At 42.0% G+C, this 71,851-nt stretch overlaps 3 protein-coding genes across 3 annotated transcripts; 1 reads left to right on the top strand and 2 right to left on the bottom strand.

Moving 5' to 3' along the window:
- Window positions 1-18,353: 18,353 nt before the first annotated feature.
- Window positions 18,354-26,602, bottom strand: LOC103698000 (putative E3 ubiquitin-protein ligase UBR7). The gene is made up of 5 exons (XM_039117513.1): window positions 26,231-26,602; window positions 25,935-26,093; window positions 20,507-20,767; window positions 19,465-20,031; window positions 18,354-18,784 (listed from the first exon to the last, which is right to left on the bottom strand). Exons 1-5 carry the CDS (start codon window positions 26,309-26,311, stop codon window positions 18,692-18,694), a joined length of 1,161 nt encoding a protein of 386 aa, XP_038973441.1. The 5' UTR covers window positions 26,312-26,602; the 3' UTR covers window positions 18,354-18,691.
- A 1,407-nt stretch (window positions 26,603-28,009) lies between these two features.
- LOC103696901 (replication stress response regulator SDE2) lies at window positions 28,010-33,219 on the bottom strand. Its single transcript, XM_008778623.3, has 3 exons — window positions 32,456-33,219; window positions 31,823-32,363; window positions 28,010-28,503 (listed from the first exon to the last, which is right to left on the bottom strand). The coding sequence occupies exons 1-3, from the start codon at window positions 33,076-33,078 to the stop codon at window positions 28,342-28,344; spliced, it is 1,326 nt and encodes a 441-aa protein (XP_008776845.1). The 5' UTR covers window positions 33,079-33,219; the 3' UTR covers window positions 28,010-28,341.
- A 1,367-nt stretch (window positions 33,220-34,586) lies between these two features.
- Window positions 34,587-67,343, top strand: LOC103696900 (long chain acyl-CoA synthetase 4-like). Its single transcript, XM_039117478.1, has 20 exons — window positions 34,587-34,809; window positions 38,526-38,808; window positions 39,336-39,399; window positions 39,484-39,573; window positions 40,460-40,516; window positions 40,790-40,838; window positions 41,124-41,200; window positions 42,100-42,139; window positions 42,227-42,321; window positions 43,852-44,019; window positions 44,229-44,339; window positions 44,409-44,496; window positions 45,525-45,591; window positions 45,922-45,997; window positions 46,093-46,210; window positions 62,564-62,809; window positions 63,162-63,301; window positions 65,969-66,151; window positions 66,288-66,407; window positions 67,010-67,343. Exons 1-20 carry the CDS (start codon window positions 34,587-34,589, stop codon window positions 67,043-67,045), a joined length of 2,331 nt encoding a protein of 776 aa, XP_038973406.1. The 3' UTR covers window positions 67,046-67,343.
- Window positions 67,344-71,851: the final 4,508 nt, after the last annotated feature.

The raw sequence follows: 71,851 nt of genomic DNA, 5'->3' as shown, positions 1-71,851 counted from the left end.
AACCAGCAGGCCTGTAAAGCAGAAGAAAAGGGGCTCCGCCCCGGAACGGCAACGTGCTGCGGCCGAGGAGGTGGACAAACTCCTCGGAGCCGGCTTCATCCGGGAGGTCTCCTACCCGGACTGGCTCACCAACGTAGTCCTCGTAAAGAAGGCCAACGGAAAATGGCGTATGTGCGTGGACTACACCGACCTGAACAAGGCCTGCCCGAAAGACAGCTTTTCCCTTCCAAGCATCGACCAGCTCGTCGACTCTACTTCAGGGCACCAACTACTAACTTTTATGGACGCCTTTTCAGGGTACAATCAAATCCGAATGGCGCCAGAAGAGGAGGAGAAGACGGCCTTCATCACCGATAAGGGCACCTACTGCTACAAGGTGATGCCCTTTGGCCTGAAAAACGCTGGGGCCACCTATCAGAGACTGGTCAGCCAAATTTTCAAAGACCAGATCGGCCGAAATATGGAAGTCTACGTGGACGACATACTGGTGAAAAGCCGAGCGGCGGGACACCACATAGCCGATCTCGACGAGACATTCGCCAAGCTCAGAAGATATAAAATGAAGCTCAACCCGGCGAAATGTGCGTTCGGGGTCACCTCGGGCAAGTTCCTGGGTTTCATAGTGACCCAGCGCGGAATTGAAGCCAACCCGAAGAAAATCCGGGCACTGCAAGAGATGTCGCCTCCGAAGACAGTTAAGGAGGTGCAGCGGCTCGCAGGACGAGTTGCCGCCTTGGGAAGGTTCGTCTCTCGATCAGCCGAGCGCTGCCTTCCTTTCTTCAAGAGCCTCAAACGGCCGAAAGACTTCCGGTGGTCAGAAGAATGCCAGCGAGCCTTTGAAGAGCTCCGGAGCCTTCTGGCCTCTCCTCCGCTGCTCACCAAGCCCCAGAAGGGCGAGGTCCTTTATTTATACTTGTCCGTCTCCCCAACTGCAGTGAGCTCAGTCCTCGTCCGGGAAGAGGACAAGCTCCAAAAGCCGGTCTATTACACCAGCCGGGTTCTCAGGGATGCTGAGACCCGATATTCTAAACTTGAGAAGACTATCTTCGCTCTCATCATCTCGGCTCGGAGACTCAGCCTTACTTCCAAGCCCACACAATAGCTATATTGACCGACCAGCCTATGAAGCAAATATTGCAAAGATCGGATCGTGCGGGGAGGATCGCCAAATGGGCGGTTGAGCTCGGAGAATTTGACCTCGAGTATCGGCCCAGGCCGGCTATCAAGGCCCAAATACTCGCCGACTTCATCGTGGAGTGTACTCTGCCGGACGACCCCGAGATGCCACCCGTATCCGCGGAGGAAGCCCCGAGGCAGCCATGGGTCCTGCACTCGGACGGGTCTTCAACCTCGGGGAGTAGCGGAGCCGGACTCATCCTCACCAGTCCAGACGGAGTAGTGGCCGAGCAAGCCTTGCGCCTCGAATTCCCGGCCTCGAACAATGAGGCCGAGTATGAGGATCTCATCGCCGGGCTCAAGCTGGCGAAAGAACTGAAAGTGGAAGACCTTACGGCCTTTAGCGACTCTCAGCTGGTAGTGAACCAGATCCAAGGAGACTTTGAAGCTAAAGAGCCATCCATGCAAAAGTATCTCCAAAAGGTGCGGGAACTTACGTCTGCCCTGAATTCTTTCAATATTCAGTACATTCCCAGGGCGGAAAACTTCAGGGCAGACCAGCTGTCCAAATTGGCAACCTCCCGCATGAGCGAGCTTCCCAAGGGAACAACGCTCGAATATTTTCAGATCCCCAGCACGGAGGAACCCGAGCCCACCATGTGCATCGACTCCGAGCCAAGCTGGATCGATGGGCTCGTTTGCTACCTCCAAGACGGGACCCTACCTCATGACGAGACGGAGGCTCGCCGAATCAAGCGCCAAGCCCCCCGGTATGTCCTGTACGAGAATAGACTTTATCGTCGATCATTCACTTCTCCCCTTCTCAGATGCCTCCGCCCCTCCGAGGCGGACTATGCCCTCCGAGAGGTCCATGAAGGGATCTGCGGAAATCACATGGGGAGTCGGGCACTGGCCCACAAGATCCTGCGGCAAGGATATTACTGGCCCACACTCCAGAAGGATGCGACGGATTTCGTCCGAAAATGCGATCGGTGCCAGCGAAACGCCAATATCCAGCGCCGACCTTCGGCCCTGCTGACTTCTATCATCGCCCCCTGGCCATTTGCCCAATGGGGGATCGACATCCTGGGGCCCTTTCCCCAAGCCTCCGGACAAAGAAAGTTTCTGGTCGTCTCCATCGACTACTTCACCAAATGGGTCGAGGCCGAACCCGTCGCCCGGATCACCGAGCAAAAGATGCGGGACTTCGTGTGGAAGTCCATAATCTGCATATTCGGACTACCCCGTATCCTTATATCCGACAATGGTCGACAATTTGACAATGTTCATTTCAGAAAATTTTGCTCCGAGCTCGGCATTGATCACCGCTTCACCTCGGTTGCTCACCCCCAGACAAACGGAGAAATTGAGGTAACTAACCGCACTATTTTGCAGGGACTCAAGGCTAGGCTTGATCGGTCCAAAGGACAGTAGGTCGAGGACTTGTACAATGTCCTTTGGGCGTACCGGACCACGTTCCGACTGCCCACGGGAGAGACCCCCTTCAACCTAGCATACGGCACTGAGGCCGTCATCCTGTTGGAGATCGGCCTGCCTTCTCCAAGAGTGGAGCATTATGACCCCGACACCAATTCCTCCCAGCTCAGGAGCAACTTGGACCTCGTCGAAGAGACACGAGAGGTCGCTCGGGTCCGCATGGCAAGATACCAACAGCGAACGGCCCAATACTACAACTCCAGAGTCAAGCCCAAGCTCTTCAAAGTAGGGGACCTCGTCCTCAGGAGAGCCGAGGCTTCTCAACCGACCGAGCAAGGAAAGCTCGCCCCGAATTGGAAAGGGCCGTATAGAATCGCCCGGGTACAACGACCAGGGGCGTACAAATTGAAGTCCCTGGAGGGGACTCTGATCCCGCGAAGCTGAAACTCCGAGAATCTACGAATGTACCACCAATGAAATCCCTAGGGGTTCAAGACAATTAGGACAATGGATTCAGCTTCCTTTTTGCAAATAATTCTCTCATTTTGATGACTGTAATTCTCTTCTAATGTTGGGTCGTCTGTGATCCTCAGATTCCCCGGCCAAAATTGGGATGCCCCGAGGCTCGACCGTAGAGTCCCAAACTCCCTCGACCTCGAGAAGTATCGCAGGACGACGAAACGTCGACCGGTGCAAGATTCCCTCGACTAAGGTCGGGATGCCCCGAGGGTCGACCGTAAAGTCCCAAACTCCCTCGACCTCGGGACGAAGCCGTGAGGGGTGGAAAGGGTGGTTCCACCCGGGGCGCCACAAAGTGGACCCCCGGGAGCGGTCGACGATCCCCGATCCCCTGACAAACGATTCCTCGACTAAGGTCGGGATGCCCCGAGTGTCGACCGTAGAGAACCAGACTCCCTCGACCTCGGGAAGCGTCGCAGGTTGGTAGAGCGTGCCCAGACCCACCGACCTGACGAACGATCCCTCGACTAAGGTCGGGATGCCCCGAGGGTCGACCGTAGAGTCTCAAACTCCCTCGATCTCGGGACGAAGCCGTAAGGGGTGGAAAGGGTGGTTCCACCCGGGGCGCCACAAAGTGGACCCCCGGGAGCGGTCGACGATCCCCGATCCCCTGACAAACGATTCTTCGACTAAGGTCGGGATGCCCCGAGTGTCGACCGTAGAGAACCAGACTCCCTCGACCTCGGAAAGCGTCGCAGGTCGGTAGAGCGTGCCCAGACCCACCGACCTGACGAACGATCCCTCGACTAAGGTCGGGATGCCCCGAGGGTCGACCGCTGAGTTCCAAACTCCCTCGACCTCGGGATGAAGCCGTAAGGGGTGGAAAGGGTGGTTCCACCCGGGGCGCCACAAAGTGGACCCCCGGGAGCGGTCGACGATCCCCGATCCCCTGACAAACGATTCCTCGACTAAGGTCGGGATGCCCCGAGTGTCGACCGTAGAGAACCAGACTCCCTCGACCTCGGGAAGCGTCGCAGGTCGGTAGAGCGTGCCCAGACCCACCGACCTGACGAACGATCCCTCGACTAAGGTCGGGATGCCCCGAGGGTTGACCGCTGAGTTCCAAACTCCATCGACCTCGGGACGAAGCCGTGAGGGGTGGAAAGGGTGGTTCCACCCGGGGCGCCACAAAGTGGACCCCCGGGAGCGGTCGACGATCCCCGATCCCCGAAGCGGACAATACTTTCTGGAGCAGAGCTCTGCCATTGAACTAGCGCGCACCCTACTTCGGTAGAGCGCTCACAGGCCCGCCGACCTGACACAAGACTCCTCGACTAAGGTTGGGGCGCCCCGGGGTCCGACCAGAGGATCTCAAGCTCCCTCGACCTCGAAAAGAACTGTAGATCAATAAAGCCTCCCCAGATCCTCTCAACTTCGGTGGGTGTCGTCGGGTCCGTGAGAAGCCCGAGCCCCCTTACAAGTCAAAAATGACTCCGGAGGACGACGAGGAAGGGAAGCAACCTACTCCGCCATGTGAAACACAACTCCGAGAATGCAAGAGGTACATCTAACTCGATGCCCTCCTTGTCAAATTTTATCTACATACCGCTAATCATCTAACGTTGGAGTCCTATCTCGCCCCAAAGTCGGGCTACTCCAATGGGTCGGCTTAAGACCGATCTCCTAACTACATTATGCATGCTCCGTTCGACAAGTCTCCACTCGTCAAGTCTCAACTTGAACAAAGTCTTCGTAAGTTAGGGCCCAACTCGGCCCCCATACATAGACTCCGATGTCTAGCTGAGAAAGCGGTCCCGGCCGCGAGTGCACCAGCCGAACACAGATACTAAGGCGATCTTCAGAGATTCCAGCCTTACTCACTGAAATCTCGGCAGAGTCTGAGAACAATAACTATGAAAACCTTCGGCGATAATTCGACTATTAGCTCGCGCTCCCTACAAAGGACCCGGAAGTCAAGTTCGGAAACCCGACTAGACTCCCCCGAATAGCGGCACGAACAGACCTAGCCCGGTCCTACTCGAAGGGCTAAGGCCCGACCTCAATGCCTTGGGATTTCCCTAAAGGCCGAACGTGACGACTTTCGCGATTCTAAGATCCGAGTTATAGGACTTAGGAAAATTTTCTGGAAACCTAAGCTCGGAGCTCCCTTTGCTCGGAACGACTAATATCCGAGAAGGCTAAGATATAACTCAGGAAAAGGGCAACTTCGTTGAGTAGCCCGAGAACTAAAATACAGAGTTAGAGGTCGTCGAGGCGGTTAGCTAAAACTCTAGCCTCATTCACGACAAGAAAGGGAAAGACGAGCACAAAATGACAAAAGTATTTTTCATTGACAAAGGGCCGGAAGGCCAATTACAAAATTGGAGGTCGGCCATTCAAGAGCCGACCTCGGATACAATGAAAAAGAAAAAATACGCCAAGCCTTAAGCGGCGGCAGCAACATCCGGAGGGTCGTCTGGCACTGTGATGACCTCGGGATCTTCAGCCGGCACAGGCTCGGGGTCGGGGGCAGGGGCCTCAGGTGCCGCCTCCAGGACGCCGTCCGTCTCGGCCGCCGGTGCCGCCTCCGGGACGCCGTCCGCCTCGGCCCCCCTCGTCGAAGGCTCGGCGGGGTCTTGTTCGTACAATCCCCCCTCGGATGTCAAAATGGCAGGAATGTCTTCCGTGTCGGACCCGTAGCCCAGGTTCATCTTCGGACGGATAGTCGAAAAGTCGTACTGGGGGCAGTACCGGATTACCTACAGCCGGAAGTTCTCGAAACCCCGGAGAAACCCGTCGACCGTCTCCTCCTCTAACATGTCGCGGAACTCCTGCGACCCCTTGAAGAGCTCCACGGCATGATCAGCTCGCTCGAGTGCCCTCCTCTCTCGGGCCTCGAGCTGCTCGATTCGGAGGCGGGAAACCCCGTCCTCATACTTGAGGCCCGCAACCTCGGATTGGACCTCCCCCAAGCGCGCCTCCGAGGCGCGCAAGGCCGACCTGGTTAAGGCATGAGCAGCCTTCTCCTCCTTGAGCCCCTCCGCCATAGCGAGGCGCTCGGCCTCGGTGGCCGCCCTCCGAGCCTCGGCCTCGGCCAACGCCGCCTCCAGCTCGGCGATCCTTTTCTTAGCCGGCTCCAATTGCCGGCTGACCCGCCGGGTCTCTTTCTGACATCCCCGGGCGATGAACACCAGGGAATCGAGCTCGTGAATATGCTGTAAAGAAAGAAACAAAATGATCGTGAGTTAAAAACATCTGGACTCGCTAATAACTTTAAGGAAATCAAGAAAAGGACTTACCCGGGCAGTGTTGCAGTAGGCACTGTCAACAATGTCCTCCAACGGAATGTTCCGGAACTCGGCCCGGTCCGCCGGAAGCATCGCACGCCGAAACACGACGCGTGCGACCTCAGCATCATGAATAGCCGAACTCCCCACAGGGATAGGGGAGTCCGGCTCATCCGACTCCTCTTCAAAGTACCTTGAGGAGCTCGGCGCGTCCGGCCTCGGGACCCTGGGGCCGCTTGCCTCAGGGCCCCTGGTCGGCTCGGGCCCCGGGCGCTGTGAGGAACCCGAAGCCGGGCCCTCCCGCTGGGAAACGGGGGCAGGGCAAGGAGGGGCCGACGGGCCCGCGTCGTCGACGACCCGCGCCCGCCTCGGGTCGGCTGAGGAGGCCCCCGCCTCGGGGCCGCTCGTCTCGGCCGACGTAGAAGCGCCGGCCAACCTCGCCTTCTTCCGAGGCTAGGGCATAGCACCCCCGGCCTCGGCCTCCCGCCTCCTCAGGCGGGAAAAAAGCGACGTGTTGCTGGTCGGCATATGGGAAATATCTGAAATCAAAAATATCATCAAGTGTTAGACCATTAGCAGTAAATACAAAGGACAAGAAAAAAAAAAGTAATGTAACTACCCTTACCCTCGGGGCGCGCCGAGCTCAGACCCACGCTCGCCAGGGCGTCCTCCCGTAGGAGCTCGGTCAGGTCGTAGCCCTTCCCGAGGGCTCGGAGAGAATCCAGGGTCCTCTGCTCCCTCCCCGAGGGCTTGGAGAGCTTGTTGAGGGCCTTCAACCGAGGGTGTCCCCACCTCGGATTAAACCCCCACGACGCCTCAGACGCCAGAAAGAAAAATTTCCCCTTCCACTCGTGTATAGAGGAAGGGGCCCCGCGGAAGAGCGACATACCGCCTCGGAAGGCAAAGTATAGCCACTCCGCATCCGCCGGGTTCTTCTTCAACAGAAAACACCGGCGGAAAATACTCACTGAAATCGGGACCCCATGCCCAAGGCACAGAGACAGAAACCCGATGATGGTTCTCCACGAGTTCGGAGCGAGCTGTGCTGGGACAAGTTGGTACTCGACCAGCAAGTCGTTCACAAACCTGTGGACAGGGAACCGCAGGCCGGCCCAGTGGGTCTCGCGGTGAATCGCGATCCGACCTGGGGGCGGCCGCGTCACCCTGTCTTCTGGCCCCGCAGTTTCGAGACGAAACCCGGGCTGGAAGAAAAATCGGGAGCGGATTAACTCCAACTCCTCCCCTGATAGGCTGGACCCTACCTCCTCCGGACCAAGACCCATTTTACAGGAGCGAAGTAAAATCGAAAGCAGAGAATGAAAACTGGGGAAGGAAAAGGAAGGGGAACCCTAGCAGTTGCAGGGTAGGAACCTACTAGACATCGCCGGAAATCGCTCCGGGCACCGACGGCGAGGTTCGGTTGAGGAAGGAAGCGAGGGAGAAAGACAACAAAAATAAGAAGCAGCCAAGTAAAACCCTTAGGGCAAACTCGAGGGGTTTATATAGACCCCCTCGGCGGTCCAGATCGGCAGGGTCGGTTTCCATCCTCCGATCGGATTGCGCCACGTGTTGACCTCGGAGACCGAGGCACCGTATTCACTCCGGATCAATAAATCGGGTACGAAATCGAAGCCCTGTCCCATCGGATCTCGGGGCCTCATTATGGGTCCGCAGAATCGAATCGCCTTGAAGAACGAACGGACGGCACCTCCGCTCCCCTCATTTAATAAGGCCCTGGGGCACGTGGAGCGCCGACGTAGCCTTCACCTCGCCAGATCCATGATCCAGTAATACGAGATCGAAAGCGTCCGATCCTAGGTCATGCCGCGTGTCCGTTTTGAACCCCGTAACGGCACGCTCATTGATGAGCGGGGAATTCCGATTACGGGATCGAGGCGTCGCCTCGTTGAGCCCGAGGACCCTCATCATGGGTCCGCCGCACGAAGCAGTCTTGGCGATCCAAGAGACGCCACCCCCGTTACATCCGCTCCGAGAAACGTAAGGATACGGGCTCCACCATAAGTTTGTTGAATAAAGCAACTTCGAAAAGCCCAAGGGCGCGGGTCTCGCCATAAACACTCCGAGAAACACGAGGGCACGGACGAGATTCGCCCCCTAACTCTAATGACAGACTTTACTTTCCACGTCCGAGCCCGCAAGCCGCTCGAACTCGGAAGTCGGGGGGTAGTGTTGGGGGAATAAGATTTTTCTCCAAGTAACACGAATGCCTCCAAGAAGCCGCACAATCGCCGACCCTGAACAGCCGAAGTCGGCGTCCGACCTCGGAATGCCCGACCTCAAGACATCCGACCTAGGAAAATCTTGATGCTCAAGGTCTACCCTTGTCAGCCACCTACTACGGCCGTACTCCTCCGAGGTCCAACTGAGGACCATACCCTGCCACTGCTTCAGCATTTATTGCGCATGGCCGCTATAACCCTCCGGTTCACTCTACAATTAATGTGGATCTCCGGCTTACTCCACCATTAATGCGGATCTCCGGCTTACTCCACAATTAATGCGCATGGCTCCTGACATCTACGGATCCTCGGCTCTCCACGGCAAGTTAGCCCAGCAGAGTCTAGTCAACCGTGATAAGTCCCCGATCTCGGCCATACCTCCGACACCGATGCAATAATTCGCCTGGCAGCGCCCCAATTCAGGTCGTACGACGACCTCACCGCCGACATTGATGTAATAATTCGCCTGACCGTGCGCCGACCTGGACAACATGCCAAGCCGTACTACGGCCTCGCCCCGTTACATCACAGGTACACCGACCCCCGCCTATAAAAGGGAACCTTGGCTTCTCAGGCGGGGGGAAAAAAATTACACGCTCTACAAACACTTTATCTCCTCTTCAACACTATTTGCCCCCTCCCTGACTTGAGCGTCGGAGGGCCGGCGCCGGAAGACCCGGCCACCGGCTTGTTTGCAGGCACACCAAACGGAGGACGCCGCTCCCCGACGGATCGCCGCCTCGCCGTGAGGACCCCCAGCTCCCTCTCTCCGGCCACCCCAAGCGGAGGATGCCGCCCGCCGACTGGTCGCCGCCCCGCCGTGGTGACCCGCTGCTCCCTCTCACTCGACCGAAGATTGCCCCCGGGTCCAATTTCCAGCAACAGAAGCATATATTAGTTTTAGTTAAGGGGGTTCCAGAGAATCATCCGAACATTCTGAGATACGGTTGTCAAATGGGGGAAGAGGAACGAGAGGCGTCCCTAAGCTTTCCGGCTCACTAGTAGGTGACGAGGGGATTTCAAAAAAAGGGGTAATTGCATCTGCCGATGCATTCGTTCGGATACATTATTCCTTCTTCACCTTTTCCACCCACCCTTACTAAAAAAGCGAATTTGCCTCTTAAAAGTAATGAATTGAGCGGCAGCGAGGAGGTCCGGTTCCATAGTGATTTCGTCTGCTTTTGGAAGCAAGCGCTACCTGGGGACAAAGAAAGTGACTTCGGAGTTTTTCATTCTCAGAACCTCCTTCGAATTACAGAACGTCGAGGGGGTCTCACAGGCATCTCTCTTCGAGCGGCAGTGCAAGCTCGGCTGGTGTTAGCGCTGGCAGAAGGTCCTGGATTAGTTTGTACTGGTGTAAGTCTCTGAGTAGTGACTTGTCCCCCTTGATGTTGTGGCATTGGATTAGTATAGATCCCCATTTTATACGCTTCAGTGACATTGGCGGCTTTCAGGTATGCCTTAACTTCGTTCCAATTGATACGATTTTAATCATTCATGTCATAGATGACATCACGCAAAGTATGACACTCTTCGATGGTATGGCCCGCGTATCGGTGAAATGGACAGAATTGTCGAATAGTCGAGAAATTGTCGAATAGTCGAGAGGAAATAAGTCTGGCCAGGGGAGTGGTTTATCTCTGGGCAGAGAAATGGCTTTCCAGGCCAGAAGGATGGAAAATAGGGTAGGGGTAATGGCGGGTAGTGAGCTCTATTGGGTCCCCAGGAGCACCTTGTTGCTGCTGAGGATCATAATTGGCCGGAGGCGCAGCGTTGTTATAAGCGGGTCTGGGCGGAGCTTGCGCTGGGTTTTGCGGTTGCGATTGGGTAAGAGGGTTTTGAGTGGGTTGGGGGACGGCCCCGGCCCCCTGGATGGCTTGCTGATTCCGGGTGCTCTGTTGTCTCTGTGCATTCTGCTGTGCTTGAACCGCATTAATTTGATCCGGAGTGATGGTAACCTCTTGAGTGTATGGTTGCCGGATGACTTGTAAGGAGCCAGTGAGGCAGCAGCATGTGTTATATTGTAAGAATTTATGCCAGAGCAAGCTTAAATGAATCGGGGACTTTGTAAGATACGTTGATAGCATGGTCGAGCTTTAATGGAACTTGGCCAGGCTGCAGCCAAGAGGATTTTAGAAGTCTACAACTGCGTTTTTAACACCAGGAGTCTTCAAGATGTGTCCAAGGTTCATTGGAAAGCATGTATTTTGTTGTTTGTCTAGTTAACTCCTATCCAAACACTCAGGTTTATTTTATGATGCGCTACACCTTGAAGGATCAAATTTTGTTCACCCCAGAAAAAAAAAAAGGGGCAAATTTCAGAAAAAAAAATCCATGCAATATAGATTTCTTATAGGGAGGAAATTTCAATTTTGGGTGTATCCCTATCAAGTGTTCCATGCGAACTTATGTGGAGATTATTAACCCATGGCACTAAGTATACTAGATGTGCTGATGTGCAGATTATGTTGTTAAGGGACATTAGCAAGATGTTTTTCCTTTTACAGAGAGAGTAATATGGTTTTAATTTTTTTCAGAACTACTACAGGCGAAGCAACCTTGGAACTCAGGTCATTGCTAATTATACCACCAACACCAGGTGACTTTGACAAGGTCTTGATTCAATGACTTTAATGTTGAATGTAGGAACGAGCTAAAATTTATGCACCACACTGACACGAAAATTTTATTATGAACTATACTGCAATGCGGGTTCCATTGCAGAAACATCATATATCTGATATTTGTCTGGTTGACTAAATAAATCGCGATTGTTCTTCTTCACAACGTGGGCTGTTGGATGGCACCCAGCACAGTTCTCAAAGCACTCCGAGCTTTTTCAGCCATTTGTTTGCATAGATCTCGAAGCGACCATTGCACAATACAATGGTGGATTCGTGCGAAAAAAGATGAATCCTTCTTTCACGCGAAAGATACAACCCCTGTCTGAACAAAGGGAATAGAAAGGAAAAACATTTTAAGAGAGGGTATTGATCCTGAATTTACTCTAGATGCCCAGATATTTTCCTTTACCAGCTGAAAACAACTTCTCCTTGGAAGCATCTCATCCAAATATAAAAGCCTTTCATCTAACATTAGTTTTTTCCATCAAAAAAATAACATTAGTTTAATTTTATTACTACACCAAACAACAGAAAATCATCACATATCTTTTCATATCTTTTATTTTCTAATTTCTTACTCATCAAAAAATTCTTCTTTCCCACTTTCTTTATCTTTCTGAATAATGCTCTAAACCTCTGGTTGATGGTGGATCAATCTCCACATTGTCAGAATGATTAGATAAATATTGATAATATTCTACAGTTGGATTGCAATTTTCGAACTAAAAGATGATGCAATGTCGACTCCCAGTATGGTTAGATCTATCGATGAAATGAAAGGAGGGTTAAAGATATCTGAGTTCCAAAAACTGATGCTTTTAGCCTATGATAAGTAAGCTTAAGTTGTCAAACATATATAACGTGACCTACGGGAGAGATTGAAGTAATCAGGTTAATACTTTGCGATCATGCGTGATTGGAGAAGCCAGTGATCATGTCAAACATACTATCACCTTAACTTATCTTCAAGTATCAATTCTAAATCACTAGAAATCACCATTAACCATAAAAAGAGAATGAAAACATTAAAAATTACCGGATGAGTATACGTGAACCTCCGCCAAGGTCTACTGCCATTTCTATATTTTCAAAATTTCAATGCGGATTTATATATTCCAGCCAATTGCTTCTAGATTTTGGCCTTCGAAAGGCACGCACTTTGTCCTCTTGTGAGGAAAATTTTGCAAGCCTGGAAGTCCGGTGCTAACGATTGTTGCAAGTTGCGTTGTTTTGAATGGGATCCTGAGAAGACTTGCTCCGCGGCTACATGGATGACTTCTACCATAAAAACTGTGTAGCATGTAATTAGTCTCACATCAATTATTCACTGAAAAAATCTTAAATGCTTAGATAGTACTAAAAAATTCAAAAAAGTATTTTTTGGTTAGCATTTTTAGATAAGATCATGGTTTGTAACAAATAATATCAGAACAAACCAAACTCATGACCCTTGTAAACTAGAGAACACTAGAACACAGACTCATTGTGGCTGACCATAAGTCAATCGTGGTGCATGTGGCTAGATTTGAATGAATTTGAACTTTTTGTGTGATGAGAATATTAGAGCTTAAAAGAGGAGTATATTTTAGTCCTACATTGGCATAATTGTTCTCTACATTTGCAACCTTTAATAGTACTTTAAAATTATTAATATATTATAGAAATCACTGTAGAATTACTTTGAGTTCATGATAGATACATTGGTCGGAACATGCTCGAAGAATGTAAACAACAAGAGAAAAACTCTCTATCTAGAGGAGGGAGGAATGGTCATATACAAATACTTGGAGTTGCACTATCTAAAGCAAACTATTTAGTTCTATTGGATAAAAAAAAATTCTAGAAAAATATTTACAAGCTTTGTAAATTTATTAATTCTCTAATAAAATAGACAGGAGGATTTTACATTTTTCAAGAAAAATAAAATTTTTAAGAAAAATAAATAGAGAGGTGTGATCACTAGAACGACATTCTATTCACAAGTAAAAAGATGTTTCTTAAAAAAAAATTTTAAAAAAAAGAAAGAAAAGAGTAGCAATACGATGTCCCACCTTACAATTCCTACTCACACAGTTGAAAGGTCAACATTTCTCTTATCAAATGCACATAATCCAAGATTCAGAATATGAATTCATAAATTATTCACTTTAAAAATTTGTCAAAAATATATCTTCATAAAAAAAAAAACCCTACAAGTTTCTTCATCTCAGGATTTCTTCATGCATATTATTTTTTCTCTAAATATATATTTGATGTGCAAAGTTCTTTCTGGATTGCTTGCTCAAACCAATTAAATCGTCAATTCCTCGGGCCCCAAGATTTATACATGGCTAAAAATATTGAGCCAAAAAGATGTGATTGCAAATTCTCTAGAATAGTGGTAACGGAAAGGTGCTCAATCTTTGATATTTCGGTTCCTGAGGCAAAGCTAAGGGCAGTTTGGGCGGATTTGTGTCGTGCTTGGCGTGTGCTGCTGGCAAACGCAATCTTGCTCGGTGGTAATTTGATTATAGTGATCAGCTGGATTCAGAAGTGCACTCATGATATTGATGATCGCCACCCTCTGCTCTAAAATATTTGGGGCATGACGAGCAGCGACATTACTTTTCGAGCCAGGCAGATCTATAAGAAAACTAATGAAGCTGCAGACTAAATGGTTTCTTTTGTGGCTAATCGCTCCGAGAGATTCTCTGAACTAGTGATGGGAGTTGTCTAGAATGCTCTGTAACTTATTATATTTCAATTTTTTTAGATGTATTTATACGAAACTTGTAAAATCATCCAGTGTAGCCAAAAAAAAAAAAATTTAAAAATTAAAAAAAAAATATTCTCTAACCGGCCGAGTCTTAGTATGATTCTCATTTTGCAAACGCAAAAGAATAAGCTACTTCTTACCGTCCTTGACGGTCCAGCAGTCTCCGTTGCAAGTCCCCCAGACCGTCAAAGTCCTCTCGTCGACGGCCTTCCCATGAGTCACATCTCGCTCGAACGCGTGACGGAGTCGTGATACTCGACACGGCACGCTACCTATAAAACTGCAACCCCGCCCCTCCCTATCTCATTGTGCATCTCACCACTTGCCATATTTCTCAGAGCCTCTCTAGCTCTCTCTCTCATATTCATGGGGAATTGCCTGCCTTGCTTAGCTCATGAGCCCAAGAGGCAGAAGAGTAGATCTCGCGGTTCCATCGTTCCACTAGAACATGTGGACAAGCCGGAGAAGGGAGTTGTCAGAATTAAGATGGTGATGACGAAGAAGGAGGCAGCTCAGTTGCTTTCAAAGTTAGCAGGCAGCAAAGAGCGTGCCATGGAGTACATCAATGGTGAGCTCGGAAGAAGCCAAGGTCACCGCCTGAACTCGGACGCCCTCGGCTTGGGCTGGGATTCATGGAAGCCAGAGCTTGAGAGCATCCCTGAGTGTTGAAACTTATTTATTGTTCATATACCCTGTGGTTCTCTTTTAGCAACGGCCTAGAAAGTATATATATAGTTGTAGGTGCCATATGGATGTACTCAAAATATAGAAATTCTGATGAGATAGTTGGGTGGTAGCCTGGTAGGTTAGGCTACTCTAATAGCTATGTCCCTCTAGATGATTGGTGAAAGATTGTGATCTTGAATCATGTGTTTTTTATTTCGAGCTTGATGCAGAGAAACAACTTTTCCTTCTGAAGGATGGTGTTTTTTGTTAGATTCACATGCTTTCATTGGCGCCACAGAAGAAAAACAACAGCTATGTGGATTTGATTCTGCTAGCTAAAAGAAAGCAAAGCAAAATTAACAATGATAGCTTTTCTTAATGTATGTTATCTTGAGAGTACACGAAGCGTACTAAGCAGGCATGCGACGTTGCATTAGCATGTTTCTTTTTTTGATCTTACTGAAGACAAGGCCAAGCTTTTTTAATAAAGATCCTACCTTGATAAAGAAATAATAAACATATAAAAATTGAGCTAAATTGCCCTGAGGCTCTAAGAGGATTGATGCTTCCTCATTATCTTTGTGAGCTGCCAATTCCGTGAATCACACCAATCCCCTCTGCTCACGTACAATGTTTTTTTTTTTTTTTTTGGTTGTGAAGGAAAACAGAGGAAGCAATTCGTTTCTCCTTGTTAATAATATGCAGAAGTATTTACAAAGATGGAGATACAGGGAGAAAGGAGGAGATTCAGTACAATGATGAAGAAGTTTTCACGAAGGAAAAAAACTGCAACGAGGCGACAAACAATTCAAGAATTTTTTCTACGAAGTCAGCATCTTTGTTTGAACAAAGGTTACCCCAGTGTTTGCATGTATGAAGAGTTTTGGAGAGGATGGCTGTAATGGAAGAATTTTAGGAATATTCTTGAATTTCCCTCAAGCCAAACTTGCCAACAAAGAGCACTGATGAGCTGGTCTTAGATCCATGTGAATCATGGTTGCATCCTTTTACTTCTCCAAGTAGTCAATAGAGCTTGTGAGTTTGTAGGTCATCCATGAAACTTTACATATAGCTTCAAAGTAAACCAAACACTTCTAGTGAAACTGTGAAAGGGTACTTGATTGATCGACGGGCATGATGCTTTCCAAATTTCAAAGGCTATGCTCCGAAGACTTCTCTATGGTTAGCTCTGCTGAAGTATGAAAACTTCCAAATTTTCTCTGGAACCGCTGCTTTCCAAATTGCTTTTGTGGAAAGGAAAGAGAATTTCGAAGCACCGCTCGACCACGATAGCGGATGACATACTGCAACACAAGGATTTTTGACCCAGTCAACTCCTTTTTGTAGTAAACGCACGTTTCAATCGGCGGACCGGGCAGGAGCCCAGAGCTCGACTCGTCTGTGGCTGGCCGTCAGTTTCATGCTTTTATAGTGGCTCTAACTCTACGAATCAAGGCATTGATGGAAGTTGATGAGAAGTTACGTTATTGGTATATGCAACGCATACCATCCCTGGGTTTGGACCAGGTCAGTCTATCAGAATTACGCCACCACGCTATTCCAAAGACCTGTCAAAATCTGATCACATTACGCGTTTTAATCTCTGAAAATTTGGTTGCCGAACATTGCAAATGATGTAGATGTATTGATCTTTTCTATTGCTCTCTTTTGAGAGGAGCTGAGCAATGCACAGCCTCCGCATTACGTTAGTAGTAAAGCCTACGAAAAGGGGACATGCAGACCATAGATGGTTATATTAAAGTATAGGCCATTTTAGTGTTTAGGCACAAGGGGTGAGACTATTTTTTTTCAAACCATTTTTGGTGTAAGTATATCCAAAAGAGTAGAAAGTAATAAGTTCCGAAAAACTTTTGGAGCAAGCATCATGTCCGTACAGAACGTGTTATTGGAATGGTCAAACATGAAAAAAACCATCCAATCCACAGCTCCATTTACCTCCTGATAGATGTGCCTCACCACAAAGAAGATGCTCTATTGCTTTCTCTTTTTTTTCCCCTTGTGTGGTATGTGATCGGTAGGCAATCTCATAAGTTCAACCTTAGGGAATTTGATTCCATGAGGTTGGACACTAAGAACACCTCCCAATAATTGGGCTCCTGTGATTTGTTATGTTTATATCTCCGAATCATCTCCACAGAGATGACGTCCCAATTTCTAGCCCATTATTGGTTTTATCTCTTAACTTTGCCTAGTTTTTGTAGACACAAAAATACCGAACTTTACCTTTAAACTTCCTCCACGAGGGAAAAGACACCAAATCACAAGGTGCTAATCACAAAGGCACAAGCGTGATTCAGAGACTACGGCACACTTCTCTATCACTAGTTGCAAGTGGCCTTAGAGGAGAAAGCATACTTTCGGTACTTGGTCTATATATTAACCACTTTGGGGAATGTATTGCCTAGGATTTCTTGTCGAATCTATGAAACAGTCATACCTTTAGGTACTTGGTTTATAAGCCAATTTGATGGACATTGGTTTCGCTGTATGGTTCAAATAAAGTATTTTTTTTCTTTTTTTTTTAAAGAAAAGGAGGGATTAACCCCACCCAAGACAAGATCCGAGATTCGTAATTCTTTTTTTAGAAAAGGGAGGGATTAAAAAAAGCAATTAATTTCTGGGCACTTTTTTGTTTTGATAAGGAGGGATCTTGTCCTCGTAGTCCTGGATTTTTTATTGCAGTAGTTACATCTCTTCTTGTTCTTTTGACGCTGGAATTAGGGATGTGATCTTCTTGCTTGCAAAAATTTCATCATATTTTTTGAGAAAAAAATTCATTACACCGTGGTGTAAGTTCTATGATCAATAATATAATAAAACATTGCAACCATTTAGTATTCCTTCTTTTATTAGTTTGCCTAATTATGCATGCTTCTTAATATTAAGCAACTATATTGCAAATTTGCCCCAAATTTTATCAGCATGCAGCATTGGGTTAGGTTGTGTTCAATTTTTTTTCGTTGTGCTGCGTTTCAGTTTGTACAGGCGGGTTCATTAAGGTTGAATCGGCCTGTACTTTGGGGTTTTTTTCCTAGGACTCGCACTTAATCTTGTGTATTTTGGATTAAGACCTATATAGATTTACAAAACTATCAATGGAAAATGGAATGCATGTAGGTCCGCCGTCCAACGAGCTTGACCCCTTTGTTTTCTTGGCCGGCAGTCATCCTGGTTTCCTTAAAAATTTCATTTTTATTAACAGTGACATGATCAATTAATAGTATGATTTTTGTTGTCTTATATTATAATATTCGTTATTACCGCTCTGGCTTTTATGTCTTAAGGCCAAATTGTGGTCGCTTGCTTTCCTGCTCGAAGTAATTAAGATCATTCGGTAGCGATCTGGAATACACAAACTACAACTTTACTACTTGAGTGATTTTTCCAACTACCGAAATCAATACGAGTTCTTAGAGACCATGGAACTTCCCATGATAACTAAAGGTAACTGACCATTATTTTCTTAATTGATACAGCCTAAAATAACGGCATAAAGGCAGCAAATCCATATGGTTCTTGATATTATTTTTCTGCTAAATGGTAGCAAGCTATTGGCCAAATTAGCAGCTTGAATTGCTCCACTAAAAACAAACTTCGGGACAATTGCAGTTGGAATAAAGAAATGACCCAAGACCTTGACTGTGGCAGGTCCTTATTCTAGTCAGAAGACAATTGCAGATACATCACATAGGCAAAGACTCAAGAATTGTCACGCTCAAATGAACCTGGATGCACGTACACAAAAAAATAGAGGAAACACTTCGAAACTTTTATCTATAAACTGGTCTACAAGTAAACTACCTGATACATTCAACTCGATTTAGATAAGACCATGTTATTGGCTCCTAAAAGTCTGACAGCAGTGCTGTCAACCAAAGAAGAGAAATAAAAGGACACCAATATCCATGAGTATTATGTGACAGCAGAAATATATAAAAGGTTGCACAAGTGATCGAGCATGTACGATAATTTATAACTGGATTACACAATCATATTCATTGATCTAAAGCCCAAACAGCCAGATCAAAACCAAACAAAGCTGCATTGAGCATGCTTGGAGAGGGAACTTGGTGGATCAGGGAACCCTTACAGCAACCTTTGCTTTTTCTTCTTCACAAGGTTCTCAAAGATTCCTCTTACGTCATCAGGTGTGATTGGTTTTGATGTATCAACCGATTCCTGAGAGGATGAATTAGATTTTTAAGCCTGAAATCAGTCCAATTAGTTTCTCCAATACTATTTCTGAAAATATAAAATTAAAAGGCTACAACTAAACATATAGCTACAGCTGTAAATGACCGACTGTCCCATGGTCATGTTATCTGCACAGAAAAGTGCAGGATAAAGTGATGTTAGCTGCAACAGAGAGGACTATATGAGTTTGGCTCCACCTTGCAGAGCATTTCTTGGTAATGCAATTATTACCTGCCAGCATCTTTTGCAGGTCTACAATGGGCAAAAAAGCATATTCCATGATTTGCAATTATCTATTTTACTTTGATATGCTGAAGACATGCTTGATTCAAGCTTCACCCTTGACAATCTTTCACATGTTAAAATGAGAGCCAACATTGCTTTATTGAAACCCCTAAATCCTCTCTTTTTTAGTTAAATGAGAACACCAGCATCCTTTTTAAGATTTTGTATAAGTGTTTGGTATAACATAACATAATGCATCTATAAAGATGTAAAGGTTTTAAGCAATATCAAGACTCCCTGTAAAACATGATGTTTCTATGCACAATGATAAGGACTTGAATGCTTTTTTGTTAAGAAGCTCTAAGCTTTCCGATTGGAATAAACATTTAACACATGGAATGCTTCAATAAGACCATGAAAAACTAGCAGCTGAGGCATACCAGGAAGGACCGGAATTCATTCTTCATGTCAGAAATGCCATTCAGTATTTCCATCTTTTGGACATGATTAAGTGTGTTGAGAAAATTAAGCTCTGCTCCTTCTTGTTGCTGCAACTTCTCCTCTCTCTTCTGCTTTCCCATCTTCTCATATTCTTCAAGTGAGTCTTCCTTGTCAATGAGATATCCAATGCCCTTCTGAGTATAGTAGTCCCAACAAGTGCTACATCTACAAAGAAGATCTCTCCAGATTTTAGAAAGAAACATGGGTTCTTTTTTCTCAAAGACAACTGATGTTGAATTTATATCAATCCCAAGGATGCACATGGAACTTGAAGACTGGTTGCGACTGCATGCATTGTCCTTCTCCATATCTGGTTCCTTTTTTTTTGCATTTTCACCATCCTTCTCACTGGACACAGTTCCAGAGTCAGCATGAATGGGTGCAACCTTTTGTTTTGATGAAGCCAGTATAGATATAGGATAAAGCTTCAAGAAGCAACAAGACGCTGCACATTCTTGGCAGATAAACTCATCATATAAAGGTTCCCCTTCCTCATCTCTTGGTATCTGTAATAAACAGAAAGTGTTATCATGGTCACAGACAGAACACGATGGATAATTGGAAAAAAAAAGGAAGGACGGATGAATACACAATACAAGGAATTGCTCCATGAAAGTTTTTCAACTCAAAAGCACACACGTGTGCATGCAAAAACACACACATATACACAAAAAAAGAAAATAAAAAAGAAAAAGATAAGGAAAGAACGAAAGAGAACTTCAAACTGGCTGCCAGCATTTCTTTTTCTTTTCTTTCTTTTAATGCCAAGCTGCTCCTATCACTCTAGGAAGCACAGAATGGTGTCAGACAATACCTATGCTTCCAAAATGGGATTAATAGTGGTGCTTAATTGCGAATAATATGGAGGGGAAAAAAACATACCATGGCCCCCAAAAAGCATTACAAAAAAACTTTTAATACGAAGCAACCTTGGTATAAATTGAGTTACCCAACATAAAAGGAATAGCTATTTAAGGCTACCTGTTCAAGGGAGTCCAGACCAAGGTGGTTCTCATGAAACCAGTCTTCACAAATGCAGCACTGGATCATTTCTGTTTGTTCCTGAGAATCTGGATCAGGATAAGGACGGCCACAGGTGCAGTAAGAACCTTTGAAATTCTGGTTGTATGAGTTTTCACCATTCTCAGGGTCTTTATTAGGCCAAAGCTTGCAGACAAACACCCCAAACTTTGAATTTCCACAATCACACTTGAACCTTCTCTTGGTCCAAAGCTCCACCACCTTATCAAAGTAAAAGTGCATGATGTCTCACTTAATTTTAGGCAAAGTATCATTCAAAGAGCTGAATCACGCATAGAAATATGACAGGAATCTTGACAATGTCAATGCATGTAAATCAAAAGTTGGCATAAGAATGTTTGCATGTGTGACATGCATGAGGACGCAATAACAGAACTCAGAGGCTTAAATGTGCCAAACATACCGGAGAGGTCATGCTTTATGGACATCATCCATGGACAAATCCTTGCTTGAACAGTAGCCAAAACAAAGAAAGTATGCTAATATTAAAATGGAGGAGCAAAATACAAAAAGGTGTCTAAAACTGCCTTGCTTTCCCAATCTATTATAGCAGCTTTACTTATTTCATTTAAGAGAATCTGCTGGGCAACCAAAAAAAAGAAAGTCATAGGTCAAAGTCAGAGTTATACCTACAACAACTTCAAACAGAAACCATCTATGCACAATTTGCACACAAGCCCAACTGAGACTTGCTTTGGCCCCACTCAGAAATCATGGGCATGTATTGCGGACATGGCATCTAGATATCTACATATAACATAGATTTTGATTTCCTCTAGACCAAAGTATTGGCATCATGTATTATGCAAAGAAAGAGGATTTTGATATATGAGAACTTGCAAATCAATCAAATTCAGTTTGCGCAATATTGTAGCCTTGTAAATACCAAATATAAAAAGATTTAGTTGATTCATCATCCCAACCCATAATTTTGACATAGTTTAAACCCCAAGCTCCTCTCCAAACAAGAAACCTGGAAATCTGCTAACTGAACATTGTTACGGCAGCTATAATAATACCACTCAGTTTCACACGCTTTAGTCCATTCAAAGCATGTGAGCAAAGATTCACATTACTGAAATTTCATCTTTTCTACACTTAAACTGGTTTCAAGCCCTATGTGATTATCAAATAACAAATAAGGGCAATAGGAAGACAATTGAAAGCATAAGCATCTCATATTTGAAATTAGAAAGTAGCTTCCTAAAGATGCCCAATACAAGTCAATGGAAGAATTTCACTTACAATCCAAAAAAAAGGAAAGAATTCTTAAAAAAAGATAATGTTTGAATTCATGATGATCTAGATACCGGCTAATTGACAATGATATGGACCTTTTATAATGGATGGGCAACAAGATCCTGTAACCAACATCTTCTTATGCTTATTAGGATTTAGAACTCCTGCCCATTACACTGTAATCCAGCTCTACATCAAAGACATGTGTACTATAGTTTTAAATAAAGAAATAAGCAACTCTAGAATTAAATGGCCAGAGGAAGTACATAAAAGAGGTCAAATCTTTTAAATACAGCCCAAACTGTTGCAAGTTGCAACTTGGTCCTTGAGGAAATAAGTGTCGCACACAAAAGCCTAGAAAGAATAGGCACCTTACTACCAAAACTAAATGAATGAATAAAGAAAGAAAGAAAGAATCATCCTGCTGCGCTGGTCCTGGCCTTTCGATTTCATCCTATGCATATAACCAACAAATTCATTTCTGCATGAACTTTTATTGCCATCAAGATCACTACATATAAGTTAAATGCAGTAACCTTAAGCCCATGAATACAACCATAAAAAAAAAACAGCAAATACAAATACGACTTATGGATATTGTCAAGCACAGACAAATGTCAAAGATCCTAAAAATATATGATATGGATACAGAGGGGATATGGCAATAAGTACATACTTTGTTTTACATGTATAGCCATATATAACAAATATTATTTTTGATTTGGTTTATTAAATTCCATAGTATAGACCTCTCTCTCTCTCTCTCTCTCTCTCTGTGTGTGTGTGTGTGTGTGTGTGTGTGTGTGTGTGTGTTTAAGGCAGATATAGAGGTACAGCATACAAGGACTTTTATTTACCTTCAATGGTTGTGGATATGGATGTTTCTTGCTCAACCTGACTCAAGCCATAATAAACAAACCCCAAAAGGATCCAGGATATGTCCAAGAAATATACAGAAGGTATCCATGTTACCTTTTTCGAAATAAATAGATAGTTGTAGGAAGTACCAGACATGTATCAGGCTACAACTAACGTGCATCAAATTTGGTAAAAATCAGATACGGACACAATTGGTCCAATGAAGTATCCATGTTTTGTAGCTTTTTGCTTATCAGAATACAAGAATGGCATTCTAAATTAGAACAATGAAACTATTTGATTATTATAATTCATGATAGATTGCGCCAAAAAAGATTAGAAAGATATGCAATCCCCAGGGGAACACATATCATCTTTCCGGTGACATTTAATAAGTACCTAGAATGACTATTTAATACAAGTCTCATCTTGAAATCATACCAACATTGTTTCTGCAACAAGGTTCGCCCTCTCGGTACTGAATTTTGGTACCATGCTAGTACAAGGGTAGTATACCCAATACAGAAGGTTGATTCGGCATACTGAGATTCAGTACACCTCCCCTTATCGAGTCTCGATTTGGTACCGATGCTAGTACGGCACGATACACTTGGCATGGAATAGTACACACTGAAATGGTGAATCTTTCTTTGTAGTGTTTGGCTAGACGTTTGAATGGACTGCAAACATCAAATTTAGTTGTATTAACACAGGAGGAGCTCATCATAATCCTATTTTCTCGTGAGCAAAAGAGAGAGTCAGTGAGAGTTCCTAATCAGAAAAGGGAAAGAGCACATCCCGAGCAAACCGTCCACCGAAGACAAGAAAGAATTGGGCAGTGTGCTAGGGACTAGGGAGGATTACGAGGAGGGGACAAGGAGTTGATCCTGAAGCAGTTCTCAGTGTGTGGGTAGAGGTCGTGTACAGCAAGTTTTCTGAGTTCTGAGATGTGAGCATGGGCAGTCGGTCTAGGCAAAAGAAGAAGGGAAGAGAAAGAAAAAATGGTAATAGAAGCTAGGAAGGAGAATAAAGGGAGGTGGGTCGGTGAAGGGAGCGAGCACTCATAACAAGGCAAGAAAGCAAGCCAGCTATAGGTCAGAGGAGAGTGGGTCTCCGGGTTAAAGGTAGCCCAAGTTTGAGAATTATAGGCCATAATAGTAATGTTGTAGTTCTTGGTATGCCACTTATTATAGCTATTGTATGAATATACAGCTCATCACTTAGCTATGCCAAAGCAATACATGATTAGAGCTTAGAAAAGGCATTTTAATGGGGCAATTGCTCATAGAGCAAAAAAATTTGATGCATTTTTTTTTTGGGATTATCAAGTAGACCTGGTCATGAAAGGTAGGATAGCCAAGGAGCTACCAAATAAATAGAAATATCAATAAACATTTTTCCTAGTCCAAGCATGTTAATATAGAAATTAAAATTCAAAAAATAAATTTCACATGAAGTCTTCTTTCCTTTCATTTACCCTCCACATCATGTCTTACTTTGTTAATTCTCTATCATCTATTCTCTTTAGGCACTTGAAGATGAGATCGAACGCTCCCCCCCCCCCCCCCGTCCCAACACAGCTTATAACGTTCATTGTACTGTGCTCTCGAAAGTGCAACTCTTCTCAAAATCTCAAAAGGTGCTGAGTTGGAATCCCATTAAAAGAATTCTTATGGTTTCGGAGAATCCAGCTATAGAAAAACCATAAGCAGAGAGCTCTCGCCTTTTTTCCGCTTGACTCTTTGGTCATAGGAATGTCAATTTTAAGAACAAGTTATTGCCCTCTCTGACCCTTACTGCCCAACTAGAGAGCAAATAGCTAATGCGTTCCACTTATCGAACAGGGTCTATGGTCAGTCCACGACCTCTGGATCCCGAAGGCGTCCTTGGGGTGATCTTGTAGTTCCTACAAGGAGGAGATGATGGGGTCGGTCCATGGATTTTATAATGTTGGCAGCCTTGTTGAATGATCTATAAGGGAAAACGAGTGCTTGTGATCGTGCTGACATGAGATAGTTTAATCTAGCAATAGAATTTTCAAGCAAAACTTGCAACAAGCAAAAGCTTAGTTATTCCAATTTTTAATAGCAAGATAATAGAATAAAGGAGGATATTTCAGGTTCCTGCATGGAATTCCAATCAGATGGATCTTATTTGATTCATTCCGGTAAAAGACTCTTTTGAATGCAAAAAAAAGAGTTGAAAACATGAGCTTATCCAGATTGTCCACTATCAAACTAAATGACTACATTTCATCTGAAGGAAACCATACAAGATCGGTAAGTTTACATAGGCAATCAAAAGGCATCCTTATATTTATCAAAGACAATTCCTCCCCAAGGGTTACAAGGTTGTCCTGTACTATGGAAAAAATTCAACTTTAAGCAACAATTGCAAAATGATGAGGTTTATGTGGATAAACTCAATCAGTCGTATTCTCAAACAACAATGCTAAAATCCAACAAGTCAGCCAGTTTTGGGGGCAAAACAGCATACCTAGGAAGGATTAAAGCTTGCTTCAGTTTGGACCACATCTAATGCCATCAAACTCTATGATCTCATTTCAATATTCTTACATGATATTCAAAAAATATTCCTTTCAAGACTCACCTTAGACTATCAAATCTCCCACCAATGATAATGACCAAGGTTCGCCGTCTTAGTAACCGGACCCCGTACCGGTATCACACTAGCATAGTATCGATACGGTACGGTATGCGATTTTTTTGGTATACCGAGTGTTGGCACACCACCAGTACCGGTACCGGTACCGAACCGGTATGATACGGTATGCCTGGTACCGAACCGATATGATATGGTATGCCCGGTACTGTTAGGATCGGTATAGTACGGCATACCATAGTAATGACTATATTTCTTTGACTTTCACTCAAGAGTTAAACAATCTCAAATACATGGTCTTTTGCCTGAAGTTCCACTCATATGCACTGGTGCTATCAAGATGGATTTCAGAAGGCATTCCAACTTTGATTGACAATGTTAATGCTGATACATATTTAGATATAACATAGAACCCATGCCTAAATCAGATAAAGCTAAAATAAGCAATCACAACAAATGACAACATGGCAACAATAGAACAAAATAGAAAATCAAGGAACATGCTAATCACTTCAATCTGTAAACAGTGAAGCGAGTCCTATTCCAAAATGGACAAGTTCCTGAGATGCGGAGAAGGAATCAAATGAGTGAGATAATGACAACACTAATAAAAGGATTAAGAAGGGTAAACTTAAAAAAAGAAAAACACCTCGTGACCATCATGACAAGAAAGACTGCAAGCGGTGCAAATCCCGGCGTTGCCATCAGGGACGCAGGTCAGGCACGAGAAGATGGCTTGCCTCTTCATGTATCCTTTGGAATAAGTGCAATCCTTTCCCTCATCCCCTCCCAGCACCAAATCGGCTTTCTAGGGTTTCCAATCAACAACAACACAAACAAAAAAATGAAGCTTAGACACCATAATAACGGATTCAATTGAACATAAGGGGGATGTGTCAGGAGGGAGGGGAAAAAGTCCTTTTCTTTTCCATGGACGATCTATACCAGCTCCTCTGCCTCTACGCCCTCGATGTACTCGCCGATCGTCATCGTCTGCTCCGCCTCGTCTTCAAACGCATCCGTCATGTTGTGATACCGATCAAAGGCTTCGGCTAGATGGATTCAGAGAAAGAAACGAGAAAACCCTAACCTTGGTGCTCTAGTTTTGGAGAGTGGAAGAAAAAGCGGAACCCTAGATCTCGATTGGGATTTGGGAGTGGAAGAGGCGCGGTGAAGAGCTTCGAGGCACGGGAAAGATCGAAGGAAGTGGCGGTGGATAGAGGGGAGATGGGGTGGGAGCAGGGGGGCGATGCGTCGCAAGGGCCTGGGAGTCGGGTCTTGGGAGAGTGCACGGGACAGACCATTGGCTCAGTGATCTTTTCCCGCCACGCCTGCTTTTGGTTTTCACGCATTGGTTGGCACGTGCCACGGGATCCTGGTCTTAGAACTAATCCATATTATGTACGCGGTCTGGTTTCTGGATGTTATTCGTGCCTTTGGACAAATATACGGGCTCTATTTTTTGTTAGCTACGTTAATTATTGTTCATATACAAACCAAGGTGCTGGCATGGTTTTCAATCCTGATCATAACTTTTATTTTGTGGGCTTCTAATCTTTGGATGCTGATAGGAGGTGAAGCTCTAGCTTTGTGTAGTCTTCTTGCTAGTGATGTAGCTGGTTGTGCTCACGAGAGAGCAGTGTGAGCAGCCGATGTACCAAAAAAAAAAAAAAACCCTCTAAACAGGAATGTATATTCAATTCTTTTTTGTGAATTTTATTCCTCTAAGCCAATTACAAACAGAGGTACCAAAACTCTGAATAGAGCCGAAATCTTGAAATGTGATACTGAGACCGAGGCTTCACTAACGGTTCAGGTTGCATCATTTGCATGAAAGATTTTTTTTTTTTTGCAATATCAATTGTTGAATTGCGCGTGTATTTGCGTAGATCTTAAAGTACTCCAATCTTTTTCTACCATCCATTTACATATATCTCAAAATGGCTATTACATAATCCAATGGTCGACAATGCAAAAAAAAGATGAATCATTCTTTCATGTCAAAGGTATAATACGAACCTTTTTACTAATATCATGTATATTAGTGGCTGACAATAACGTTCTGTCTAGAATACTTGCTCAATTGGATTGATTCACCTACATTTGCATGAAATACGTAATTTGATGATGATTTGGTGATTAGTGACATCATATTTTACTCTATAGCTATTCAATGAAGAAATGTGTTGCATGCACAACCTGTACATACTCAGATAAGAAACCAATAACTATTATAGTTTGATCAAATCAAGATAATTTTATGCACGAAGCATTAACCATCAATGCTATCTTCTTAGCCAATCATCCCCCATAAAATCATCATAATTCATCAAAATAACAAACAGTATCCATGATGACCCGTCGTGCATCTTCGATAGCCTGGTAATAGCCTGGTAAAAGCAGGACATTGTTTTCCAGCATTATTTTCCTCACCAGGACATCATACAAAACACATCCAATAAATGCATGGAAACATCTATGGAGACCCCCTGGATCGAGCCTCATCTATTTCTGTACCTCTCAGATTATCAATGGATCCCAAAAGCTTATGCTACACTCAAGCTCAGCTTAAATTGAGCTCGATTCAAAGTTTTAATTAATCGAACCAAAACTAAGCTCAGTTCACAAACTGATTGATGTTGGCATTAGAAGAGGCTCAACAATGGATGTGCTTATAGAAATATTGACATTCAATCAGATAAGCATTAGAGCAACATGCAATCATTGCCACAGAAAGAGAAGAATTACTAATATGACAGTTAATTACCAATATGAATAGACATAGATCTCATACAAGCTTAAGATTCCAGAACGCAAGCACCAAGTGAACATCAAGGGAGCATTATGTAGTAAGTTGCAGAAACTAAAACTGCCATACCTAAGGTCCCCCATGACTGTAAAAATAATTCAAGCTTGTCCTCAAGCATCTTACAAGCATCATTTTGCCTAGTCAGTAATTTTTTAAGTACACAGTACTGATTCCATTAGAACCTTGCTCGTCCAGAAGGCATTAAATTTGCTATCAAGCCAGACAGCATAGCAGTAAAGCCTGACATCTATTTTCCTCCACCTACAGGCTTCGCAAGCACCTTCTTGGGCAACTTATCCAGGGGAGTTGTTTTTAGCAGGAAAAGCCTTGAAGCGCGCTCCTGCAATGTACCACCGCATTTCAATCCACGTGCCTGCAGCTCTGATTTGAGCCTTTCCATGCCAAGAACCTACAAACAAATACCATTATGTCAGCCGTAGCAAAAACAACCGAGCATTGCATGTGGTAAGACTGCAGCATAAATAACTCTTCAAAGAATGCATTGTATTACAGCTAAAGATGCAAACAGTAAACTTTATTAAGCAGGCATTGGAACAAGAATACTTGAAGGAACGCCAGAGTGGAGGAGGGTTTTTTTTAATATTTTTTTCCTGAAGTTAATGGGCGATGGTTGGGGTTGTGGGGCGTCATGATGCCAACCAAGCAAAGTATGTGTCCAAGCAACTTCAGATGAGAAAATCTGCCAAGATGCTGCTATTAAGACCAGCAAAAACCCTGATTATCTTTGCATTATGAGTTTTATCTTAGCAGGTTTTTTTAAGCCATATAATCCAACAGATCAAATAAAGAAAAATTTGCAACTTATCCCACTAAGTTCCAAATAAATACCTAAAATCAGAGACATCATCACACACTGAACTTTATATGTCAAACAGCTCCAAGGCAAAACATACATAAATAGCATAACAAGTTTCTGACATCATGGCTAAATAAATACCATAGCATGCTAATGCCCCAAAAATACTTTAATTAACCCTTGCTATCAATCAAATGGCCTATTCCAATACCAATATGCCTCCTCATATGCGAAACTTTGATATGGCAATGGTACCAGTTTAATATCTTCCTGCCTTCTTGACATCTAGGAGTGACTATAATATAACAAGCAACCTTCTAGCATTATCAAGTCTTCAAAGCCATTTTTTTGCAATGTGGTCATCTCTCTAATTACAAGCAAAACAGTACCTCCTCAAGTCTCATGCAAAATCTGCCACAACTTGATCATGCGAATTTTTCTGCCGCCACATCTTATTTAACATCCAGCAATAGTGCTTTGTTATGGACTCGATGACTCAAATCACGCCAGCAGTTCATCTAGAAATGGTTAAAACAGGAAAAAAAAAACACCACTTAATGGGAGAGGATAAATTTTGAGAGTGCAAACCTCCTCAGAGAAATCCTCTATCTGAGCCCAACTTCAATAATCAGGATATGATATAATTCGTTGTTTTACTCATCATACAAAACTAGGAGTACTAGGCATCCGAGGGAGAATTTCACCAGCATAGAACCCCTAGAATAAGCCATGGCTTCAGCATTATGCATTACCAGGAACTTGTGGAAAACTTAATCTGTGTGCTTGATAGATTTCAAAGCACACTAAAAAGCATAAAGACAAAAGTGTAGATCTGTCAATCTCTCTATGAGATTAGAATGAATATGATTAGCATCTTGAAGATGGGATATGACGTGCATGTTGTGACTGATATATGAACTCAAACTTTAAGAAGAATAGCCTTTATTTGCTTAAATCAAGCTAACGATTAAGAACAAAGACAATGAAAAGTAATAAGCCCTCTCTACTGGGACCCATTAGATAAAATTTGGCATTTTAGGCAGATGTAATATTGCAAATAGCACTGCCACAGCAAAGCCTTCATGATTATGATTATGATTATGTAGTAATGCAAATAATGCTGCAAATACCAGCATCCTTATTACTAAATATGATCTCAAAAAAAAAAAAAAAGAAGAATGTTGAAAGTTGGTTGTTGAGAAGTATTAGGGCATTGCCTTAACTTATAGAAATGGACAGTGTGCAAAGCTGAATCAATCTCTGTGGAAAAAGTTTTCAGAACTTTACTCTAAATGTCAGTGTGGAAATAAATAACAATTACATTTGTGAAAGAACTAGCTTCATGATTTAAAGGTCAACCTTCAGCACTATATTTCTCGTGTGCCCTCAAGTGATTCAATGAACACCATAAACCAAGGTGATATGAGATTTTCTCAATATGTTTTGATAACACAGAAATGCTCAGCTTGCTTCATATCATTTTCTACTTTTTTATTTTCCTAAGGCGTACATTGCTTTGTATCATTTGCTTAGTACCTATAAAATCAGTGCATATACAGAGCATCGTACCCCCTCAGACCATGCCTTAGCATCTAATTATATGCTTCTTTAAAAAAAAGTAGGTACTTGACTTTAACATTAAATTACTTTTTGTTCGTTTGACCTAATATGATGCTAGTTCCCAATAGCTTATATGTTACATTGTTATTTAATGAAGCAGACATGTTTAAGGTCATTCTTGGGGGGAAATTTACAATCATCTTTATGTTAATAAGGTTGCTAAACTTATGTCGACATGTCAATGGTTATATCAAAGTGATTCAAATTGTCTCCTATTCCACTAGTAAGGATGTATCAATTTCGTATATATAAATGAACATGTCAATAATTTAGCATGTCATATTACGCCAATAAATAGAGTATCAGGCACTTCAAAGATTTGCATCTTTTGGTACCAAAGCATCTCTTTTAAACCAATTAATGCAGATGATATGCATACCATACTGACCCCAGAATGGCATGGGTGTGAAACATGAGGATTCAATTCTTACCACTATAATGATGTTCGTAAGGCCCAAGTAGCAAGCTCGAGGCCATGTTTGGAAAGACCATTGCATATCGCAATTAAGCAATTAGTGATGTTTGACATATGATTATGATGGAGAATTGATCAGGCCCTACTTCTATGAAGCTCTCCAAGTTACCAAAGGAAGCTCATTAGGGTTTTTTCTCTTTTCTTTTTTTTGTCTTTTTTTGTGTGCGTGGAAAGCATTGTGAAAATTTGATATACTGAGTCTAAAATTCATTGTCATTGCTTCAAGGCTGATAGCCCTATTTGACAGGGACAGTAAGATGTCAACGGTGGAAGTGCATTCTCCACTTCCACTTCATCAACATATTCTAAATTGTAAACAATACATTGGTTCAAAGTAATCACATCCCGTTAGCAAATGAGAAGGATAAGACATCTCCTATTGATAAAGGTCCAAAACCATATCTTGATAGGTCTATTATCCTTTCTTTTTTGTGTGGGGTGGTTAGGGCTTTTTTTTTTTTTTGTTGGGGGGGGGGGGAGCAGGGTGACTACAGGCAAGTATAATTCACAGTGATGACTTGAAAGGTGCACTAGTTCCAACAACACAATCCAAACTGCTTTATTTTCCAATCCTAATTCCAAATTGATTTTGAAAAAAAAAAAAAACAGGTAAAGGTTCTCAATTCAATATTCCTTAACTGCTTAAAATAAAGCTAATGACCTGCATGACCGCTGTTAATGTCATCTTTCCAGGAGATTTTGCCATAAAAAACTTAGAAGCCGGTTTAATTGTTCAATCAATTAAATGAGACAAATAAAACATTTGGTTGTGGGGGTAAGGAAGCACCTAAAACAGAAAGGTCATCACAAACATACCTCCAATTCTGCAGCTGAATTGTACTTGTCAAAATTCAATGGCTCTTCCAAACTAACACCAGTGCTCTGATCAACAGTTTTAACTTCTACATGCTTCTCCATTTCTACTTTGAACTCAACCGACTCAGGCACCCCTTCTGAACTGGAAATCACGCCATTCTGAACCTCTTGTAAAGTAGAAGCCACACTATTATTCTCAGCAGCAGCTTCTTCTTGAACTCCCATTTCATTAACAACAGTATCTTCAGATTCTGAATTACTATTTCCATTTCCAGAGCCAGGCTCCACCGCTGGAGATTCCAGATCAAAGTTTCCATTCACTTCCTCCAAGTTGCTGTGTGCAGAGCCTCCGCCTGATGATTCTCCATCTGAATTAGAACCGGAAGCCAAAGTTCCCTCTTCTACTTTATTAGGTCTCGAACAATTTCCATTTCCGTCATCCAGCACCACAGATTTCTCATCCCCGAAGTCACTGCCTCCATCTTCCTCATCTTCCTCATCCTCATCACTATCGCTTTCATCCATCTTTTGCTTCCCCAACCTGCACGATTAAAGCCAACAATCAAAAAAAATCCTAAATTTATTATATTAAAAAAAAAAGTCCGTGTTATTGAAAGGAACCCTAAAACTCACCAAATCTTCAGGCGCTTGTTCGATGGATCAGATGTCGGCAACATCTTGCGCTTTGATTCCTTGTACAGGCCGAACGATTGCCGGACCGACTCCTCCACCTCCTCCATGCACTTCTCCGTGTCCTCTCTATACTTCTCCAAGTACTTCTCCACCTCCACGGTCGAATTCTTCTTGACCTCCTTCGCCTTCTTCTTCAAGAAATCCTCCGCGAGTTTCTCCAACTTCCTCTCCTCGGCCTCCGCCTTCCATTCATCCAACTTCTTCTCTGCGTTCACGTGGCGGAGCCGGCGGCCGCTCATATCCCTACAAGCGTCGAAGTTGTTCGTCTTCTTCTGCCCGGCCTTCGTCGCCGCCCCGCGGAGGAGCGACCCGAACCCTCCCTTCCCGCCGCGGAGGCGAAGGAGGAGGCTGCAAGAAGGAAAGAGGCCGTCCGGCGAGGCCGAGATTAGGGTTTCGTCTAAGATTTCTCTGGATCCGGCGACGAGGCGCTGGAATCGGAGAGGAATCTTTGTTCTGCCGAAGAGATCGCGTTTTAGGGTTTCACCAGACACGGTGGGGGACGGGATTTGGAGGCACTGGGTCCTGCCATCGAGAAGCTTGACGAAGATCTGGTAGACCGCCATTAGAATTCCGATAGAGAACTATTCTCTCCTTTCTGGGACTCTACCACGAAACCCTAATTTTTTTTATGAGAGGAGAGGAGAGGGCACGAGAGCCTTCAGGACGGGAACGCAATGTCGGCAACCTTAATTAAACTGTCTCTGGTTTAGGATATTACGTCCTATAAGGAGTCTTATGTACACGCGCTGGTAATATGTTTGAGTCAACGTCGGTTGACTCGGTCCAAAACTTCAATTTTGAGAAACTGTTTGGAAGCTGGATTTTCCTGTGAATAAGTAAGACATATATTAACTCAATACCTCTTCATCTCAAATTTTGTGGAAGCAAAAAAATCTTCATAATTTTTTTTAGGGTCCTGCAGTCCAACAAATCTATGAATGAAATTTAGGCCAAAACTAACACAAATCTTTAGAAAAAAAATAGGCCAAGCATCCAATTACAATAGAAACTAATTTAATACAAAAATTATTTTTATGAAGGGTTTTATCAAAAATTTGTACGTGAAAGTCAACTTCTGAAATTTATATATGTGAAATCGTTTTATCTTTTCAATATCTAAAGTTCTTAGCTATTTTTATAACATCTGTATAAAATAATTTTTTTCATGTTCTCAAAATATTTCTATTCTAAAATTTCTGAAAATATATTAGTATCCCAGTTTCTTATATGAAAAAACGTTCACATTCTCAAAATATCCATATTTAAAAGCAAACCTTAGAATTTTAGATTTACTCTAATTTGTCCAACCATTGATGCCTAACTCTAATGGATCTTGGTATTTTCATTGGACACTCAATTTGACTGTTTACATTGGTTTAAGATGATGGGACTAGAAATTATGTTGATTTCCAAATAAATAAGACAAAGAGATGTGATGTGAGGGTATCTCATATAAGATGCAAATCATTAATGTGATCTTGCAATATGAACCCACCAAGATTTTTTTTTTTCTTTTTTGTTTTTTCTGAGAATTAGGGAGACAAAAGCCATCCAGTTTTATGGGTCCTAAAGAGTAATTACAAAAGATATTTATAGAGAGAGCAACAAAGTATTGAACCACGTAGAAAAGCAATCAACAGAAGTTCCAGTATACTTCTGAGATGACTAGGGACAACTGAGGTACTCTTCATGCTGAGAGTTTCATTTACTGAGAGATTCTATGCGGAGTCCTAGAGTTGCTAAGGCAGGAATTTTTATGGCATACTTGTCCTACTACATTTGGTTGGACTGGAATGCCGGCCTATTTGAGAGAAGGAGGTCGCTTCCGAAGATGGTGGTGGATAGAGCGACACTATATACGAGGGAGGTCACTGCGACTGCCGCTGTGTTTACTTCTAGGACAGCTAGGAACATCTAGGGTATTCTTCACGCTGTTTCAGCGCCCCGATTCACCCTTGTTTCTTGGGTACCCCCACCCCTTAGGTATCTCAAAGTAAACTTCGACGACAGTAGGTCAGTGAATGGTGTGACTGGAGGGGTTAGATTTGTGATCAGAGACCACTTTGGTAGGATGATAGCAGTAGGAGGGCGGCGCACGCCAGGACTTACAGCAGTTGGGGCAGAGCTGCGGGCAGTCTGGGAGGGCATATCCAATGCGAGGCAGGTACTAGGCGCCGAGTGGGTGTACCTCGAGGGAGATTCATCTGTGGTGATTGATTGGATCCGGAGGGCGGATCGGTATGGAGATGGTCATCCCCTTATCCGGAAGACTCGCAGGATGGCTCAGTTGATAGGTGACTTTCAGGAAGTACACGTATTCAGGGAGGCGAAACGGGCAGCAGACTGGGTCGCTTCCTTTGTCGCCCGATATTTCGGAAATTTTTTTGGACGTTCGCAGCAGACGTTCCTTCTCCCTTGTATTTTTTGCTTTTCTGTGATCTGACAGGTTGTACTCATGTTAGAGCTATATGAAATGAGTAGCCACTTTTACCACCAAAAAAAAAAAAATGTTTCAGCGTAAAAACAAAAAATTTGCCGGCTTGTTGGGTCTTCAGACACCAACTGAATGAAGGATGGTATTCTCGGCTGCTGTCAAGCATGCGTTTGGGACGTTGTCATGGCGGGGATGCAACAACGACTCGGGCTCTTCAATTGACGATCATGGCGGCCTAGCATTTTCCTTGGACACAAGTGTTTCCAGTTATGAAAGGAATGCGAGGCCTTCTGAAGAATTGAGTAAATAGAGCTGGTCCCCTGCCCTTCTTGGATATGATTGGAATTTTTTAGACCTCCAATTAGTCCATCAATCATGCAAATTTGAAGGCCAACCTCTCAAAGTCCATTGTATTTCGATTGCATTCCAAATACTACGGATTGCATTCCAAATATTTTGATTTCATTAATAGCAATATATATTAAGCAAATATGGTTATTGATAATGTCATTAATTTTTTATATTAATTTAATAAAAAGTTTATGAATTAATATAGTCTAATAAGCTATTAAGTTTCTTATTAATAAAATTAGATAAAAAATTGTATTAAATTAAAGCCTTACTAAAAAAAGAGCTTTATTAATAATTTTATTAATACAGCGATCTATATGGTGAATGAAGAGCTTGGCATAAGCAGAATCTCCATTTTAATATATATATATATATATATATATATATATATATATATATATATATATATATATATACACACACACATATATATTAGAATATTAATTAGTAAAGTTTATGAGAGGGCCTTCCCTAGCTATTCTTGGTTCAGATGCACCTTTTCATTGCACAAGAAACTTCCTTCAGTTTGTTAGCAACCCAGCTATGCTACTTGGTTTGTTGTAGTTTGGCAGGTATGATGTAAACATTTCAAAGTCAACTACATCCAATCAAATGTTGTAAAATGAGTTACACGAGTTGATAACATAGGCAACCAAACAATTCTAAAATCCATGCTACTACAGCTATTGTCGTTGCCCTATGTTTGTCTGGGATCATAAGAGGAAGGATGGATGAGGTTGGAAGTATAGATGGTCTCAATCCACGTTTGGTTTAAAAAAATTAAAAAAAAATGGATAAAAAAGAGAGACTGCTAATCCATTATAACCCACCAATTTGCATCCTCCTAAGGACTGTTAATCCATTATAGCCCACCAATTTGCATCCTCCCAATTTAGGAGGATGCAAGGAAGGATGGATGGAGTATACGAGGGATGGGTTTATACATGGACAAAATTATTCCTCATTAATTTTTTGACAAAACTCTAATACTACTTTTATTTATATTTATATTTATTATTTTTCACTTAGCTATTTATATAAAATTAATTAACTATTTAAAAGAAATTATAAATTAGCTAGTTATTTATATAATTATTATATAAATTAATTTATAAAACTATTTATTAATTTAAATTTAAATTTAAATTAAAAATATTTATATAATTATAAATTATAAAGATTATAAACTTATATATTGTCCCATTTCTACAAATAAGCATTATAAATTGATAATAATAATATTTTTTTATGAAAGGATAGCTTAGTAAAAATGTAATACAAATATCATCCATCATTTTTTTAGAATTTTTTGTATGAATACCCTCCTACGTATTAAATTTTGCATGAATACCCTTCCAAAATTGATATTTGTATGTATACTCTCGTAAAATACTTATTTTGCTATTCTATCTTTTTTTATCCTATTTTTGCATATATGCCCATGCCATCTAATGCTGTTAAAAAAATAACTGTTTCAAAATTAAAATAACTAAAATACCCTTAATAGGTAGATGTGCCAATATATATATATATATATATATATATATATATATATATATATATATAGGTATACAAGCAAATAGGAATGAAACAAAATTAGCTACAACAATCATTGTTGTTATTCTAACACTTGCAATGATGTTTTTTTTTTTGTTTAGCTTAATAGGAGAAAAATAGAAGACATCAACAAGAGGGAAGAGAAGGCAAGATGACATTGAAATACCTTTTTTTAAAATGAAAACTCCCTGGAGTCTAGCAATATATCTTTAGACTAGCTTCTGCAGCCAATATATAAATAGAGAGGAGAGATTTGGAAGATCGATCGAGTCCACGACCATATTTGAGAGAGGAAAGATTTGGAAGCAGCGAGGATTTTTTTTTCTATCTTTGAAAATTGCTGTTTCGAGGATCACATGGCATCGCAGGAGAAGAAGGCAATCGCGATCCCGATCATGATCTCGATAGCGGGGGGAAGAAGGATCACGATCAGGCGAGGGTAAGAGGCAATCGCGATAGGATCACGATCGCAATAGCAGGAAAAGAAGGATGGTGATCGCGATAGCCAGGGGGAAGAAGGCGATCGTGATTGCAAGCGAGATCGTGATGAGGATTAAAAAAGCAATTTCAAAATTTTATTTTATTTTTAATTAAAATAAATATGGTTTTATTAACCGTATTAAAAGAACCATTACATTAGGATATTTGTGCAAAAACTATGTTTTATGAGGGTATAGAAATAAATATATTGAGAGGGTAATCACGTAATTTAAATTTTTAGAAGGGTATTCATGCAAAAAATTTTTTTTTTTTATTCCGTAACTAAACAAAGCTTAGAAGATAGGTAGAATGTGTAGATTTCCATATGCATACAAAATTAGTTCTAAAGCAGCAACAACCATCCCAGAAAGTGGATGGACGTGGCGCAATATTCTCCTAAGTGGCGGAGTTAGAACTATAGAAGCCGATCTACCTTGCGAGCCCGAGCCCTCTTTTCTTAGCTATGGGATTCAAAAAAAGATCTGCAACGATGAGATCATCTTCCTTGGATCCTACAATCATCCTATTTTGTAGGATCAGAGTGAAGGTATCGTTCTTGGAGTTATTTAAAATTATTTATCTATTTAAAAAAGTTAATTGTGTGGCTGATTGGTTAGCTTATCACTGCTCAGATACTACCATCTTAGTTTTATGATTGAGCACGAATCTCTATGCATCGTAAGGTATTGTGCAGATGCGGATGACCGCCGCCGAGTGCACACATTGTTTGATCGCCGTTCATATATATATATATATGTATTTTTTTTGATACAACGGCGGCTCATATGGGATAAGTGGGTGCAGGCAATAAAATTAGCAAAAAAAATAATAATGCAGAGAATGAGACACCCATAGCCTATCTAGATGAAATTTTCAAAATAGTGGGCCGCGAATGAGGCGCTCATTCAGCGCTATTTGACTTTGGATAGAATCCCAGTACCTCTTCACGGCGGCCATCCAGAATAATTTTATTTTGCCAGGGCAGAATAATTTTGCCGTCCCACACACTGCGCGCACAAAAAAAAAAAAAAAAAACGCTATGGTGCGTCCTTTCTCCCACGATGCGTGAGCCACCGGATTGCCATCCAAAGGTCGAAACGAGCCGCTGATATCCGCACAGAAACGTCAAGGGGAGAAAGCGACGAGGCGAGAGAGTCGTCCGCGGAACGTAGTTAAAGAGTTAAAAAGACGACAAAGTAACGAAATCAAGAAGTTGGAGAATACCCCACCGCTCGCATCCTGTTTTATCAGAAACCAGCAGGAGGAGGGACCGGATCGGTTTCTTGTTTTCTATTTGTATTGTGGGAGAAGGGCGCGGATCGGCGGAGATGAGGCATCTTATAGAGGTGGAGAAGGGGAGGGAGGCTGCCGACGGCCGGCCCTCCGTCGGACCGACCTACCGGAGCGCCTTTGCCAAGGACGGCTTTCCCCCGCCCGTCCCCGGCGTCGAGAGTTGCTGGGATGTATTCCGGTATTTTAGCAACGATCGCGGTTTCTATTCCTGTTTTTTTTCCCCCCCTTTAATCCTTCGAAGAAGTCTCTGCGTCAATTTCATCGCCGATGGTTATAATCGTGCCGATCAAGAATCCCAATTTTTTTGCTTTCTTCCGTTTATTCTTGGTTTTTTTTGTCGGGTTGTCTTTCGTTCTTGTTTTTCTCTTTTTCTTGAACGGATCCATCTCGAGTAGCTTGTCAGATCCTTCTTGGAGACAGTTTATATGAATAAAATTCTTTAAATCAACAATGCTGCAATCAAAAATAGGATTTTTCGATCGTTTATTCTTGGTTTTTTTTGTCGGATTGTGTTTCTTTCTTGTTTCTTTTTCCCTTGAACGGATCCATTTTGAGTAGCATGACAGATCCTTCTTGGAGACAGTTTTTATGAATAAAATTCTTTAAATCGAAAATGCTGCAGTCAAATTTAGGATTTTTTTGATCGAATCTTCTCGTTGTTTGTTTTCCTCCTGCTCTGGACAATATGTTGCATCTGTGATTCAGTATGAGTGTGGAGAGATGCCCCAACAACCGAATGCTGGGCCGTCGTGAAATTGTTGATGGAAAGGTGAGTCCTCCTCAATGCTATCATCGGCGCCTTGTATATCTTTTGACTTTTTGTTGGATCGATTCCCTTCTTTACTTTTTGCAGCCGGGTAAATATGTCTGGATGACCTACAAAGAAGTATATGACGTCGTGATGAAGCTAGGGGCTTCGATACGGACTCTTGGGGTCGAGCAGGTATGACTAAGATGTACCTTGTTTAATTAGGTCGGTGGTTAGGTGTCCGTATGACTAAGATGTACCTTGTTTAATTAGGTGGGTGGTTAGTTGGTGTCTGGACGTAAATTTTATCATATTTTAAAAAAACATAAACGGTTTGAAGATGTCTAGTTTTTTTCTTGATAACTTCTACCTACCTAACACCCCTGAGAATGTCGTCAATTTACAGTTTTTTTTTTTTTTTTAATGTTTGACCAATAGGTCAGTCGTTTTCCCCCCATATGGTTGCCTTTTCATAAAAAAAATGTAATGCTGCTTGATACTTCAAGCTTAGTTTATCTGGAAAAGGTGGGGCTATTTACGGAGGGAATGTAGTGAAAAATGAAATAGAAACGGAAGGGTATCTACTATAGCTGTCTGTCCTGTAGCTTAGTAAGATACAAGTCTCCCCCTCGTTTCCTTCACCCTGGCATGGAAAATTGGGATTGTTTTGTGTCTCCTCATGTGAGATTGCTGCCATAAATTGGTACTGGTCCTTTGTTAAAATACCCTTTCCATGCATCTAAGATATTGAGACTCCATTTATCAAAATAGCATGATTGAGCAAAAGTTGTCTACTCTTTCATGGTCATCAAATCTTCACATCCACTCCTCCAGCATTGTTGTCTCGCTATGAGTTCTACAGTTTTTATGTTGTCAACCTCTTCGTATGTTTAAAGTTCACTAGTTTAGTCCATATTGATATTCTGAGCCTTTGCAAATTGTAGGGATGGATTACTAACTTGATTCGCACTGAGTATATCTTTTTTGATTTTGTTTCAACTGTTCTCAAATAGAGCAGCAAAAATGTGATACATTGATGAACTTCTGGAGTTAGTTGGTTGATCTTATTGCTCCTTGACAGGGTGGACGTTGTGGCATCTATGGTTCTAACTGTCCTGAATGGGTCATTAGTATGGAGGTACAATGTACTTTACGTGCATACTTTTTATTTTAAACATTTTTATCAAGCCTGGAATCTTTTTGAACCACCAATACTGAACATAAAACTTCATTTTGATTAACTATTGTTCAGAAACAATAGCATTTATATTGAATTTTTAGTATTTTAATTGCCATTTTGGAACATATGGCTTTATTTTGTATCTCTTTATTGCTTTTGTTGTAAATGAAATCTTTCTTGCATGTTTTTCAGTTATTATTTTTTTCTTATGGATTCACATGGCCTATGCAGGCTTGCAATGCTCATGGGATTTACTGTGTTCCCTTATATGATACTCTTGGTATGTATTGTTCTCTTTCTTTCATTGATTTTCATTAATATGCTATAACAATTATTTTGATGACATAAGTACATAACTACAGCCAGCAAACATGATTCAGCTTTTTTGTGATGTCGTTACATGTACTAATATTCTTGTGATAGGACACATGCTCCTCAGTCACAATAGTTTAAGTGCCCTTTATCCTGGATGGTGACAGTGGGCAGAAACTAATTGTAGAGTCTGCATTCTATCTTTTCATGATTAATGCTGTAAACCAACTCTTGTTCCTTATCTTGGCTGTAGGTGCTGGTGCAGTAGAATTCATTTTATGTCATTCAGAGGTTCAGATTGCTTTTGCAGAAGAGAAAAAGATTGGAGAGGTATCCTGTGTTTAGTGTTTGGTTATGAAATATCTAAGCTTACTTTGCATACATCAGTTAAATAATAGTATTCCTTTGACCCAGGAATTCTGGATTATAACTACTTCAGTAACACAAAAATATGCATCCCAAAAATTGGGATAGTTCAATGAACTCCATGTACTTCGAAGCATATTTGCCTAAGGCATCTTAACTCTGGTTTAAATTCTCAGTGCCAGACCTTGGATCCATAAAAATAATGCTAATCTCATAACTATCATCTAAATGGACCTTACAGTTGCATCTAAGTGCTGTATATGGGACTGGTTTTCAGTCTGACATGTAGCATTTTATTTGTCTGAACATTAACACAACTCCCAAAATTTAATCTTGTCATCTTCCTTATTCATTTAGACTCTTTCAAGTTTGGGATGCTTCAAAAGAGTTGCTCCCTAGTTGAATAAACTCAAATTCGACTTATAAGGTAGTCCTCCATGTGCCTCGGGTTTCATGACAAGCCCCTCCTTATCTAAACTTCTTTGCCAGGACTCTGGCCCAATTTTACAGGCCCGCTTTTTAAAGATTTACTCAATTTTTCTTGGAACCTCAGCATTGGCTTCTGCTTCACAGTTAACCTCATTTAAGTTGAAGAGGTTTAATCACAACAATGACTATAGTTATGCATGCATGTTTACAGTCACTATTCATTTATGAAGCAGTTCATGTTGAATTCGTATTGAAATAATGAATTCACTTTCTCTGAAATTTGACTCTATCAAGGAATGTTCACCTTGTATGGGTTTTCTGGAAGTTTCTAAGCACAGCACTTAATTTTGTTTATTGTATTGCACAGTTCTATTTATATGGTGAATATTGTTATTTTTGTTAAACAATTTTGGGTGGGTGTTTCAATTTTCCAGGTGTCAAAAACCCTTCCTAGCTCATCTAAATTCTTAAAAGGTAAGTTTAGTGTAATTTCTCAACATTTTGACTTTAGTACTTTCTGCATTCCTTTATGTTATGTTGATACAATCATTTCACATGCAGCAATTGTTAGTTTTGGCAAGGTCACCTCTGAGCAAAGAGATGAGGTTGAAAAGTCTGGTTTGGCAATATATTCATGGGATGAATTTTTGCTCTTGGTAGGTTGTTTTAATTGTCGAGGTTCCTTACATGTTATGAATGATGCTTGGGATCTGGAAAACTACCTTACTTCCAGTTTTTATGAGAAATATTTAGTTTTTGCGCTGATTATGATATGTCCATCATGCCATTCTGTTTAGCACTCAGTTATGTTGATGTAAAATTATTCTCGAGACAAGGAGCTTGATTTGTTTTTTTGCAAATGCATGCCTGATGGCTTTAACTATTCCAAATTTAGTATTGAAAAAAAATACTTTGTAAGAACCTCCCTGTGAATAAAATCTAATGGTAATTAATGCCACTTCCTTTTATTTTGGAATAAACTATCTTTTACTCTATATAAAGTCATGTGCTGTTATATATCTATAATATGATCTTACATTAGAGTGAACCTTGTTGTGTCATTAAATGACCTTCCCTGATCCTAAATGATTTCCAGTTATCTTTTTATTTCATCTATGTTGAAATGGGAGTAATGGGTTAGTCATAATAAGGCCACGAAAAAAGATAGAAAGAGACAAGCATAGGTAACGGGATGTTCGCTAGCATTTGTTGCTTACTTCTGTACCATGAATATTGAGATTTAACTGGAATCTATTGCTTGTAAAAATGCAGGTTAAGAATCCTAGATTCATGTAAATATTTTTTTCCAGGATTCAATCAGCAAATGATCATTTTTTTTAACTTTCTCATACTGTAAGAAACATCAAGAATTTAATGAACAAGTGGTTGGGGATTTGGAGTGAATGGGAGAAGCAGCTGGTCATTTCCAAGAAGTTCAACCCCTCATTGTGATGGGATTTAAGAACACGAAGAGACTAGATATTACTTTAACAGTGGGATAGAATTTGAGAAAATTGATTGAGCAGGCCCAACATGATATTTTGAAAGAAGATAGGAACTGAGAAAGGCACATGATGAATATCAAACTCCAGACCATGGTCTACCATACTGGTCCGTACCGGCCGGTACGTACCGGTCCGGGCCGCCACCGGTATGCCGACCGGTACCGGTACGGCGGACCTTGCTCCAGACTATGACTATTGATATTTATATGCCATTATCTGTGTCTGGCTGCATCAATTTTTAACTTTATGAGTGGAACTGATGACTATGGTTGGCAGCAATTGGTTTATTGTGTGAATTACAATTTTGTGCGACTTATAGATTTGAGATGATCTTCATCAACATTTTTGACTTATTCTCTAGATTATTCCCCTTTTGCTTCTTTATCATATCTCATATTCTAACATGCAGTACATAATAGTAATGCATATCTCTACCATTGGTTCTGGATACTCAAGTTGAATCCTGTATCATGTTATACTCAATGTTCTGTTGACAGTATTGTTCTATTTAAAATGGAATGTGCAGCCAGTCTTTTTTTATCTGTTGTGTAACAAGTGGGTCCACCTTGCTTACAATATATGTCTTTGTTTTTTGTACAGTTTCATTTTGCCGGACGTACATCATGAAACTCTAGAGTTTTCTTTTTTTTTTTAATAAGACTTGGGTATTGTGATGTACAGGGAAGTAATCAACAATATGATCTTCCATTGAAGAAGAAAACTGATACATGTACTATAATGTACACCAGTGGAACAACTGGTGACCCTAAAGGTGTGATGATTTCGAATGATAGCATTATCACTCTTATTGCTGGTGTTGATCAGCTGCTTTATTGTGTGAATGTGCAGGTATGTCCATTTCTCCTTCTCTTGTTACTAAATTATTTTGATGGAATTCCTCTTATGAGTGAAATTCAGAACTGTACCCTTTTTCATATCTCGTTTTTTATAGGCTGCCTACAAATTACGGTTATGGTACAAGAAAGGCTCGATAAATTTTTGGTTTACCATCTCTTTTTTCCTAAATATTGGCTTGTTTGTTTTTGCATTTATCACAGTTGCATGAAGGTGATGTTTATTTATCTTATCTACCCCTCGCTCATATCTTTGACCGTGTTATTGAAGAGTTGTTCATTTTTCATGGGGCCTCAATTGGATTTTGGCGTGGGGTAAGCCTTTTAAGATAAGCTATCATTTTTATCTAATTAGAACACCTCAGTTACAGGTGTCATTTTCAGGATGTCAAGTTGTTAGTTGAAGACATTGGGGAATTAAAGCCAACTATCTTTTGTGCTGTTCCACGTGTGTTGGATCGCATCTATACAGGTAGTGTTTGAGTTGGAAGTGTTCAAGCCGGTTGGTTGCAACATGTTTGTGTGCCAATCTAATTATATTGTTAATTAAATTCTTATGCATAGTGTGATATTTGCTTCAACTTTTATCTTGCAATGATATTATTCTCATTCATGTTCTGTAGCTTCGTGCTATGTTACCTGCACCCATTGATTTGGTCTGGGTACCCATACCAAACACTTAAACATGGACATTGGGATGACAGTTGGCCATGGTTGTTCCATAAGAAGATATTCTTATTTCTTAAAAGGATCCGATGCTTAGACACATATCTGCGCCTACCCACCAATGCATGTCCATGTAACATAGGCTTTTGACCAATACATATGTAAAAACATAGTTCAGGTGTGGTATACTTTTTAGTGTTTGGAAAAGTGAAATCCTTAGGCAAGAAGAAGACACGGATAACCATTTTTAGACTAACCCACATCAGAAATATTAAAACCCCGCAAGCAAATCTATTTGGCCTTTAATGCTGATTAGGTGGCCAATCGGCCATCCTTTGGACATTGGTGTGGTGGTGTATTCAGCAGTTTCAGCCAATGAATGTTGGCCCAATAGCCAAGGATAAGGAGCAAGAGAGATTTGAAAGGATAAAGTTACTCTTGGGGTTGTAAAGCTACTATTTATCAGCCACAAGACAGCTGACGATGGTAGGTGTTTTTGTGCAAACCACTGGATTTACTAGGGTTAGCACACAAAACAAAATAAAATTAAGAGGCTTTATTAAAGCTTAGGGTCATATAATAACATAATGCTCTTCACTTATGTAGTAGACCAGATTTGCTTAGCTTTCCTCATTTGACGTGCCCACCCACATCAAACCGACATATTGTGGCAATATGAGGGCAACACTACATGTTTATTTTAGTAAGTTTCTCCTTTTTTCTGTACTGACATGCAGTTCAACCAAGTGTAGTTACTGCTCTTCTACTTTTCAAGGTATCGATATTTGTCCTTCTCCATGTAAGACTTATTTTGTCTTTTATTGTACTGCTTAGGACTGCAATCAAAGATTTCATCAGGAGGTCTCCTGAAGAGTACATTGTTTAATATTGCTTACAAATAGTAAGTCTTGTACGATTTCTAGTTTTCAAATCATTTTTTTGCACTATTATTATGGATATATGCATATGTGTAGTATTCACTTGATTATTTTATTTCACACTTATACGTTCTTTTTGGTGTGCTTCTCCAAACTTTTTCCCTCATTTTTTCCTTTTCTTTTTTTTGACATTAGGTCTATGTTTCATGAAGCGTTTGTTTGTTGAGATGTTTTCAAATGTAACACCACAAAAAGCTATTAGTCAATGTTGTACACTTTAAGTTTGTTGGCTAAAGTTTGATGATTGTCTTGTCGCTGGCTTCAATATTGATACATGAGTTGGGATTTTGTAGCAAATTTCGTAACATGTCAAAAGGAAGTAAGCATGAGGATGCAGCTGCAATTTTTGATAAATTAGTTTTTAATAAGGTAATTAAGAAAACCAGAAGCATATTATCTGTATGTTCTGTACAGTGATCCTTCTTTGTCCCTTCTTTGTAATTTTGGATTCATAATCTGTTTAGGTAAAAGGTGGGCTTGGCGGGAGAGTGCGGATAATTCTATCTGGAGCAGCTCCTCTAGCAACCCATGTGGAAGAATTTTTACGGGTGGTGACGTGTTCCCATGTTCTACAAGGCTACGGTATCCAACTTTTGCAGAGTTAACCTTTTCCTGTATTCATAATAGAAATTAGAAAATGGTTTTTTAACCTTTTGATCACTAAATAGTAATGAAATGACATTATAAGTGGCAAGATAGATATCTGCTCCTTATCTTTTGATATGAGGTATGAAAAAATACATTATCCACAAATTGAAACATGCATAAGAAACCTTTTAAAGTTCTAAGAATCAGTGGGTATGCACATGACAACAATAGTACAAGACACAAAACATAAAAGCTAATTAACTAGATTTTGCAATAGATGTCATATATTCTTGGACAGATCATTCTCTTGCTACGAGATAGAAGAGACAAATTGAAACATTTTCTGTTAATAGAGCCCGATCAATTTATTATTAAGAAAGTGGGAAATAAGCACAATTTAGTAGTTCCATCAAAATAATCACCTTCACTTTGATGGTATTCTACCTCATCATTATATTTTAAAATTTCTGTATTTTCCCATAGAATGTCAAGGCAAAAGCTTGTGAATTTACAAAGTTGAACTATAAATCTGTTTAATGGTCGATGGAATTTTATATCGAGACAAGCTTGTGAAACATGAAAGAAGTTGTTTGTGGTCAGGTCGCTTATGCTTGTCCCCAACCTTAATCGATTGCCTCTATTTTGTTTAAGTAGAGGTGGTTGCTATTTGCCTCGCATGGTGTATTGCAGTCATGAAGCCATCAGTTAAGGTTTTTGCACAATTTCTTGCTAGTGCTGGTCTGATTTGGAGCTGATTTAACAAAATTTTTCATTGTGGCAAAAGATTTTATTTCTTCATACAAAATGGAATGATGACATAGGTTGCTAGGATGTGAAGTGATGGAAGAATGTTTTAATCAAATGAGAAGGGGATAGGGATGCATCAAGGAGATCTGGGCCTTGATAGTTATGAAGCAAAGAACCTTTATGTAAACATGGCTCATTATGGTAGAATGTGATAAACTGGATGCACCTATCCGAAGAGAAGGCCTATGCACCTATCCAAAGACTCTAAACGGGTGTGGATTTAATTGTTAGAGGATGCATAAGCGATTGCTTGGCTTTCATTTGTCATCCCCAATTTTGATCAAGTATTTATGTAGTAGTTGCCAAATGATATATGTAGTTAAAAGGGAAAATATACAAAGTTCATAAGGGCTAAATGTGTGTATTCTATCATCTAGCACGATAGGGGGCCTCTGTTTTGCGGTGCCGGATCTGGGGGCCTTTGTTTTGAAATGAAAAAGGGGCTTCAGCCCCTTTATATATTTTTTTGAAATTTTTATGAGAAGGCAGCCACTACTTGTTGCCCAATGTGACGACCCAAGAGGGGGGGGGGGGTGAATTGGGTTTTCTAAATTTTTCGATCTTAACTCTTCTTAATGGATGTGTGTGTGAGTGATTTAGTTAGTGTCAATTATATATGTGAAATTGAAAACACAAACAAGACAATACAAACACACAAGAAGTATAGTGGTTCGGTGCACCTCACGGCACCTACATCCACTCCCCAAGCGTCCCCTTGGAAATTCACTATAATTTCTCGGATTACAGTTGGATTGTTTTTCGGGCTCACAATCCAAAAACCTTTACAATTGGTTTTCCGGCTCATCAAAAATCTATGTTGGTTTTCCGGGCTCACCAACAACCTATTTCGTTGGTTTTACGGGCTCACCAATAAACCTTACAACAAGAGCGAAAATACAAGGAATAAAGCTCCTAAATGAGCATATAAAACAAATATGAATTCAAAGAAGAGATAAGAGAAAGTTATCGCTTGTTGAAGCTTTTCTTTTCTTTGATAAGGTTGCTTCACTCTTCAAGGGTTGGTGGAGCTCTTGATTTCTCTTTGAATGTGCTCAACAACCTTCTTTTTGGATTTTTGAATGAAGCAAATTGATGAAATACTTGAAGGCTAGGGTTTTCACTTGAATGCTCTTCTTAATTGCAAAAGATACTTTCCACTGATGAATAGTACCCCTTAAATACTTTTCCAACCTCTAATAGTAACTCCCTAGCAGTTGGAATGGAGAAACTGGCCGTTTCTAGCCGTTGGAAACTCAAAAACTATTTCTGCAGAACTAGTCGTTATGCTGTCAGTCGTGCTGGGGTCGACCCAAGCAAATCTGGAGTCGACTCAAATTACTGTTCCACAAACTGGGGTCGACTCATGTATTTTTGGGGTCGGCTCCAGCTACAGTGGGGTCGACTCAAACTTTTCTGGGGTCGACCCTCTTAGGGTTTACAGAGACTTGTCTTTCTGTCTTTCTGGGCTGGGGTCGACTCAACTTCTCTTGCGGTCGACTCGAGCTACAGTGGGGTCGGCTCAAGCTTCAGTGGGGTCAACCCTTTCAGGGATTCCAGAGATCCGATTTTCTGATTCTTCAGGCTGGGTCGACTTATGCCTTCCTGGGGTCGACTCAAGCTTGGGGTCGACTTAAGGTTATCTGGGGTCGACCCTCTCAGGAACTCCAGAGAGTTGCTTTTCTGGCTCTTTTGACTGGGGTCAAGGTTTTCTGGGGTCGATCCAAGGTCTGTGTCATTTGTGCCATTTTGTGCCAAAGTGTGCCAAAGAGTGCCAGGATTGACTCCATTACTTCTGGGTCGACTCCAACTCTGTGCCAAGTATTTTATGGTTGTGCCACATCGTGCTAAGTCGTGCCAAATGTATCAGGGTCGACTCCAAACTACTTGGGGTCGACTCTAATCCTGTTTTTCTGCACTTGAAGATTAGTTTAGCACATTGAAGTAATAAAAGATATTCCAATGAAATTGATGAAATATGGCACATTCAAGTTTCATTTCTTTACTTAACAGAATTACGGAAATACCCCTTATCCAGAGAAACTTCACTCTTAGTTTGATCAAACTGAAAATTAGATTTTCTCTCAAGTTCTTTTAGTAGAATTATCCTTGGATGAGTTCTTGAAGATCATATTAAACATTGTAGATGAGTGTACCATGAATATATCAAGTTTGTTGGATGTATCGAGAGTGTATCACTTCTCTCTTACTTGAGTATCTATTTACTTGGTTAACTTTGTTGATTGCATTGGTACTTCACTATGGCCCTCATGGTTTTGTAAACATCAAAATAACATTCTGATTCTCACTACTGTCTTCGCTTTTTTTTTTTTGAATTTTTTTTAAGTGAAATTGGTAGCAACTACCAACTTCATTTTAAAAAAATTCAAAAAAAAAAGTGGTTGAAGCCCCTGTTTCTTTTTGAAAGCCCTCTCTCCCCTCTCCCTCCGCCTCTCTTGCTCTCCATCGCCCTTTCCCTCTCCCTCCCTCCCTCTCTTTTTCTTTTCCTCTCTATCCTTCTCTCTCTGCCTCTCTCCACCACTCTCTCCCTCCCTTCCTCTTCCTCTCTCTCTCTTTTTCTCTCTCTTTCTCCGTCTTCCTATTCCTTGCCGGTTCCCCTTTGTCAGTATGCACTGGAGCAACACGGCACGATACCGTACCATACAATACCGCCAGCCTACCGGCATGGATGCCCATTCTAGTGTTGCGGATCTTGATTTTACACAGATAAGATAGCTATTACATGACACAATTCACATCGATAGACAAGGGACTTTAGTTATCTATTTGATTATTCATAGTTTATTAATTATCTTGATTCTTTCCTATTCCTTACTCAGTTATCTCTCCACATGTGTGTCCGATCCACATGTGAGGGGATTGTTAAGCTTGACATATATTGTTGACCCTTTTGGGCTAGACCGCTAACATGATGCCAAAACCAATCCATTTCGCTCTGTTCTCCCCCTTTGCTTTCCACATATCACCCTTCTTCGGGTTTTCTCCTGTGGGTTCTCCGCACGTGAGTGAGTGTTGGAGAGTGGGATAGTCTCCCAACGGATAGGCAAGGGACTTTAGATGGCCTTAAATACGTACAGGCCTATCAACCTATCAGCTTATGCTTTTGGGCTCTAATGGTTATTTAACAAAAAATAACAAGCATAGAACACTGGAAGGATATATCAGTCATCTACTTTAATATCATTTATTTCTTGTTGATGCTTTTGTGCTTTGACTTGCAAGCTGGATACTACAAGGCATGTGCAAGGATCTGACATGTTTTCATTATTCAACTTTGTAAATTCAGAGAGATGTGAAAGTCAACTCATCTTAATCCATCTAGATCCTTACATATACTCTACGTATGTTTGTCAGGTGCCAGACTCTGGCCTGTGTAGTTTCATTATTTTAACTGATTTCGTATGAGGTTCAATCTTTTCACTTAGCGCATATATAACGATAACTGTTAGATTGTCAAAATCAAGATGTGCCTTTTGCCAGTTTATATGCATGTAGAATCTTGATATCAGTTTGTTAATTATATCTTAACTGCATGTGTTATCACCTCATAAACTATCAGAATTAGTTGTTGTTGCCCAGATAGACAACCCAAGAGGGGGGGTGAATTGGGTTTTAAATATAATTATAACAATTAAATGATTTATGAAATACTAATTAACACCTTTTGCAAGTTGATTAATTAGATGCTATGTGCTGTGAATGAAATGAAGATAAGGGACAATAGAACAATCACAAACACAAGGAATTTATAGTGGTTCGGAGCTAACCCTTGCTCCTACGTCCACTCCCCAAGCCTCACTTGGGAATTCACTATAACCCCTCGGATTACAGCCGGTTGTTTTACAAGCTCACAACCAAACTTGTTGTTTTACGAGGTCACAACGAACTCGGTCGGTTTTCCCAGGCTCACCGACTAGAACCACCCGATTGTTTTTCCGGGATCACAATCGAACCCTTACACCGTTGGTTTCAACCTAGGCTCACCAACAAACCTTTACACTCTTGATTCAATCCCCTGATTGAATCAAGTAAGGACCAAACAGTTTGAACAAAGACAAGCAGAAAAATAGAGCTTCTAAAAAGCAGATGTACAGCGATATAAATAAGAGAAAAGTTAAGAGCCCTCAAACAAGTTTATGATGATGTAGTGGAGGGCTTCTTGAACTCTGGGTCTCCTCTTGAATGTCTTGAAGACTTGAAGGCTGAAGGAGACTTCTTTAATGCTGGGAAGAGTAGGTTGACTGGAGTTAATGGCCCTCTTCCTTCTTTTCGTTGAAATCCCTTTGGCAGATGAAGTTTTTGTGTTTTCTTTGAAAGGAATGTTACTTCTCTACTTTGCTACAGTCCTCTATGGCTATTTAAGCCATTTCCCACGGAAACTAGCCGTTAGACACACTTTACTAGCCGTTCTGCACATTCTGCACATCCTGACAATGTGTCCGCTGGGATCGGAGTCGACTCGCGCGATCTGGAGTCGACTCGGCTGTAGCAGGAGTCGACTCATGCTTTTCTGGAGTCGGCTCGGCAACTGTTCCGGATTTGAATTAAAGTGGTTTTCTCGACTGGGAGTCGACTCGACTTAACCCGGAGTCGACTCCCCAAAGTCTGGAGCTGACCTGGCACTTTTGGAGTCGGCTCATTCCAAGGAATCCATAGAGGTATTCTTCAACTTCGCTCACTCGAGTCGACTCGGAAATTCTGGGAGTCGACTCGGCGCTCAGAGCCCGAACTCCCGATCTTCTGTCTTTTGGCTTGTGCAGTCTTGGAGTCGACTCGGACTGTTTGGGAGTCGACTCGGCTCTCAGTATCCGAAAATCAGTCTTCTGTCCTTTTGGAGTAGCGCTGCCTTGGAGTCGACTCGAACTGTCTTGGAGTCGACTCGCGTCTCAGAGACAAAAATACTGTCTTCTGTCTTTTTGGGGTCGCGCTGTCTCGGAGTCGACTCGGGCTTTGCGGGAGTCGACTCGGCTCTCAGTGTCCGAAAGTTGCTCTCTGACTTTTGCCTTGTATAACACTGAGAGTCGACTCTCGCTTTCTTTGGAGTTGACCTGCCAACCATCGGAGTCGACTCGCGTACCTCAGGAGTCGACTCGGCTCTCAGGGTCCAAAATGACTTCTCTGTCTTTCTGTCTGTAACTCCCTGGAGTCGACTCATACTACTCTGGAGTCGACTCGGCAAGTATCGGAGTCGACTCGCGCTCTTCAGGAGTCGACTCGCTGACAGGTTTTGAGTTGAGTCTTTCTGTTCGTCTGTCTGTTCTCAGTCGGAGTCGACTCGTAATGTTCCGGAGTCGACTCGCGCCTGTGCCAATGCTTCTGATACCCCGGAGTCGACTCGAGTCTCAGACTTTGGTTCAAGTTGACTTCTTAACTTATCCAAAATGTCTTGAACCAAATCTAGAGACACTTAACCATAAATTTACAAGATTTTCACTGAAACACTAGATTGAATTCATTAGTAAACAAAAGATATACTCAAATGCTTTGAGCTCATCAAAATCAAATAGGGTTATAATCAATCACTCCACAATCTCCCCCTTTTTGATGATGACAAAACATTGAGTATATGTAAAGTGAATTGCTCAACAAACAAGAAAATTTATAATAAAATTTTAAAAAGAATTCAAGTGTCTGGTTATTTAATTTATCCAAACTTGAAAGGTGTGAAACAATAAATTTCGAAGTTAAAGCTCCCCCTTTCATTTGGAATTATATAAGCCTTCATGTCATGCAATCAATTGTTTGGCTTATATATATTTAATGATTTTGCTTTCTTAAAAATTCAGATTCTCCCCCTCAACACATGCATTCAACTTTGTTTTGGTTCTCTGAAATTTCTTTTAGTGTATGAAAGCTTTTGAACTTAACTTTTTGGTTTTTAGAGGAAAAATCTGCCAATTTGTTCTTAAGTATGATTCAACTAATCTCCGAATATCCCTTGAATAGATTCTGGAGATTACTCCATTAGGAGCCCCAACAGAGAGATAATGAGCCTCGAGGTATCGAATCCACTAAGAACAAATTATTGTTTGTTTTAAAAGTTTTCTTTTTATTGATTTTTATTGATTCCCCTTACATGTCTATTCAATATATTTCTCCCCCTTTTTGTCATCATAGCAAAAAGGAAGTAAGCAGAACACACAAGCAAACAGAGATCAATTTGCACAATTTTGAAGAAATTTGTCTACTCATTGTATTGATGTATATGTAAGTACATTTGTGAATACAATAAGTAAAGCAGTAAATACATGTCAAAGTAAACAAAATAAGCTAGGGCTTCCTCGAGGATGTGGCTCCTCCCCTCAGTCTGGATTGTTCCATTAGGAGACTGACCCCATCCGTAACATTCCCCAGCTGGGTGATAATGGCCGAGGTGGCCCGACTGTGGGTCGTGGAGAGCTCAAGCAGAGTCTCCTGAAGTGTATCCAGCTTGGCGATCAGCACATTCGCCAAGCGCTCGGCCCCCTGACTAGTAGTGCCCATATCGTGTCGGATGTCATCTCGCATCTTCCGTGTGTTGCTTGTGACATCGCTCATGTTGGAGAATTGGGCTTGTATCAGGCTTCTGACATTGAAGATCTCCTCCCTCAGATGAGCCGTCATCTCGGTCACGGCTGAAAGTGAGGGAACCAATGCAGAAGAAGGGGCAGTGGCTGGACCTCGGAGCTCCCTCAGCAGGTCGTCCCGAAGATCCCGTACAATCTCCTGCCGCAACTCCCGGAGCTGCTCAGGAGAAATCCGGACCTCCATCGGCTGAGTGGGTGGAGCTGAGGTGGAGGGTCCGGCTGAGGTGGATGGAGCTGAGGTGGAGGGAAAGGTGGGGAAGTCTGAATCAGGGTCAGGACTGGGGGAGCGTCTAGTGGTAGGTGTGGAGGAGGATGGTTTCCTGACCCAGGTTCCCTCTACCTTATGAAATCCCATCCTGTGTAGGGTTCCCTCACCCATGCGATCTGTCCATCGCAGTGCGCGAGAGGGTTCCCCCTCAGGAATGGGGATCTCGGACTCCCTAAAGATCAGGGTGTACATCATCCCATAAGGAAGGGTGAGCCTAGGTCTGTCTAGTGGCTCACAAAGGTACTTGTAGATCATCTTGGGGAAGTTAATAGGTGTGTCTTGGAGAATGTAATACATGAGGGCTAGGTCCCTCTCAGACACAGTTAAAACGGCCGGTTTTAGGGAATAGTGTCCTAGAAATAATGCTCAGGAGGAGCCGCATCTCAACAGAAAGGGAGCCAGCGGACACCTCATCTAGTGGGGACTGGGGTGGACTCCCTAAAATGGCCGTAAGGGCCTCAGTCCTATCCTCTGGGTGTGTAGGAGATACCCCAACTTGGGGAAGATGGAGGATTTGAGTAATGAAATCCTCCGAAATAAATAACGGGACACCCGCTACGGTTCCCTGTATCCCCCCATTGCCCCTATGCACTGTTCCATAGAACTCCCTAACTAGACCTGGGTATGTGGGGAGATCTAATGAACAAAAGAACTCGAGTCCCTGGGCCCTCAACCTATCTCCTATAGTGAAGCCCTCCCGGGAGAGATAGTCGAAGTTGACGTATCTCCCGGTGGAGACCGCCTTCCCGGCGCACGGTCGCGAGGGAACCGGCCTCGGCGGGGAACGAACCGGAGGTTGTGGCCTCACGGGATCGTTCCGAGCCTTGGACCGTCGCTCGGCACCGGTCGCGGGTTGGGGCCTCTTCCGGCTTGGGACAACCGACTTACGGGGCATGGTTGACCTAGGGATGGGGTAAAACCCTAATGGACGGAAGAAGGTCGACGGAAAAGCCCTAACGACGGTCGGAGACGTTGTCGGAGACGGCTCTAGGGTTTGTGAACAGTGGAGGCGGTGAATAGAAGTGTTGATTAAACGCTTGGATTAGGGTTAAAAACTCGGATTCCGACCGCGAGTCGACTCCAGTAGGTCGCGAGTCGACTCGACCTCGAGTCGACTCCAAAATATGCGCGAGTCGACTCCCCTAATGCTGTCATCGACCTCGAGTCGACTCCCGTCTATGGGCGAGTCGACTCCCCTTATGAGCCGACTCTGAAACTTACTCGAGTCGCCTCGAACTCTGGCACGCACCAAAAAATCATGCTATTTTCGTACCAACTAAGGGACAATCACTAAGTTATGATCTGATTTGATGATTATAGATGAGAAACTCCATATTTAGCACAATCTAATCATCAAAATCAATGAACTAGAAGAGATTATTACTAGGATGGATCAATCACTCCTAATCCTCTCCTAAGCACACTAAATCTCTCTTCACTCAAGGGTTTTATGAAGATATCAGCTAATTGATCATCAGTGCAAACAAATTGAAGTGTCACATCACCATTCAGTACATGATCTCTTATGAAGTGATGTCTTATCTCAATATGTTTAGTTCTTGAATGCTGAATTGGATTTTTAGTTAGATTAATGGCACTTGTATTATCACAATTAATGGGAGTTTTATCTTGTTTAATGCCATAGTCTTCCAATTGTTGTTTGATCCATATGATTTGAGCACAACAACTCCCGGCTGCAACATATTCAGCTTCAGCAGTAGATAATGCAACCGAGTTTTGTTTCTTGCTAAACCATGAGATTAAATTTTCTCCTAGGAATTGACATGACCCGCTGGTGCTTTTTCTATCAAGTTTACAACCAGCAAAATCCGAGTCTGTGTATCCTATTAAGTTCAGGCTAGATTCTTTAGAATACCATAAACCTATATTTTTTGTTCCTATTAGGTATTTAAAGATTCTCTTGACTGCAATTAGATGAGATTCCTTAGGATTAGACTGATATCTAGCACACATGCATACACTAAACATGATATCAGGTCTACTTGCAGTGAGATATAATAAAGATCCTATCATACCTCTATACATCTTTTGATCTACAGATTTACCTGATTCATCTTGGTCTAATTTGCATGATGAGCTCATGGGTGTGCTGATTGACTTGTTTCCCTCCATATCAAACTTCTTAAGGATCTCCTTGATGTATTTAGCTTGATTGATGAAAATCCCTTCTTCAGATTGTTTGATTTGAAGTCCGAGGAAAAAGTTCAGCTCTCCCATCATGCTCATCTCAAATTCACTCTGCATCAAATCAGCAAATTCCTCGCAGAGGCGATTGTTAGTAGCACCGAAAATAATATCATCAACATAAATTTGCACTACTAACATATCTTTGTTCTTCTTCTTTAGAAACAGTGTTGTATCTACATTTCCCCTAGAGAACTCATGTTCTAGTAGAAATTTGCTAAGTCTTTCATACCATGCTCTAGGTGCTTGTTTCAAACTATAAAGTGCTTTGTTCAGTTTATACACATGATTAGGGTATTGATGATTTTCAAAACCAGGAGGTTGTTCTACATACACCTCCTCATTAATATACCCATTTAAAAATGCACTTTTTACATCCATTTGAAATAATTTGAAATTCTTAGAGCATGCAAATGCTAATAATAATCTAATTGCCTCGAGTCTAGCTACAGGAGCAAAGGTTTCATCAAAATCTATACCTTCTTCTTGATTATACCCCTTTGCTACTAGTCTAGCCTTATTCCTTATTACAATTCCATTTTCATCAAGTTTGTTTTTATATATCCATTTGGTACTTATAATTGAATATTTAAAAGGTCGTTCAACTAGATTCCATACCTTGTTTCTAGTAAATTGGTTTAATTCTTCTTGCATTGCATTTATCCAATTTACATCTTTTTCAGCTTTTTCTATGTGTTTGGGCTCAAAATGTGAGACAAAAGCTAGATGATTATTTAAGTTCCTAAGAGATGCTCTAGTTCTAACAGGTTGAGATGGATCATCTAAAATTAATTCCTTAGGATGCCCGTGAGCATACCTCCAAGCCTTAGTTAGCCCATGATCCACAATAGCCTCTTGGCTTGATGATGCATTTCCAATTAATTTTTGTTCATCATCTTGTAATGTCATCTCATCAATCCTTTCTTCAAGAATTTCAGCATCATCATCAAGATTAACTTTCTTACTAGAAGAGTTATCACTAGAATCATCAAAAACAACATGTATAGATTCTTCTATAACTAGGGTTCTTTTATTAAAAACTCTATAGGCTTTACTGGTTGTAGAGTACCCCAAAAATATACCCTCATCAGATTTGGAGTCAAATTTTCCTAGATTATCTTTCCCCTTATTATGAACAAAACACCTACATCCAAAGACATGAAAATAATTTACTTTGGGTTTTCTATTTTTCCAAAGTTCATAAGGTGTTTTCTTTATAATGGGTCTCAATAAAACTCTATTTAATATATGACATGAGGTATTAATGGCTTCTCCCCAAAAGTACTTAGGGAGGTTACTTTCACATAACATGGTTTTAGCCATTTCCTCTAGAGTTCTATTTTTTCTTTCCACAACTCCATTTTGTTGTGGTGTCCTAGGTGCAGAAAAATTATGAGTTATCCCCTTTTTACTACAAAACTCATCAAATAAATGATTTTCAAATTCAGTTCCATGGTCACTTCTAATAGCTATGACTGAAGTATCTCTAGCATTTGTTACTTCCTTATGAAATTTCTTAAATACTGAAAAAGCTTGATCTTTATGAGCTAAGAACATGACCCAAGTGTATCTAGAATAATCATCTACAATAACTAGACCATATTTATTTCCACCTAGACTTGTGGTTCTAGTTGGTCCGAATAGATCCATGTGTAGTAGTTCTAGAGGTCTAGATGTAGAGACACAATTTATGGATTTAAAGGAGTTCCTTGATTGTTTGCCATATTGACAAGCTTCACATATTTTATTCTTTTCAAACTTTAGTTTTGGCAAACCTATCACGGAATCTCTTTTAATTAATTTTGATATTGTGTCCATGCTTGCATGACCTAACTTACGGTGCCATAACCAACTAGCATCATTATCCTTAGTTTCATTAACAACTAAACATGGGTTATGTTTGGCAAGATCCTCAAGGTCTACAACATACACATTCCCACGTCTTATTCCTTTAAAAACTAAACTATTGTCATTTGAGTTGGTTATGATGCATAGTGATGGTTTGAACAAAACATCAAAATCTCTATCACACAATTGACTAATGCTAAGTAAATTATGCTTAAGACCATCAACATATCAAACATTATCAATAAAGGTTGAAGGGGTAATTTGTACTTTACTTATACCAATGATGTGACCTTGGTTATTGTCTCCAAAAGTCACAGCACCTCCCTTCTTGGCTTCAAGGGTGAAGAATTGATCCTTGTCACCCGTCATGTGTCTTGAGCAGCCACTATCCAAGTACCAACAATTTTTGTCGACCTTGGCTGCAAGACACTCCTACACAAGCAAATCATACAATTTTAGGTACCCAAGTTTTCTTGGGTCCTTCATGGTTAGTAATGTTGGTTCCTTTTAGAACCCAAACCCTTTTAATTTTTCTTTTAGATTTTTCTTTTCTATAATCACATACATTTGCTTTGTGTCCTAATGTTCCACAGCAAAAACATGTTATTTTCTTAGTTTTGCTTTCTCCTGCCTTAACAAAGAAATTACTAAGGAGTTTTTTCCTATTTTTAGGTTTATACCCTAAACCAACTCTATTGAACACAGCTCGTTGACTATTAAGTATCATTTCTAATTTTTCAGAGCTATAAGTAAATTTTTCTACAAAAGGCTTGTACTTCTCAAGTTCTAGTGCCAACTTTTGTTTTTCAGTTTTTAGTGCATCTAAGTCTTTTGTGAAATTACTTCCAATAGTTTGTTTATCCTTTTTAAGTTCAGAAATTTCCTTGGCTAGTTTTTCGTTATCTTTACTCAAGGTATTAGTTTTTTGAATTAACATTTGGTTGCTTGTCTTAAGTTCTAAATTTTTTTTAGTGATAAAATTCTTATCCTTAACTAATTTATCATATTTATGGAGGTGAGATTGATTGGTTAGTTTTAGCTCTTTATTCTTAATGCTTATTGTCTTATATTCATCCATTAATTCATTAAACGCATCATATAACTCATCGAAAGTAAAATCTAAATGTGTTCCGGATGTTACCTCATTGTCATTGGCCATAAAACACAGATTGGCCTTTTCTACTTGTTCCTCATCCGATGATGATGATGATGTATCGGAGTCCGATAGGGTGGAGACGAGGACCTTCTTTTTCTTGTACTTGCTGGCCTTCTTCAGCAAAGGACACTCAGCTCTGAAGTGCCCCGGCTTCTTACACTCATAACATCCGATCCCCTCATTTTTCCTTTTCTTACCTTTATCCTTGTGATGGGAACTTGAGGGGCCTCTCCTTTGATGTGATGACTTCTTCCGGTTGATGAATCTTCTGAATTTTCTTACAAGGAGAGCCTCATCATCATCTCCCTCATTATCTTCCTCCTCACTGCTACTGCTGCAAGACAAATCTTTGTTAGTAGACACAGATTTTAATGCTATTACCTTTTTCTTGTGGGAGGACTCTTCTTCGCTGTGTTGTTTCATTGTGAGCTCGTGCGTCATTAGGGATCCAAGAAGCTCCTCAAGTGGAAGCTTGTTCAAGTCCTTGGCTTCTTGAATTGCCGTCACCTTGGCTTCCCATGACCTTGGTAGACAACGAAGAATCTTCCTAACAAGCTCACTGTTAGTATAATTTTTGCCAAGGCTTTTTAGGCCATTGACAATATCAGTAAATCTAGTGAACATGTAAGTGATTGTTTCATTAGAATCCATCTTAAACAATTCATACTTATGAACTAATATATTTATTTTGGATTCTTTGACTTGATTCGTGCCCTCATGGGTCACTTCAAGTCTATCCCAAATTTCTTTTGCAGAATTGCAAGTAGAGACTCTATTGAATTCATTTCTATCTAATGCACAGTAAAGCACATTCATTGCTTTGGCATTGAGTTGTGCCTTCCTAAAGTCATTGTCATCCCAATCTTTTTTAAGTTTGGGTACAGTGACACCCTCTACATAAATGGAAGGGATGTATGGTCCATTTAGTATTATGGTCCACATCTCATAGTCTTGGGCTTGGATAAATATTCTCATCCTAGCCTTCCAATATGAGTAGTCGGATCCATTAAAGAATGGGGGTCTTTGGGTAGACTGGCCCTCAATGTGGGAAGATCCAAATGGGGTTGTCATTTTGATCTTTTACTCTTTGGGTAAAAGAGTTCAGGCTCTGATACCACTTGTTGCCCAGATAGACAACCCAAGAGGGGGGGTGAATTGGGTTTTAAATATAATTATAACAATTAAATGATTTATGAAATACTAATTAACACCTTTTGCAAGTTGATTAATTAGATGCTATGTGCTGTGAATGAAATGAAGATAAGGGACAATAGAACAATCACAAACACAAGGAATTTATAGTGGTTCGGAGCTAACCCTTGCTCCTACGTCCACTCCCCAAGCCTCACTTGGGAATTCACTATAACCCCTCGGATTACAGCCGGTTGTTTTACAAGCTCACAACCAAACTTGTTGTTTTACGAGGTCACAACGAACTCGGTCGGTTTTTCCAGGCTCACCGACTAGAACCACCCGATTGTTTTTCCGGGATCACAATCGAACCCTTACACCGTTGGTTTCAACCTAGGCTCACCAACAAACCTTTACACCCTTGATTCAATCCCCTGATTGAATCAAGTAAGGACCAAACAGTTTGAACAAAGACAAGCAGAAAAATAGAGCTTCTAAAAAGCAGATGTACAGCGATATAAATAAGAGAAAAGTTAAGAGCCCTCAAACAAGTTTATGATGATGTAGTGGAGGGCTTCTTGAACTCTGGGTCTCCTCTTGAATGTCTTGAAGACTTGAAGGCTGAAGGAGACTTCTTTAATGCTGGGAAGAGTAGGTTGACTGGAGTTAATGGCCCTCTTCCTTCTTTTCGTTGAAATCCCTTTGGCAGATGAAGTTTTTGTGTTTTCTTTGAAAGGAATGTTACTTCTCTACTTTGCTACAGTCCTCTGTGGCTATTTAAGCCATTCCCCACGGAAACTAGCCGTTAGACACACTTTACTAGCTGTTCTGCACATTCTGCACATCCTGACAATGTGTCCGTTGGGATCGGAGTCGACTCGCGCGATCTGGAGTTGACTCGGCTGTAGCAGGAGTCGACTCATGCTTTTCTGGAGTCGGCTCGGCAACTGTTCCGGATTTGAATTAAAGTGGTCTTCTCGACTGGGAGTCGACTCGACTTAACCCGGAGTCGACTCCCCAAAGTCTGGAGCTGACCTGGCACTTTTGGAGTCGGCTCATTCCAAGGAATTCATAGAGGTATTCTTCAACTTCGCTCACTCGAGTCGACTCGGAAATTCTGGGAGTCGACTCGGCGCTCAGAGCCCGAACTCCCGATCTTCTGTTTTTTGGCTCGTGCTGTCTTGGAGTCGACTCGGACTGTTTGGGAGTCGACTCGGCTCTCAGTATCCGAAAACCAGTCTTCTGTCTTTTTGGAGTAGCGCTGCCTTGGAGTCGACTCGAACTGTCTTGGAGTCGACTCGCGTCTCAGAGACAAAAATACTGTCTTCTGTCTTTTTGGGGTCGCGCTGTCTCGGAGTCGACTCGGCTCTCAGTGTCCGAAAGTTGCTCTCTGACTTTTGCCTTGTATAACACTGAGAGTCGACTCTCGCTTCCTTTGGAGTCGACCTGCCAACCATCGGAGTCGACTCGCGTACCTCAGGAGTCGACTCGGCTCTCAGGGTCCAAAATGACTTCTCTGTCTTTCTGTCTGTAACTCCCTGGAGTCGACTCATACTACTCTGGAGTCGACTCGGCAAGTATTGGAGTCGACTCGCGCTCTTCAGGAGTCGACTCGCTGACAGGTTTTGAGTTGAGTCTTTCTGTTCGTCTGTCTGTTCTCAGTCGGAGTCGACTCGTAATGTTCCGGAGTCGACTCGCGCCTGTGCCAATGCTTCTGATACGCTTGGAGTCGACTCGTAATACCCCGGAGTCGACTCGAGTCTCAGACTTTGGTTCAAGTTGACTTCTTAACTTATCCAAAATGTCTTGAACCAAATCTAGAGACACTTAACCATAAATTTACAAGATTTTAACTGAAACACTAGATTGAATTCATTAGTAAACAAAAGATATACTCAAATGCTTTGAGCTCATCAAAATCAAATAGGGTTATAATCAATCACTCCACAGTTGTCAATGGGACTACATCTGTGGAGAGCAGAGACGAGAAGAGAAAGTTGCAATTTTGTGTTTCTGGAATTGTTTGTTTTGATTCTTTTGCTGATTTTCATGGATAAGTGGTGAGCTTGGAGGACATGAGAGCTAGGTAGCTTTCTTTGACACAGCAAAACTGGGCATATTGAAGCTTGAAATTGGTTATGTTTGTTTGCATGTCCTATTGCAGTATCTAACTGACATGTCTTTTAAGCCATTCCATTGGTTGATTATGAATATTGTGTCAGGCATGATGTTTCTAAGAAATCCCCAAAAGTCAAATACTACATGTTTAAAGTCTTTAAAGAAGATTAAATCTTAAAATGATTCAGATAATTTTGATGGTTGATTTTTTTTTTTTTTGGTCATGTTAGGTCTTACAGAGACTTGTGCTGGAACATTTGTCACTTTGCCGAATAATCTATCAATGCTTGGAACAGTAGGCCCTCCAGTACCAAATGTTGATGTGCGCCTGGAGTCTGTTCCTGAAATGAACTATGATGCTCTTGCAGAAGTTCCTTGTGGAGAAATCTGCGTGAGAGGAAATACTTTATTCTCAGGATACTACAAATGTGAAGATCTTACAAAGGAGGTTATGATTGATGGTTGGTTTCACACAGGTTTGTTCTCCTCAGAATGTAACCTGTTATATATGAGTTTATGGTAAAGCAAGAATGAGTTAATTATGGCAAAGCTATCTCCATGTTATGGTTTATATTTGCTCTTCTGGGGATTAAGTCAACCTGGTTGAGCCTAACCCTTTCAGTCACTGAGCTAAGATACATAAGTTAATCACACGAGCATTTATTACAGAACTGGATGCCTCTTGCTTTAACCAATATTAATACTAAGAAAATATATTTGAAGTTTTGAACCAATAACTCAGTTCAACTTATTGTTGAACATGTACCAATTATGTCTCCATATATGCTCCTCTTATTGGGCATTCTTTTTTATGGTCCTTGTTTGTAGGGGATATTGGTGAGTGGCAGCCTGATGGAAGTATGAAAATCATTGATCGAAAGAAAAACATCTTTAAGCTTTCACAAGGAGAATATGTTGCAGTTGAAAATCTGGAGAATGTCTATGGTCTGGTTCCTGATTTAGATTCGGTATGTTTTGCAGCCCACAAACAACTTCTGGAAGAAAGAATCTTGCTTTTTCATGATTCATTTGAAGAAAGATATGCAACCTCCCATAAATTTCTCAAAATCAAATGCCTGCAGAACTGCGCCTCCCTTATCCTCTCTCCGTTTCCTGTCTATGGACCACATCTTACCTCAATTTTAAGTTTTTGAGTGAATCTGTGGATGCAGCATATCAGCATCATTTCTTTCTGTGCAAATATATTATCATAACTGTCTCCTTTTTCATACATTTTGCTCCTTATAAAACTGGAAAGCTCCTTGTAAACCCTAACGCCTTCACATAAGCAAGCATTGTCATATTATAATCTGGATCTTGTTTAGTTTGCCTTGTTCTGCCTCTGTTTAGTTTTTCTCTGTTCCTCCTCTTTTTAATCTTTATATAAAGAAAATGCATCATTCTATTCAACCCATCTTCTTGCCAGAAAGCAAAACAAAAGTCTTCCATTGAAGTTTTGGTACATGAGAAATGAACTGCATACAATCTTTTTTCAGATTTATTGTGAAATACTCGCAGTGCAGGTTGATGCAGATGTTTTTTTGCATTTCTATTCTTGGTCATCATGATAAGAAACCTACCTATTCCAAGACATGGTGGGTCAGGACAATCAGGTTGTGAGACAAATTAAGAAAACAAATGATGATTTCCACGTATCAAACTGTGTTTTTCCATAAATTAACATTTGAGATTATCTTTTTTTGTTAGCCATTGATGAAACGGTTTGGCGAGGAGATAACTTCTCATGGTTCTTATCTTGGGAGGATATGGTAAATTAGCCTAATAGATCATATGGTCTTGCATTGAGCAATCAAGGTGTAATGAAGATACCTATGAGCCTACAAAGAAGGTTAGGCATCACGTTTCATTTTCTTAGATAATTGATGGAAGGACTTTTAGGAGGATCTTGGTCTTTTTTTCTCTCTGTGGAAGTATTGGAGAAAGCATTTCATAGAATACCATAAATGCTGATCTGATATGCTTGGTCTTGGTAATAAAACTTCTGCCAGAAGACTATATTGATAGTTTACAGCGAGCAGTGAAGCAAAAAGCCATTTGTATGGAGTTAAGTTAGTGCTGATGGTGGTGAAATTCATGGGATTGATAATGGCAAATGTGTGTGTTAGTTTGTATGAATGCATGTACAAGATATGAAGAAGATTAAATAATATAAAGACTTGATACCTAATGCTAGATTCTAAGAGCACTGAAATGAACAGATAATCGTCATGGCTTGACATTGTTTTGAGAAGCATCATAACATTTCTGACACTTAAGAGACTAAAATTTTATGTGATTAATATTGATGCAAATTCTGATCAAACATTGATGCAGATTCGCTTTGGGAGGAATGCCACTTGCAGTTAATCAAAAGCATGGAAACAATATAGTTGAAACATGAATATGCCCGCATGCACTCATATATGCTTGCACAAACACATGGACAGCCAAGAAATACCCTACGCTATAATCCGCATTGGATTAGAGAAGGCGGATGAATGTCTTTCTAGAATATCAGTGGATCCTCCCATCTCTGTGAGACTAAATAGAAATTGTATTAGACAGCAAAGACATTAGAAATCTTAAGAGTATAGATTCCATGAGCATTAGAAAGGTTGTAACGACATAGAATGAGCATAGCAAAACATGATGCTCAAATAGGTTCATAGTATACTAAGGATGTGTAATGGATGGAGTTTGACTTTATTGAAGGAAGGTAAGAAGTCATATTAAATAGAAGATTAAGCAATCAAGAATTGGTGAAGGTGGGACTCTTTTGAGGAACATGGGCGAAAATAGACTTCAGTATAAAGACAAGCTTAGGCATGTTTGGAAATGTGAAAATGAACACATTTATGGAAGCACAAATGGAAATGAGGAATGATTTGTAGGTAGCTTACATTCTTTGAAAATTTAGACCATAGATAGGAGAGCTTCTTGGTTATATTTGTGGTGCCATTTTTTCTCATAGGACAATGTTGAAAACAACGTACTGGTTTTTCTTGTTCTAATTATCAAATTATGTCTGGTTGTAATTTTAGTTTCATTTAACCAAGAATAGGTTATCTAGGACCTATAATATAAAATAATAAACAGAAAGATGAAGATATGTTTAATGGAATTAGAATATGGTGGTGTGGCACCTATAGTGGACGTAGCCCTTTATAAGAATGATGAATCAGAAAGTGGATAACAAATTGTTCGGTTAAGCCTGTTGGCTATGGGGTTTTGGTTTATGCAATAGATATGTTAAAGAAAGATAGAAATATGAAACAACCAGCCAGGTTTATTTTTCATTCAGCAATTTGGAAAATGTTTGATAATCTAAGGTTCCAGACAAGTGAACAACTAATTCGTAATAGGCTAGAACTTTATTATTAGTTACTAAACAGTATGAACTGGAGCAGGATAGAGGAGATCAATGGAACGATGCTCCTTATGTTACAGCTCAGATTGATACACTATCAGTTGGCACAGTAATGAGAGCCTGGTCCTGGAACATTGTTTATTGACTTCTCCAAGAAGGGGTATTAGCACATTATAGTAACACAAGAAATTTGTTTTTATGAAGTGCTTAATTTGAATTGTTGATATCTGTTTTATAAAATGTTTGCTCATGATTATTATCTTTCCAGATATGGATATATGGAAATAGCTTTGAGTCTTTCCTTGTTGCCATTGTAAATCCCAATAAGCAAGCCCTTGAGCATTGGGCTGAAGAAAATGGTGTAAGGGGGGATTTTGCTGCAATATGTGAGAACCCCAAGGCAAAAGAATACATTTTGGGGGAGCTTACAAAGGTTGCAAAACAAAAGAAGGTGATTTATTTTCTAATTTGTGTTTGCCTTTTACTTATTTTTGCTTCTTTATATGATGAAGAAATCCTCAAATATTAGTCTGATTTCCCTGGCTCCTTGTTAGTTACTTGTTATCTCCTTGATCATGTTCTGGCAGCTGAAAGGTTTTGAGTTCATAAAGGCAATTCACCTTGATCCTGAACCATTTGATATGGAGCGTGATCTCCTTACCCCAACATACAAAAAGAAGAGGCCACAGCTGCGCAAGTATTACCAGGTACATGTTGTATACATTTGTTGTGTTACTCAAAATATTAGGTTTTACATATCAAATCTGATTGCGTAGGATGTTGGTGCTGAATATGCAACCATGTACCAGAGCATGGGGCTATCTGCTTTCTCTTGATAACCATAAATCACCAAAATGTAATGTAATCGAAACTGTACATCTTGTGCGCCTAGCGTGCTAATGAAATATATTTTGCTACATGAAAAGAGATTTTTTCCCCAAGACATTTAGGGCCTGTTTGGTATTGCTTTTGTTTTCTGTTCTTGTTTTCAGAAATCCAAGAAGATTGAACTAGACTGAACAAATATGTATGTTGAAGCCATTTTGGTTTTCGAATTTATTGTAAAACCTTTAAAGCTTATTGCAGCAAAGATTTATTGCTTTCGAATAAAAGTAGAAATAAGAGCAAGAAATGACTAGTTTCCATGCAAATTCTGTCTCCAACATCCATGTCTTTGGTATTTCACTTTTTTTTGACAGGCTCTTAATTATCATATTTAGCATCGAACTTTTTCTGGAACTATTATGTGTAGCATCCAACTTTTCTGGAAGAAGGGTCGAACACTGATCATGTTTGTTTGCTTTTTCAGAGTGTCATCGACAACCTATACAAAAGCGCAAAGTAACTTTTTTTTCCCACGGAACTGATGGAGTTGCAACTTATGGAGTTAAACAGTTATGATATATTTTTCCCCTTTTTCTGCTTCTTGTAATTGGACAATCATTTAGCACTGCTGCTTTAACATCCAATGTGCATGCATTCAGATAACATAGACTACAAGATTCTTAATATTTATTTTCATTTGAGAGCACTTGTGAATAGTGTGGTACATGGGGCAAAATATGGATCTTGTAAAATGACCACCCCTGGGTCGGTCATAGAGTACAAAAATTTGGTATTATTCCTTTCAAAGTGCGTTCTCATGGTAGTTCTGTATCTTCTTACAAGATAATTAATTTCTGCCCTTAACCTCCTGGACAACACCTAATGCACCTGAAAAGAAAATTGGTTGTATGCATAATTAATGACTTCGTGTCTAGGTTGAGTCGTCTAAGAAGATTGGAAGCTTTCAAATTTTATGGCCTCTAGGATGTAGGGGGGAGTGGTAAATTGCCAGAGTACTTGCTAGCTTCTTTTGATGATGATTCTAACCTGGGTTTATTCTAGATTGACGGATTTGATGGATTTCAAAGCTACAAGCTCGTATAATGTCAACCACCTTTTGTATTTTAAACGTTTTGTAACTTATTAATATATTATTTGTATATGCGAGCACCCTGTGAGAAGGCTGATGTAATATCCGGCCCAAAATGGGCCGGTTGGATTGTGGGCTGATGGGGCCAAAGCCGGCGGGCCCAACCGGCTTCAGCCCATGGCTGAAGAAGAGACTGAGATAGGGGATCGCGATTGTGATCCCCTAGTCTTCTTCCTTGGGGTAACAGAGGTGAGACGGGAGCGGAGACGCCATGGCCTCTTGAATGGCCTCCGATTCCGCTCAACCGCCGCGAGCATCACAGCGGTGAACGTGCCATGGCCAACGAAAACTGTTTATAAAAAAGAAGACTCCCATCACTCATCATTTCTAGAAACCCTTCCCTCCTCTCTCACTGTTTCTCTTCTCCCTTCTTCCTCTCCTTCTTTGATATTCTGTGAGTAAGGCAATGGGGTCGCCCATAAGAGCCCTTGTGCTTGGCGCAGGTTTATCTTGAGCCTGGCCTTCTTTGGATGTGGAGGAGGCCGAGCTCGAGATGAATCAAAGTACGTACGAGATCGACTCAAGCATGAGTAAAGAGGAGCTGGGCCTAGTTCGGGCTCAATTTTTTTTTTCTTGTCCATTCATCCTTAAGCTCCCAGAGCTCGGGGCTCGAGTCACCGACCCTCCTAGAGGTCGGATCGGGGTGTACATAGAGACACTTTGAGCAGAGCTGAGATTCTCTCTTTACGGGTTCATGAACGAGCTCCTGGCGACTTATCACCTAGTCCCTACGTAGCTCGCTCCGAACTCGTGGAGGATGATCATTGGCTTCCTCACCCTCTGTCTTGCCCATGGTCTTTCCACTTCGGTGAATATCTTCTGGGGTCGCTTAAAAGCTAACTCCACAGACAAAGAATGGCGATACTTCTCTCCTCGAGGAGGCCGCATCCTTTTCGAAGTGTTCCTTCCTCTATTCACGGGTGGAAGGACAAATTCTTTTTTCTCTCCTCCGAGCGGTCGTGGGGGTTTAACCCGACTTGGGACTCGCCGCGGGCCACAATAAATAATAAACCGCCCAATAGAGGGGCCCTGAAGCTTTCCAATTTGCTCAACGAGGAAGCTTTACTAAATGTCTACCTAAGCTCGGCTCATCCCGGGGGTAAGGGTGGTGCAGTCATTTCTCCTTTCTTTTTCTTTCTTTTTCATGCTGGATCTTGACTAAGTCTTCTGTTGTCAGAAATTGTAAGGATGATTTTCGATGCTGAGACCTTGATGGCTAGGTACCATAAGAGGGCGACCGCCTCAGATGGAGCTCGGCCTGAGAGGGGGCCGAAGAAGCTGAGGACTACCTCATCCTTCAGTGCCACGCGGGACGAGCACGCTAAAGTTGTCGTCGCTGAGCCCGCTCAGTCTGGGCCCGAGCAAGCCCTACCGGCCGAAGCCGAACTACCCCCACCAACTGCAGAAGGGGGCTCGATTGATCAGGCGACTGCAGTGCCTGCCGGCGGAGTTCGGAAGGCCCGCAAGATCGTCCGGCAGCGCCAATCGAGTCCCGAGCCAGGGAGCGGGCTCGGGATCCCATCTTCATCGGAGGTCTCGACCTCTTCTGGGGTCGATTCTGCTCCCCCCGAGCCCGGGAGGAGGCTATTCCAACCCGGGTGCTAACTTTTTGAAGACGACAGAGCTCTCGAGTCTAGCGAGGTTGCTCGTGAGCTGCGCCATGCTTTTGGGCGATCAAGCTCAATTGAAGCAGCTGGGATTCCAGGGGATCATTCAGCATCAAGGTGAGTGATATCACTTGCTTTGTGCATCTTTCAAAGTGCTCGACCTCGGTTGACCTTTTATTTCTTGTGCCAGTCTCTCCACTTAGTCGACATGTTGGTGAATGTCGCGTTCAACTTTCGGGAGTGGGTAAGGGAGCTTTAGTCGAAGGTGGAGGCTGCAGAGCGGCGTAGGGAGGAAGTTGAGGTTCGAGCTGCAGCTGCCGAGCAACAGCAACAGAAGGCCGAGCAGAAGGCGGCGGCTGTCGAGCAATGGTAGCAACATGCCGAGAAGAAGAGAAGGGCGGCCGAAGCCGGACTCGCCCAAATTCAGGAGATGGAGGCCGAGCATGCCCGAACTCGTTCGGCTGCCGAAAGCCGCATCTCCGAGCTTGAAGATGTGTTGGGTGGTTAGAGGCACGAAGCTAAAGTTTTGAGGCTGAAGGCCGGGCGGCTTGAGAGGCTCGCCGAGGAGCAGGTCTGAGCAGCCATCTGGAACTTCTGCCAATCCGAGGAATACATGGACAAGCTGGCGGAGGGGGCGACTGATGCCCTGATCTGGGGCTTTGAAAACTGCCACGATCAGGCTCATTGTCTCTGCCCCAGGGTTGAGCTCAGCGGCCTCCATTCGGATCTGTGTGGAGCCGCCGAGGCAGCGGTCGTGGCCGAGATAAGCGAGCTTGCTGAAGCGCGCGAGCTCGTCGCTGACGTGGTGGATGCCTCTGAGTTGGTGCTGAGGCCGGGACAGAAGCCGCTCCTGAAGTCACTACTGGGACTGAGGCCGCTCCTGAGGTCGGGCTCGAGGCTTCCTAGGCCACCTGAGCTCTCTTCTGCTTGTTTTTTTTTTCTCATTTTATTTTTGTAAAGTCGGCCACTTAAGCCTCTTCATAATTGGTATTCAATCCGACTTCAAGGTCGGCACTTTTTATACTCGGCCTTTGGCCTTTTAACATCAATAAAATACACCTTTCCGGCATCTTATGTTTTTGTAGTTTGACTAAGCCTTTGAACTCGTCTTACTTTATGTCTTGTGATGGCTCTTCGCGTTCGGCTAACAAGATCTGAACTGCATAGCTTAGGTACTGGCTTAGCTTTCATGTAATCAGGCAGCTTTGGCCAAGTCCCTGTGCTCAGCATTCGCTCCCAACTTAGGCGTAGCCTTGCACAGTTGATGAAGAGCTCACTGCTTCTAAGCTCGTTTGCTGACGCACTTTAGGCGCCTAGGTCGGGCACCGGGCCTGCTTTAGACCTTTGCACAAAGACTGAGCTCGGGGACCTGCTTTAGCTTTCGAACTGTAGCTTGCTAGGGCGTCTTTTAGATAGAAGGCCGTTGTAAGCTTTAATACTTTTTGGCTTCATAGGTTTCTGTAGACTTTAACTTGGGTGCTCGAACCAAGGTCGGATTGCCTTCAAATATTTTTTCTGAGGTCGAGGAAGTCTTATTGGCTCGCGGTCGTCACAGCAGCGTGCCCGAGTTTGGGCTCGGAACGTCCTTCCCTGCGGTCGATGGGGCCTCTTCGGCTCTTAGTTGAGACTACAGGGCGCCCTCACTCAGATCGGGGCGCCTGCGGTCGATGGGCCTATTCGACTCTTAGTTGACTCTGCAGGGTGCCCCCACTCAGATCGGGGCGTTTGCTGTCGATGGGCCTCTTCGGCTCTTAGTTGACTCTGCAGGGCGCCCCTACTTATTTCGAGGCGCCTGCGGTCGATGGGCCTCTTCGGCTCTTAATTGACTCTGCAGGGCGCCCCCACTCAGATCGAGGCACTTGTGGTCGATGGTGTCGTCGTATGTCGTCACATGTCGTCGTATGTCGTTGTATATCATCGTATACTCTTGCGGTCACGGGAGCTCTTTGGCTCGCGATCAACACAACGCAGGGCGCCCCGAGCTTGGGGCACGTCGTCGAAGAATATTTGGCACCACGAGCTCGAGTCGGGGCGCGTCTTCGAGAATATTTGGCGCCCCGAGCTCGAGTCGCGGCACGTCTTCGAGAATATTTGGCGTCCCGAGCTTGAGTCGGGGTGTGTCTTCGAGAATATTTGGCGTCCCGAGCTCGAGTCGGGGTGCGTCGTCGTAGAGGGCGCCTTGAACTTCGCCGGGACGCGTCGTCGTAGAGGGCGCCTTGAACTTCGCCGGGACGCGTCATCGTAGAGGGCGCCTCAAACTTGGTCGGGGCGTGTCGTCGTATATGTAACTCATGTCGTGGAGAACCGAAGCATGTCAAATCCATTAAGGCATTTCAGAATTGCTTCAAAGAAGTTCCAGAAGATAATTTTTATTGATAATATATTTTGAGATCCCCAGAGCTTCAACTTCGAGGGACTAAAGTCCCATCGAGGTGTTGCAGCTTGTGTGCCCCGGGCCGCTAGACTCGGGCTGGTAGGGATGAGGCCTTCGCCACTGCCCTCCGAGGTCAAGGAGCAGCCAACATGTAGGATACATAGCTACGGTGTTGATGGTGCCCGCAATGGGGCA

Source organism: Phoenix dactylifera, unplaced genomic scaffold (assembly GCF_009389715.1).
Source record: "Phoenix dactylifera cultivar Barhee BC4 unplaced genomic scaffold, palm_55x_up_171113_PBpolish2nd_filt_p 000237F, whole genome shotgun sequence".
NCBI classification, from domain to species: Eukaryota; Viridiplantae; Streptophyta; class Magnoliopsida; order Arecales; family Arecaceae; genus Phoenix; species Phoenix dactylifera.
This window is presented reverse-complemented; position numbering and strand designations above follow the sequence as displayed.

Coding starts and splice junctions, on each gene's coding strand:
- LOC103698000 (XM_039117513.1), bottom strand. CDS start 26,311: ATGACGGATGCGTTTGAAGACGAGGCGGAGCAGACGATGACGATCGGC. Junction 20,768..25,934: donor CTTGTCATGATGGTCACGAG/GTGTTTTTCTTT, acceptor TACTTTGATAAG/GTGGTGGAGCTTTGGACCAA. Junction 18,785..19,464: donor ATGAATTCCGGTCCTTCCTG/GTATGCCTCAGC, acceptor TCATCCTCTCAG/GAATCGGTTGATACATCAAA.
- LOC103696901 (XM_008778623.3), bottom strand. CDS start 33,078: ATGGCGGTCTACCAGATCTTCGTCAAGCTTCTCGATGGCAGGACCCAG. Junction 32,364..32,455: donor AACAAGCGCCTGAAGATTTG/GTGAGTTTTAGG, acceptor TTAATCGTGCAG/GTTGGGGAAGCAAAAGATGG. Junction 28,504..31,822: donor ATTCAGCTGCAGAATTGGAG/GTATGTTTGTGA, acceptor ATTTGTTTGTAG/GTTCTTGGCATGGAAAGGCT.
- LOC103696900 (XM_039117478.1), top strand. CDS start 34,587: ATGATAGCAGTAGGAGGGCGGCGCACGCCAGGACTTACAGCAGTTGGG. Junction 41,201..42,099: donor AAGAGAAAAAGATTGGAGAG/GTATCCTGTGTT, acceptor TCAATTTTCCAG/GTGTCAAAAACCCTTCCTAG. Junction 45,592..45,921: donor TTTAATATTGCTTACAAATA/GTAAGTCTTGTA, acceptor GGGATTTTGTAG/CAAATTTCGTAACATGTCAA.